We start from the raw sequence: 62,568 nt of genomic DNA, 5'->3' as shown, positions 1-62,568 counted from the left end.
AGGTGTTTCCTCATATTTATTTATGTAAACTTTTTTTTTTTTTTAGGGTCGGTAGTTTGTGTTTTTAGCGAGAGACGTTTCTTTTTGCTTCCATTAGATGGGAAGTATCTTTCCCATAAATTACAGAGCCGATGTCTTGTGTCCGATGCATTCCCACCTGAGACTATGAAAACTGAAAACCATAGTGTTGAGCAGGCCCACTTTAAAAGTGCTTTATGAATTTATCTAGACGTGTCGTAATGTGTCATCACCATGCGGCAGAGAAGGCACAGTCCCCCATTTGGTAGGTGGAGGAAGATGCTGAGCAGAGTGAAAAACCATTACTCATTCCAATCACATTGCAATGCAGCCGCCAAACCTACTTCTTATTCTTATCTCGTTGCTCTTTCCAAAGAGGGGTCCACTTTGGGTCTTAAGCTTGACCTTGCCTCTGAATAGGCCTTCGGACAGAGAAGACATATTTTGAAGGAAAAGAAGCTGGTCTGGTGAGGAAAAAAAGAGCCAGGAAATAAGAACATCCTGGCTGTGGTTATGGGGGATGATAACGTATTAAAAATTGAGAATATAACACAAAATTCACATAATAGAGTTTTTTTTATTAAAGGAGTACTTAGTAGAAAATATATTTGAAACCAGACATCCAGCTTATACTGAATTTTGTTCATTTTCTTGTTTCTCCTGGGTTGGCTTGCCAAATTCAAAGCCTACATCTGGTCAAGATATTTGCCAGGTGCATAATCCATTTAAAAAGGAGAACGTATCCTGGAAATAATAAAAATCAAGGCCATAGGCTTTGTTATTGCTAAAGCAGCAATCAATGACCTGAAGGGCAATTGCAGGATCAGCAGATCCTGTAAAGATGCAACCTCATGCAGCAGGAGGTAGTCAGCCAGGCGGCCACAGAGGGCAATCCAAAGGGTAGAAATCTTCTAGAACAGGCAGTGGACTCCATCTGTCCTTGACAGTTTTTAAGGTCAGGTAAAACCCAGACAGGAAAAAAAAAAAAAAAACTCCTAGCAGTTGCAATGCTCTGAAAAAAGCACAGAAGAATATTTCCCAAAATAACTTTGCAGTAAATATCTTACCCTGACACTTACAGCATCAGTTGATAATGCAGCAGCAAAGTGCCCCTTAGATGGCAAAGGGACATACAAGCTGATCTGATAACCAAGCTGGTTGTATACCCGCACTGATAATGAATAAAAAACTCATGTCATTAGGTGATAACCAAGCTGGTTGTATACCCGCACTGATAATGAATAAAAAACTCATGTCATTAGGTGCTGGATAAGGAAATGAATGATGCTGGTCCCTAGCCATCACAATTGCTAGAATCTGGAAAACCCTGGGCTGACAAAGAAGCTCATTTCCATGGCATCTAGAAGCAGAGGGGAAAAAAAAAAAAAAAAAAAAATCATTGCCATTGAGTGGATTCTGACTCTTAGCAACCGTGTAAGTTGAACTGCCCCATAGGGTTTCCAAGGCCACATAATGTTTATGGAAGCGGACTGCCACATCTTTCTCTCTGGCAGCAGCTGCTGGATTCAAACTCACAACCTTTTGGTTAGCAGCCGAGCAGCTTAACCACTGTGTCACCAAGGCTCCTGAGATGCAGAGAAAAGAAGCTGAAAATCAAGACATTGATGTGCTCTTGGTGGTCTCTTCAGACGTTTCAGGGATTTTTTTTACAACGGAGGCCTTTGTGCTAGGCCCAACTGCTGAAGCTGTCTTTCCTTCCTGCTCTTTCTTGCTGTACCTCTCAACCTCCCTGAGACTGATTCCTGCTTGGCATGTTTACATATTTGTATTCATGATTAATTTCACTGATGTTTACTGGTCATATGCTCTGTGTATAACACTATCATGGGCACGTTGGAGGGATCTACAAATATAATATGTTGCTGTGTCTTCAACGAGCTTCAAGCTTCTTGGGGCTTAGAATATACTCACATAAAGCTAAATAATACAAATTAAATAAAACCAAAAACAACCCCAAGCAATAAAAAACCATAGTGCTATGAAATTGGGCCGCAAATAAGTAGTATGAATTTGAAATAGGGGAGGGATTACCATGGAGTTATAGCGGCTCGAGAAGGTTTTATGAAGACGTTCAACCTTAAAATATGGACAGGAGTCTGGAGTGGTAAGGAGGCCATTAGAGGCAGGAGAGGATGGTGTGAAGCAAATGCAGGGATTGCTTTTGTGCAAGTATACAAAATGGCACCCCTCTGGGCAGATGAATTAGGAAAAAAAAAAATCATCTTAGCCATGCAGTTCCATGCTGGCTTGTCTAGCAGAACATGGCCTAGATTTCATCTTCTCTTGCCCCTCCCCTCCTGGGGCTGCCTCAGTGCAGTACACACACTGCTGTGCTGGCCAAAAGCTCAGAAGTGTGACTGTGTATAGGGTGTTTGGGGCATGGTTAGAGCAAGTTGGCTGGAGCCGAGGTCTTGAATTGGGACAAGAGGGAGATAAAACGCGGAAGAAAAGTTGGAACCAGACTGTGGAGAAGCGTTGATATTACACTAAGGAATCGAGAATTTGAAAGTTTTGGGGCAGGAAGGGCTCAGATGGAATTTTTTTTTTTTTAATTTATTTTGTTGTTGTTATTGAGACTATACACAGCAAAACATATGCCAATTCCACCATTTCTACATGTACGATTCAGTGTCATTGATTACATTCTTCAGGTTCCACAACCATTCTTACCCTCCTTTTCTGAGTTGTTCCTCCCACATTTAGCCCACTGCCCCCTAAGGCTCCAATCTAATTTTTTAGTTGTTGTTGTCACTTTGATCCCATATAGATAGTTCTTAAAAGAGCTTAAAAACTTAAGGAAGACATTCTTTACTAATTAAGCTAACCTATTTTTTTATTGTTTGGTTTTAAGAAGACTTCAGAGGATATTTTTGATTTAAGTTTTATACACTGGGCAGTAGTTTCAGGGATTTATCCAGCCTCAATGGCTCCAGGAAGTCTGGAGTCCATGAGAATTTGAAATTCTGTTCTGCATTTCCCCCCTTTTGATCAGGATTCTTCTATAGAGTCAGATGGGATTTTTAGAGTGTTCACTGGAGCATAACCACTTCTCTGGCCCCTACGTTGTTGTCGTTAGGTGCTGTTGAGTTGATTTCGACTGATACTGACTTCATATGGCAGAGCAGAACTGCCCCTTGGGTTTCCTAGGCTATAATCTTTATGGGACCAGGTCACCAGGTCTTTCTCCCCTGCAACTACTGGTTTGAACCACCGACCTTTTGAGTAGCAACGAAGTGCTTAACTGTTCTGCCGAGAGGGCTCCTTTTGCCCCTTTTAGGACTGGCATTTACACAATTATTTCCCACCTCAGCTTCTAGGCCATCTTGTGACTCCACTTTACATATGAACAACGTAAAGGCACAGATGTTTAACTGATGCCCAGGGATGTCAGTATTTAAGCCTGTCCCTTCCTAGTGCCCAGACTGTTGCTTAAATACCATTATTGCAAGTAGATGATAGGGGAGAAGGCTGAAAAATGTCACGGCAAGTGATCATCACGGCAGGTGATAACTATTTACTTGGCTGTTTACCCCAGCAGACTGTGAGTTCCTGAAGGACAGGAATGTGTCTTACGCATTGTTGCAGCATTAATGCCTAGCATGGTGCTTGGCTTGTTGTTGCAGCATTAATGCCTAGCATGGTGCTTGGCTTGTTGTTGCAGCATTAACGCCTAGCGCAGTACTTGGCACCTAAATAAGGCGTTTTTGGAAAGCTTTGGAATCTGAGTCATAGTGAATGCTTATTGCAAAAACAATTTTGTTTTTACGCTTCCTAAAATACTTGAGTATCTTTGTTATGACTTGGTTTTGCTTTTCCAGAATGAATATAATGTGTTCCAATTTTTGAGCACTAAGTACCAGTCATTATTACCAAATGCATCTCATTTAACCTACAGCTCTGTGATGTGGGTATTTGAAGTATTTTGCAGATGAGGAAACAGACTCAGAGAGGACAAATAACTCACCCAGGGTTGCACAGCTGGTGAGCATTAGAGCTGGAATTCAAAGCCAGGTCAGCCTGACTCTAAAGTGTGTGGCCCTTACCGCTCCCGACATGTCTTCATGTCGCTTACTTCTGAACCACGAAGAAGGCTCAACTCAAAGTGAAATGGCTGAAGGCAGAAAGGCTGTAACCAGTATTATCAATATTTAGCATTCTGAACATTCCCTGTTTTGATGACCCTGGATATTTGAGGACATAAAAGCAACAACAACAAACACATTTCTCACTTACGGGGGTTGCTTTCCAAGCTATGGCTAAACCTAAAATCCACTATAATTTGTACCATGTTGTTCTAATGCGGAACAGCTTCTACAAGGTACGGGGAAGGCTGATGTGGTACTAACATTGACCTTGATAATGTTGTCATATTGAGATACATCTCTGTATTTGCTGGTCAGAATGAATTTCAGTGGGTCTTTATTGGGATCCCTTAAAATAGAACAAGGCATTTTGTTCAAAAGTAAAAGTTAGGTACTTAATATTAACTTAGGTACTTAATAATAAAGTGAGTGACCACCACCTGTCTGTCAGTTTGTTATACCGTAGTGGCTTGTGTGTTTCTCATGATGCTGTAAGCTCTGTCACCACCACCAGTGTTTTGGTGAAGTAGAGGGCTATCGATGGCAAGGGAGACCCTTGGCTAGATTGATTGGCACGATAGCCACAATGATGAATTCCAACATGCTGGTGATTGTAAGGATGATGCAGGACAGGACAACATTTATTTCTGTTGTACATAAAGACACCATGAGTTGGAGTCAATTCAATGGCAGCTAATGACAAAGTGTGCCTCCTTTATTCATTCATTCAACGGATGTTTGAGTCTCTACTATCTGCCTGGCAATGCTTGAGGTGCCGGAGATGCAGCAGTAAACAAAACAGACTAAAATTCCTATCCTTAGCAAAAACTTGCATTCTAATGGGAAGAGACAAACAGAACAATAAGTAAAACTTAAGTCAGATGGTAAGAAGTCTCATGCAGAAAGTAAAGCAGGGAAAGTGAACAGGGAATCCTGAAGTGTGAGAATCTTCAAAACGTAAGAATTTTGAATTCCTACATCGCAGGTTTCAATTGTGATGAGTCATGGGCCTTTGACCCCTCCTTTCTCTTTCTGAGCATGCCACATAATGCCCTGGGTGTGTCACATTCTGTAGGTCCTGCCTCCTGCACACTGGTGTGAATTCCCAGTAACCACTTGCCTTGATGTTTTCTCCTTTCTTGCTGGCTTTAGTTGGTCTAAATCTAATCTTGACTCTTAAATCTGAAGTCTGGAGGAGGGGTGTTCAATTATCTGGAGATTTTTGGGGAGTATCAGAAGGGTTAGGGAAACAAATCAAAGAGACTTCCTTAGGTAGGATTAGGTAGAATTATCTTTGCCTCTTCACCTTTGACCTAATCACTTGGGAAGCAAAAAATGACGTTAAAGGCTCCGCAGGGCCTAAAGGTAGGGAAAAGTAGGTCCTAGATAGATTATAACAGTGAAGGCAGAGGCAAAAGAAAGAGAAATAATTTGTCAAATAAATGTGACAACGGTGAAGCCAAGAGGTGGTGGTGGTGGGGAATCAGATGCTTTAGCTTCCCAGAAGCCTCACCAGTTATTTATTCCCAATCCACTCTCACCCAACAAATCCAAAAAACAATATTCCTCAATTGTGGCAACTGATATTTTCTCATTTTCGGAGAACCTTGCGTTGCATGTCGCCGTGAGTTGGAATCGACTCAACGACAACCATACAGTTTAAGCAAAAGTGTGCTTGCAAAAAAAAAAAAAAAAAAGCTTTAAATCAAGTCCCTGTAAACCTGAGGTTTACAAAAGAACGTTTGAGGTTCAGGCTGCACAAAGCGGTGGGAGGGGTCTTCCCAGAGCTTTTAGAGGGGTGATGTGCACCATCGGGCTTGGCTAGAGGCAGGAATATGGAGTGATGACGATGGCGGTAATGAAGTCACCGCCTCCCTCCTTGTGAAGTCAAAAGCATTAAAAATCCAGTGAGGTTCGCGTCACCCAGGGCCAAAGCCTCCTCCGGTCCTTAGAGCAGGGACCCACCCACCTGCGGCCCCGGCCTGCGTTAACCACCGAAACCTTCTCAGACGCGGCCGACAGGAGCACGAAACCGACGATCCCAAAGCTCCCGCCCGGGGCCTGGTTACCACCCTACGGCCCGGCTCGCTGGCGGGCCGGGGCGAGCCCTCTCCGGGCGGCTCTCGCACAGCCTGCTGGGAATGGTAGATCTGTCATCGGAAAGCGGTGCCAGGCCTCGCCCCTCTCCTCGACTCCCTACCCGCCCCGGATGAGTGAGCAAAATGGGTACCGCCAACTGGGAGTCAGGCAATGAGGGACTACAACACCCAACGGACCGTGGCCGGCAGCGCCCAGCCCAAGGTAGCCTGCCGCGCTCCTGCGCAGGCGCACACGCCCTGAGCGAGTCGGCAGCGTGCGCTTTCCCGCCGGGACCCGCCCTGCGCGGGCAGTGCCTCAGGGCTCGGTCAGGCTTCGCAGACCCGCCCCGCGCTCGCTCTCGGACGGCTTCGCGCGCCCCTCCTCCTCCCCAGTTTCTTCTAGAGCCCAGGCCCCGCCCGCCTCCCGCCCTCAGGGCCTGGCTGGTTCCCGCCCCAGGCCGTCCCTCTCCTTTGCGCCCCAGCTGCTTCTGCTGAGGGCGGAGGCTCCATGTTGTCCCCTCAGCGAGCGGTAGCGGCTGCCTCGGGAGGAGCAGGTGAGGCGCCCACTTTCCCCCGGCCCCTCTCCATGGCCACCCCGCCGCCTCCCCGCCATAGTTCCCAGGACGCCGCCCGCGCCGCCCCGTCCAGGGGCTGGGACGGCGCGGCCGAGCCCCTCTGCCCGCAAATTCGGGGCCGGGGTTTCCTGGCGGCGCTTGGCCCTGCGGGCGCGGGCAGCGCCTTCCTCAGCCTCCGGCTGGGAGTGGCCGCCCGCGGGCCTCGGCCCCTGCGCCCCGGGGAGGCCGCCAGCGCTCCATTGGGCCGCCGCTCCCCGTTTGTGCCCGTCGCGCCCGCCAGGGGCGGCACCGGGGGCCGGGGGCTTCCTGGGGCTGTGTCCGCGGCTTCCGCACCGTTGGACCCCGCCCTGGGCACAGCCGGGAAACTCGGGCCAAATGGCTTCGGCTGTTTAACCCGCTGGGCTGGAGCGGGAAGGAGAGCGCTTTGTTGTTCAGCTTTTAGTGAAGTGCTGGAGGGCTGCGAAACGTCTTTTATCTTAACGACCTTGAGGCACTGACACCAAGGAGTGTTAGAAAAGTTGGTTTTCAGCCCGCTTATCTCCATAAAGCAGATGAGAAAACGTGGCCCCACTTGGTTTTGGTACTTTTTTCAGTACGTTTAGTACGGGACGTTGCTCTTTTGGTTCCCGAAGCCATACAACGTAGGAAAAGTGTTACCTGAATACAAACCAGATAGGGAGTGACCAAAAATTCACCGATACGACTTCGTCTGTCGCTTTACCTGGCTTTTTGTTTAACGTAGGCACTGTTGGAATTGCCAGGAATTTCACTTGTGGAATCTAAAGGCAGAAAGGAAAAGTGTTTGAAGAATCTTTTAATAAGTAAATCCGAATTCTCAAATTTGAATACAAAGTTGAGTGGAATACTTTGTGAAAGGCAGAAAAACCATCGGACCACACTTGAGTTTACTTTTGAGGAAGCATATTTAAGAAAGAAAAGCAATATAGTTCTTCTAATCTATGGCAAGTATTCAGGATTGCAAGATACGTAGTGAAATCAGGGGCAGATTACTCAATAATCAATATAAACACGGGTTTACTTGTGCTTACTTACTAATTGGTCACTACAGATTAGTAAGTGAGCACAAGTGAGCCCATGGTTACCTTGATTATTGGGTAATCCGCCCCTGATTGAAATTCAAATTAGTGCTATTTTTTTTTCCCCGGTCCCCACAGAAACTAGCTTGTAGTCTAGAAATTCCTGTTGCTACTCTAACACCTGTAAAGGAAAACACTTAGTGAAAAAGGTCTGTACGTAATAAAGGATTATGCTGGGACAGCATATTGTTTTATTAGCTACTGTTTAGTGTCATTGTACTTATCATAAAATTAAGAAAAATAACAATAAAGGATAAATGTAATGTGTACTGACATAGTTTTCTTAGTTTTCACTAAATTGGCTTATTTAGAATAGACTTATAAAAAATAGGTTTTCTCTGGAGTCATTCAAAAGAGCCCTGATAGCACAGTGGTTAAGTGATTGGCTGTTCATCAAAGGTCACGGGTTTGAACCCACCGGCCACTCCAGGGGAAAAAGATGTGGCATTTGGCTCAGTGAAGATTTACAGCCTTGAAAATCCTATGAGGCAGTTCTACTCTGTCCTATAGAGTTGCTATGAGTTGGAATTGACTCGACAGCAGTGGGTTTGGGTTTATGGTGCCATACATGGGATTTTTGGGTAGCAAGCATAGACTAAAGACTGCTCACACTAATTGTTTAAAATGAAATAATATTGTGTGAAGCAAGAAATAGAATCCTCTCCATCTTCCCAGTTCCACAAAACGTAGCCATTATTAACAGTTTGGCCACATTCTACTAAGATCTTCCGTGAAGTAGTGTTAATGGATTGAATTCCAAAACCCATTGCTGTCCAGTCGATTCCGACTCATAGCGACCCTATAGGACAGAGTAGAACTGTCCCGTATGGTTTCCAAGGAGCGCCTGGTGGATCAAACCACTGTCCTTTGTTTAGCAGCCTTAGCTCTTAACCACTATGCTACCAGGGTTTCCATGGATTGAACTATGCCCTCCCAAAATACGTGTTGTAAATCCTAACTTCTATGCCTGTGGTTATAATCTCATTTGGGAATGGATTGTTTTTGTTATGTTAATAAGACAGGGTTAATGTAGGGTGTATATTGAGTCAGTCTTTTTTGAGATACAAAACCCATTCATTGCCTTGTAGTCAATTCATAGTGGCACTATAGGACAGGGTAGAACTAACCAATAGAATTTCCAAGGCTGTAATCTTTATGGAAGCAGACTGCCACATCTTTGTCCACAGGAGCAGCTGATGGATTCAAACCACCAGCCTTTAGGTTAGCAGCCGAGCACTTAACCAGTGTGCCACCAGGGCTACTTTTTTGGGATATGAAAGAGATTAAACAGGCGAGTAGAAGCAGAGATGGGGAAAGAGATGTCAAGCCATAGGAGGATCGCCGAGGAGCAGAAGCTCAAAAAGAGACGAGGACCTTCCTCCGTAGCTGACAGAAAGAAAGCCTTCCCTGAGAGCTCACGCCCTGATTTCTGACTTCTAGCCTCCTAAGTGATTAAGAGCTATGGCTGCTAACCAAAAGGTCAGCAGTTCAAATCCACCAGGTGCTCCTTGCGTATCCTGTGGGGCAGTTCCCTTGTCTCCTATAGGGTCCTTATGAGTCGGAATTGACTTGATGGCAACGGCAAACTGTGCGAAAATAAATTTGTTTGTTAAAGCACCCACTTGTGATATTTCTGTTGTAGCAGCACCAGATAACTAAGATTATCTAGTTATTTTGTTTTGGGTTAGATAACTAAGATAAATACCTTAGGAACTCTAGGTTGTGTGAACTTACTTGAGAACTAGTTTAGAATTTACCTGTAAATGACAGGCATGCCTTTTAAACTTCTCTATGGCATTGTGCTTCGTGTTGAGAAAGTGTTGGAATAACACAACTGTGTTTTAAAGTTAGTCTGAATTTTAAAACGTTTTCCTGAGTTATCTTTGGAATTCTAGGACCGTATTATCTAAAAAACAAAAAGGGAAAAAAGTGAGGGGGATGCTTTTATGGGGAAAAAAAAAAAAGGTCTTTCAGTTTTTTTGAGCAGTTATTCTCAACCCTGCTACACATTAGAATCACTGGGGAGCCTTTAAAATCTTATTTAATTTATGGGGTGGGGGAGTACAACGGTTAAAAATCTACAGGTAATTCTAATTTGCATACTGGGATAAAACTTCATTATATTCTAGTACGCAAATTAGAACTACCTAGGGATTATTTAGGATTATTAGGTGGTTACTTAAGTTTGAATTGATTTGTTACTTTGTACAAAATATAATTTATTACTATCAATTGAGAAGTTGATGCTGCTCTTCTGTGCACGTTTCTAGAAAAATGCTTTTTATTGGCGTGTGTTTTGATCATTAGAACGTGTTAGGTATATTTCACAGCTAAAGTATATAAAAAATTGGGAAATAGGCTTTATTGGTATAAGAAAAAGCAAAGCAAACCTGCTCCTTTGGAGTCTGTTCTGACTCATATTGATTGGTATGGTAGGTGGATATGCAGAGGAGTAGAATCAGTGTATTTTTGCCCTGAAATGGCAAGGAATCCAAACCAAATAAATATTGCCAATTAAGAAAGGCTCTTTTAAGTGGAACACAGCTAATTAAAACCTCCTGGTAGCTAGATTGATTTTGGTGGTAGTTTCAGTTTTAGGAAAGCGTCAAATAACATCAGTTATTGAATTTCTATTATTAAACAAGATTTATTTTCTATAGAATGGCCTAGAATAATTTTTAGATTCAGCCTATTGTCTGTATTTTCTGAATCTTCAATACTGTTTAGTCATAATTGATCTTCATAAATCCATGAAGCACTGCAGAATTCTTAGTTAACAAAGAAAATGTGGTTTTGTTCAGTGTTCTGTGCTAAGGCACAAAGATTTTCTGTAATAGACATATTAAGTAAATGCTTCTTCTTAAACTCTTTAATCAGAATGTAAATTTTCTCTAATATTCTAGTTAGATGTGTCTGGCTAATAATTTTACTGAAGCAAACTTAGCAATATATATATATCTACAAGCACACTCTCTTAAAACAAAATAACCCCCCAAAAAAACCCAGTGCCGTCGAGTCGATTCCGATAAAACAAAATAGAGCATATAAAAGTACCTCCTCCAAAAAAAATAAAAACAAGAACCACACCCAGCAGTTCTAGAGTTGGCTGAGGGCCTAATATACTTAGCCTTGCATATGACGATGTGTTTTCTCTGGCTTGTCTAATGAATTAGGAAGTTCAAAGACTGCCAGCAAGAACAAGGCATGAAAATGGTATGCCTCCGTTTTTGGGCCTGTAGTTCTTGCCCTTTAGAAAATGTGGTATTTTAAAAGGAGAGTGGAAAACTGAGGTCCTAACTTTACCCTGAGTCATGCACTCTACTCAATACTCGGTGAAGTGTTTCTTTAACCTTAGTTTATTTGCTTTTCTGAACTCCATGGAAATAAGGATGAACAGTGAAGCTGCCTCTACCCCTAGTGGTTCTCAACCAAGAGTGATTTTTGCCCCCCAGTTTACATTCTTGTAGAGTATGTACTTGGTGAAGTAGAGGATCAGGGAAAAAGAGGAAGACCCTCAGCAAGATGGAATGACACAGCGGCTGCAACAATGGGCTTAAGCATAACAACGATTGTGAGGATGGTACAGGACCAAGCAGTGTTTCATTCTGTTGTACTTAGGGTGGCTGTGAGTCAGCTGACTCAATGGCACCTAACAACAACAGGGTACATTCAGCACTGTTTGGAGACATTTTTGGTTGTCAGAACCTTGGGAAAGTGTTCCTGGTACCTAATGGGTAGAGGTCAGGGATGCTGCTAAACATACTACAATGCACAGGACAGCTCCCCACTGAAAGGAGAGTTATCTGGCCCAAATGTCAGTCAGTAGTGCCGAGATTGAGAAATGGTGGTCTACTGATAAATTGACTGAATTCTGTATGAATTTTCTGAAATAGCTCTTACAGCTGCTTCCAATTAACTAGTTTCATTGAATTTATCACTGTTCAGATGGTCTTCTCAAATATGTGAGGGGTATTTCAACTTTTTCCCCCATAATACTTTTCTGGTAGAACTTATTTCTTAGAATTTATTTTCCATAGGACTGAAAACATCAGTCATGATTCAGTAGTCTCATCCACTTTTTTTAAAATAATTTTTATTGTGCTTTAAGTGAAAGTTTACAAATGAAGTCAGTCTCACGTATAAACTTATATACACCTTACTACATACTCCCATATACTCTCCTCCTAATGAGTCAGCCTGCTCCCTCCTTCCAGTCTCTCCTTTCATGACCGTTTTGCCAGTTTCTAACCCTCTCTACCCTCCCATCTCCCCTCCAGACAGGAGTTTCCATCCACTTTTATTCAACGTGTGTAAACGCACAGAATCCATAAAGCCACTTTTCTTCCTTGTATTGCAATTGAATGTAGTTACTTAGTTTCTTTTTTTTTTTAAGATCCCTAAAAATTCAGAGTTAAAAGATAATTCTAGAAATTCAGTGCTGTAATATTCACAGGTCTTTACAAATTCTCCCAATAATTAATTTTACTTGTTATTCTTTCAGCTTTGTTCTATCTTCTTGGCTTGTCTTTGTCATTTTAGTTTACAACTAGTCTGTTGAATGTAATTACTGTAGAGATTACTTGAACAGACATATTTAAATTTGTTGGTTAGTCTGGATTAAGGTGTATTTTGCCAAAAGTAAAAGACAAATCAGTACTTTGTATGTAATTAGAAAAATAACTTCCACATAAGTTGTTGGAATGCTTTCTTATAATCTAAAGATTTTCAGTGTATTTGAAATGATACCTGGTAACAGTATTACCATGAGCTACTTATAGCAGTAATCAGAACTGGCAGTATAATGTGGTATTTCTACCAATCACCTTTTAAGTTACATAGGTTTTTAGTTCTATGTATATGGATGACACATGTGACTATGGTTAAGCCATATCTTTATGTATGTGCAAAATGTCATACCTGACATCCATATTCATATGTTGTAATGTTGTTAGGTGCTGTTGAATCAATTCCGTCTCATAGTGATCCCATGTGACAGAGTACAACTGTCCCATGGTTTTTTCTAGGCAGTAATGTTTACAGGAGCAGATTGCCAGGTCTTTTTCCCACAGAGCTGCACCACCAGAGCTCCTTTTATATTCATATATATCTAAAAAAAAAAAAAAACCAAACCAGTTGCCGTTGAGTTGATTCTGACTCGTGACCCCGTAAGACAGAGTAAAACTGCTTTATAGGGTTTTCAAGGAGCAACTGGTAGATTTGAACTGCTGACCTTAACCACTATGCCATCAGGGCTCCATATTCATATAAGTGAATGTAATACAGGTAGTCCCTGACTTACAACGTATGCCAGTTATGACGAACCACACTTAAGACTTTTTAAAAAATGATTTGTATAGTTTTTTATATATGTATTAAAGTATATCTGTAAGTTTATATGTAACATTTCCAACCCTCAAAGACAAAGGTCAGATTTATAAAGATACTGATAATAAAAGGCAATAGTAGGCCCAAAGTCAGTTAAATGGGGAAAAGACAGTCTCTTTAACAAATGGTGCTGGCATAACTGGATATCCACCTGCAAAAAAATGAAACAAGACCCATACCTCACACCATGCACAAAAATGAACTCAAAAGGGATCAAAGACCTAAATATAAAATCTAAAATGGTGAAGATCATGGAAGAAAAAATAGGGGCAACGTTAGGAGCCCTAATACACGGCACAAACAGTATACAAAACGTTACTAACAATACACACACCAGAAGAGAAACTAGATAACTGGGAGCTCCTAAAAATCAAGCACCTGTGCTCATCCAAAGACTTCGCCAAAACAGTAAAAAGATTACTTACAGAGTGGGAAAAAGTTTTTAGCTATGACATTTCTGATCAGCGTCTCATCTCTAAAATCTACATGATACTGTAAAAACTCAACTACAAAAAGACAAATAACCCAATTAAAAAATGGCCAAAGGATATGAACAGACACCTCACTAAAGAAGACATTCAGGTAGCTAACAGATACATGAGGAAATGTTCAGGATCATTAGCCATTAGGGAAATGCAAATCAAAACTACAGTGAGATTCCATCTCACTCCAACAAGGCTGGCATTAATCCAAAAAACACAAAATAATAAATGTTGGAGAGGTTGTGGAGAGACTGGAACATTTATACACTGCTGGTGGGAATATCAAATGGTACAGTCACTTTGGAAATCAATTTGGCGCTTCCTTAAAAAGCTAGAAATAGAACTACCATACAATCCAGCAATCCCACTCCTTGGAATATATCCTAGAGAAATAAGAGCCTTTACACGAAGAGATAGATGCATACCCATGTTCATTGCAGCACTGTTTACAGTAGGAAAAAGGTGTAAGCAACCAAGGTGCCCATCAACGGATGAATGGATAAATTAGGGTATATTTACACCATGGAATACTACGCATTGATAAAGAACATGATGAATCCGTGAAACATTTCATAACATGGAGCAATCTGGAAGGCATTACGCTGAGTGAAATTAGTTGCAAATGGACAAATACTGTATGAGACCACTATTATAAGAACTTAAGAAATAGTTTAAACAGAGAAGAAAATATTCTTTGATGGTTATGAGAGTGGGGAGGGAGAGGGGTACTCACTAATTAGAGAGTAGACAACTATTTTAGATAACGAGAAAGACAGCACACAATACAGGAGAGGTCAGAACAACTGGACTAAACCAAAAGCAGAGAAGTTTCCTTAGTAAACTGAACGCTTCTAAGGCCAGCATAGCAGGGGCCGGGATTTGGGGACCAAGGTTTCAAGGGACATATAGGTCACTTGTCATAGTAAAACCTATTAAGAAAACATTCTGCATCCCCTTTGGAGAGTGGCATCTGGGGTCTTAAACGCTAGCAAGTGGCCATCTAAGATGCATCAATTGGTCTCAACCCACCTGGATCAAAGGAGAATGAAGAACACCAAAGATGCAAGGTAATTATGAGCCCAAGAGACAGAAAGGGCCGCATAAACCAGAGACTGTATCAGCGTGAGGCCAGAAGAACTAGATGGTGCCCAGCTACAACTGATGACTGCCCTGACAGGGAACATAACAGAACCCCTGAGGGAGCAGGAGAGCAGTGGGATGCAGACCTCAAATTCTCATAAAAAAACCAGACTTAATGGTCTGACTGAGACTAGAAGGACGCCAGAGGTCATGGACCTCAGACCTTCTGTTAGCCCAAGACAGGAACCATTCTCAAAGCCAACTCTTCAGAGAGGGATTGGACTGGACTATGGGATAGAAAGTTATACTGGTGAGGAGTGAGCTTCTTGGCTCAAGTAGACACATGAGACTATGTGGCAGCTCCTGTCTGGAGGGTTGACGAGAGGGCAGAGGGGCTCAGAAACTGGCTGAATGGACATGAAAATCGAGAGTGGAGAGAAGGACTGTGCTGTCTCATTAGGGGGAGAGTAAATTTTTGAGAGACTAACTTGATTTGTAAACTTAAAGCACAATAAAAATAAAAAAAGAGGGCAGGAGACATCGAGGCAGATAGAGAAGAAAAGGGGATCTGAAAGTGGGAAGCCCATAAATGTTTCTATTTCACAATTTAAAAAAAAAGGCTATAGTAAGGAAAACTTAAAAAAAAAAAAAAGTATTTGGCTTAACCTCAGAACCGACTTAAGTCAGAGTCATTGGACTGGAGCCCTGTCGTAAGTCAGGGACTACCTATAAAAAAAAAAAAAACCTATAAGCATGGTATTAATTGTTCCACTATACAAATCTAGATAAAACCTATTGCTAGTGAGTTGATTCCGATTCATGATGACTGTTTTTTTTATATAGGATAGGGTGGAACTGGCCCATAAGGTTTCCAAGGCTGTAAATGTCTACGGAAGTAGATTGCCACATCTTTCTCCTGTGGAGTGGCTGGTAGGTTTGAACTGCCAACTTTTCTGTTAGCAGATGAGTGCTTTAACCACGGCACTGCCAGGGCTTCTTATGCAGATCTAGACTTTGGAAAATAATTGGTTCTGTAAATGGGAGAAGGCATGCAAGGCCACTTAAAGGTGTTTCTAGTTTTATCCCTGCAAGTAGATTTCCAGAGTTTACTATTTCTGGTGAGAGTAATTTCACTGCAGTTAGGGAAAAAAAACTCAGAAACCCCCAAACCCTTTTGTGTGTCCTTATTGAAAAGTTACTTTAATATTTTAATGATCATTTTTTTATTGTAAAAGTATATGTAATACAACATTTGCCAATTCACTTTTCATGTGTACAGTTCAGTGACTAGTTACGTCAATCATGTAAATTTATTTTAAGTAACATTTTATTGTGTTTTAGGTGGAAGTTTACACAGCAAATTAGGTTTTCATTTAACAGTTTTTGTACAGATTGTTCCGTGACATTAGTTACAATTTTTACAAAGTCATATAAACTTTGATCTACTCTTTAGCCAGATCTGTACAATTTAAATTAAGCTAAGGGGCGACCAAGTCAACTGGCAAGTTGGGGCAATTTAAATATCCAGGAAATTGTCAATTTATTGAAGAGCCATTGAATTCTAGCTCTAGAAAATGGCCTAATCCAATTCTGGTCTTTCTCCTAAACGTATTGTTTTGCTAGAGTAACTTTTGTCAGAACGGGAGCTTAAGTCATGGAAGAAGTTACAGGACTTGGTGACACATTGTAGTTAGGAAGATAAAGTTGGGCAAAAGTTTTAGTCATAGGGACTGAAAAGTGGGGAATTAAGAGAAACGTGGTAACTGAGAGGGTCCATTTTGGCATTATGAAATGCAGACTTGTAAAATCAGTAATGGAAGGGTTTCTAGAGGTTAAACACATTTGACAGATGAGACCGAAGACTCAACATGCCCAGAATCACACAGGTTGTTAGTAGTAGAACTGGAACAGGAACTTGTCTCTTGACTCTCAGGGCAGTATATTTCCTCATAGTACCCCTGAGATTGAGGCAGTGGTGAAACATTCAGGTGAATCTGTCCCTTAGGCAGTTGTACACTTGGACCTGAATGCAGGTTAGACATCTAATGAAGTTGTGTTATCATTATAGAGGGCATAGTTGAAATTAAAAGAATAAAGAGCCCATGGAGGGAGTGAAGGAAAACTGCAGAAGACTGAAACAGAGTGCTGGTGTATATCCACAGGGGCTGAAAAAAGAAAAAGGAGATGGCGAAGAATTGGGAAGAGAGCTAGGAACGTGTGCTGTCACTGAGTCCAAGGGTTTTATTATGGTAGAATAATCACAAAAAATTTGCTATTTCAAGTATACAATTCAGTGACGTTGATCACGTTCACCGTGTTGTACAGCTGTCACCACTGTCCATTTCCAATTTTTTTTTTACTGCTCCAGACAGAGAGGTACCCCTTAAATAATAAGAGTCCAAGAATTTATTTTATTTTTAAAGAAGTTTTAGAAGCAGGTGGCAGTTGTGTTCTAGAGAGGTAGTGTTGAGTTTGGGAAGAGAGGTCATTGATAAACTGGAGAATAGTTTCAGTAGAGACTGAGATGAAAGCCACATTGTAAGGGATTAGGAAGGGAATTGGGTAGATAGCAAGCAGCGGCAGTGGATGAAAACATACCTTCAAGGAGTTTGGCAGTAAGAGAAAGAATAATGGGAGTTGGAAGGGAAGAAACTGGTTTTTATTGAGGCACTTTATGTATACTGCGTGGAGCCCTGGTGGCACAGTGGTTAAAAGCCGAGCTCTTCACCAAAACTTTGGCAGTTCAAATCCACCAGCTTCTCCTTGGAAACTCTGTGGGGCAGTTCTACCCTGTCCTGTAGGGTTGCTGTGAGTTGGAATCGATTTGATGGCAATGGGTTTTTTGGTTTTTATTATTCCACTCATTACAATATAATCATGTTTATCACCCAGGCTGGGAGCACCTGGGTAGTAGGGAAATTGTAACATTTAGTCCCAGTATCTAAAATAGGGAGAACAGTAGTTTCCTAAGACTACGGAGAGGACTAAACCCAATAGTATACGTTAAAAAAAACCCACTGTCTTCGAGTTACTTCTGACTCATAGTGACCGTATAGGACAGAGTAGAGCTGCCCGATAGAGTTTCCAAGGAGTGCCTGGTGGATTTGAACTGCTGACTTTTTGGTTAGCAGCTGTAGCTCTTGACCACTACGCCACCAGGGTTTCTATAGAAAGACCAGTGAGAATAAATTTGTCTGGGAGGATGAGGAGAATAAGGAATTAGAGGAAATAGGACAATGGGGAGAAAGTTGAAAGGCTGTGATTTATAGGATGGAGATTTTAGCTTTGATTCATCGACCAGAATCTTTTAAAATAGTTTTTATGTAGTGCACTGCCATGATATGTTTACGTACTGTAATGAAGTAGAAGAGCGCAGCCCTAAGGGATGAGGTGACATCAAACCAGCACCTGAGGATGATGACTTGAATGATCATCCTAACAGGCAAAAGAGGTTGGATGGTGAGATGGTATAGGAGAGGGTCCTAAAGTTTTGATTAAGGGATCTAAGGGACTGGGGAATCTGAAATGTGAGGATTGCTAAGTAAAGGATATTTAAACGACACCTGAAATGGAATGAGCGGAAGATCAGAAATAGAGTCACATTGTCTTTAGGAAGCGAGAGATAAAGATGATGTGAAAAGCGAGCAGCTCCATTTGTTTAAATTGAATTACTGGTAATATATGTAGCTAACTTTTTTTCTTGCTTAGGTAGACCCAAACCAAAAGAACGCTGTCAGTGAACAAGATTGTTTTTAACCTTGTGGGTGTAGGTAACAGTGCTCAGACTACTGTTGCGAAGAGAAGTGTAGGATTCACCAAGCTCCCTATAGCTAAACATAGCCGAATTCTCTTATTTTTGGGCACTGTGCTCTAGGCAGAAAGAGGAGATGAGTAAAGGCTTTAGTATTTTTCCAACCTTTCTTCTTGGTGGTCTTCAACTTCTTTTGAAATGCTACTCACTGTGCACAAGTGCACACATTTTGTCCTCGGATTATTCCATCTTCCTGTAGCCCTCGTTATCTTTCATGCATGTTGCTCTGATAATGCCACCTGCATCCTTAGGATTGCGGTCTTCGACTGTATTACAGTGCCTACCATTCATTCATTTTATAGTTGTTTATTGTGTGTCTGCTGTGTCCATATATCACAATGGTCAGCAAACCTGAATAGTGAAATAGATGAAATTGAAAGAGTTGGCATCATTAACTTAATTGTAAAGCCTTGGGGGACTATTGTATTAGTTACTAGCTTTGGCCATATCTGAAAGGACGACCAAAGAAGTGATTTAAACAAGGGAGACATTTATTTTTCGTTCACACAGAAGTGTACCAGTATGCAAGTTGGGCTATAAGAAGTCCTAGAGCTGCCTTTCTTGTTGCTCCAATATTTCAAGGGTGTTGCCCTCATGTGCCTGGCCCAGGATGTCCCACTACAGCTTACTTCTACACACAGCCAACAGAAAGGGGGAAATGACACGACCTGGAAGCTGTTTGTATCATTTCCCGTAGCACTGCATTGGTCAGAACTTATTCACATGATCATACCCTAGCTACAAGGTTGGATAGGAAATGTGTTTTTTTTAGGGCACTTGTCTGCTCACCTAAAAATCTCTTAACCATAGCAAGAGGGAGAAGAAGATGTTGGAACAACCAGGTCTCTCTGCCACAATCAGGAGCTTTGTTTTGTACTTTTTTGTGTACTGCACAGTACTTAACGTTGTGGCTTATCCAGAAGGTGTTGGTAAATTCTTCTAATTCTTTTATAAAAAACCAAAGGTTTTTAGGTCTTGGATTCACCTGCTGCTGTGGCAATAAGAACCCTACCCTAAAAGATTATTCACAGAAGTTTCCTTTTTAATCTAGGCATCCAAACAAACAAACCAAACCTGTTGCTGTGAGTGAATTCCGACTGATAGTGACTCTGTAGGTGACAGTGGGAAGGAAAATCATTAGTGGACATTTATTATAATGATGCTGTGACATTTAACCTGTATTTGTAACTTGTTTTCTAATGGTCTACGAAAAGCTAAAAGTGTCAAGAATCCTTTTGTTGCTGTCATAGACTGTAAGTATAAAAAGTGAACAGCAATTCCTGTAGCTTTGGAGTCCCTGGGTGGTGCAAGAGGTTAACATCCTTGGCTGCTAATGGGAAGATTGGTGGTTAGAGTCTACCCAGGCTGCTGACTGAAAGGTTGGTGGCTGGAGTCCACCCAGAGGCTCCTCAGAAGAAAGGCTTGGCAGTCTGCTTCTGAAGAATCAGTCACTGAAAACCCAGGGGAGCACGGTTCTACTCTTACACACAGGGAGTTGCCATGAGTTGGAGTCGACTCGACAGCAGCTGGTCTTTTTGGTTTTTAAAGGGTAGTCCGGCAGTCAGTCATTTTGTCTGCAGTGTCCAGTGCTTCATCTGGGGACTGCCCTTGTGGTTTTGGCCATATCTGCCTGTCTGTACTATCCTTGGAAACCCTGGTGGTGTAGTGGTTAAGAGCTATGGCTGCTAACCAGGAGGTCAGCAGTTCAGATCCACTAGGCGCTCCTTGGAAACCGTATGGGCCAGTTCCACTCTGTCCTATAGGGTTGCTGTGAGTCGGAATCGACTCGACAGCAGTGGGTTATGGTTTATAGGTACTGTCCTTTAATTAATACTTGTCCTTAAATTTATTTTAAGTTGATTCACTTCTTAAATTTAGCCTTCTTTGGAGTACTAACCCATGAAAACATGGGTTTGGTGTTTTATAACACATTAAAATAAATAATTATTAAGATAGAAAATAAAAGAACTTATGTCCTTGTGCTCTCACCTTTCATAGAGAAACTGCTCGTTCTTAATTTTGAGCTGTGGGAGTAAATGCCCCTAAAACTTTGACCATTACTATATAGGATGAGCTGTAAAACACAGTTACCTAGAGATGTTTTTGAGCTTATGTCCAGGACCTGTCGGGCAAGATATTGAATCTTTGTAAGCTTCAGTTTCTTTATTTTTAGAATGAGGCAGTATTATTTATTCCTAGGGTTGTTCTGAAGATCAAGAACACAATGTATGTAAGAGGGGTTAGCAGTACCGGGCAGTTAGAAAAGATGCTGTAAGGGACGGCTATTACAGTTATTTACTTTTGCTTTTTATGCATATGTAGCTTTTTGAACTCATTCTTTGAATGAATGTTGATCTTTGTGCTATGAAAATATCCTTTTAATAATATTGGTTACCTCTGCAATGATAGACTAGAAACTGGCAATATTAATTGCCTCTGTGTAAGGGAACTAGATATCTGGAGGGTAGGATGGGAGATTATTTTTTTTCTAGCTCCTTTTTTACCTTTTAAATTATGTGCCATGTATTGTATATATGTGTGTGCACATGTGTATTCTTTTAAAAAAATTCTAGTTGCTTTACTTTATTGAGGTATAACATACATGAAATAAAGAAAGTGCTTTGATTTTAAGTATACAGCTTGATGAATTTTTACATATGCATGTTGTTAGGTGGCATTGAGTCAGTTCTGATTCATAGCCACCCTGTCTGTGTACAACAGAACGCAACATTGCCCAGTCCTGTGCCATCCTTAAACAATCATTGCTGTGTTTGAGCCCATTGTTGCAGCCACTGTGTCAGTCCATGTCGTTGAGGGTCTTCCTCTTTTTCACTGACCTTCTGCTTTACCAAGCACCCATATAAAGACCACCCAGATCAAGATGTAGAATATTTCCAGCAGCCTAAAAGGCATCCTCATGCCCCTTTCTAGTCAGTACCCCCTTTCCACCAAAGTGCTACTATTCTGTCTGCTTTCACTATCACTTAATTTTGTCTGGTCTTGAACTTTATATAAATGGAATCATACAGTATACATTCTTCTGTCTGGCTTCTTTTGCCCAACATAATATCTGAGATTTATCCATGTTGTTGATCATTGATCAGTAGTTTGTTCTTTTATCTTGCCATATAATATTCCATTGTAGGAATATACAGTAAAACTTGAGAAAGCTGGAACCTGTGTAAGGCTGAAACCTGTGAGAAAAGGAAAACTCAAATATATTCCACTAAAATGAGTGATGGAAAAGTGGTAAGACTGCACCCTGTCCAAGGTGGAAAGCTTACAATATTTGGAAAAACCGGGCAGTCCTGTCAAGTTCTGGCTCTCAACAGCTTTTACTGTACCGTAGTTCATTTACTGTTTCTACGTCGATTTCATTTTACTTGAACCTACAATCAACGCCTATGGAAGCAGCAGTCAAGAAATCAGATGACGTATTGCACTGGGCAGATCTGCTGCAAAAGACCTCTTGAAAGCGTTAAAAAGCGAGGACGTCACTTTGAGGACTAAGGTATTTAAGGTATGCCTAACTCAAGCCATGGTATTCTCAGTTACCTCATATGTGTGTGAAAGCTGGACAATGAATAAGGGAGACCAAGGAGGAATTGATGCCTTTGAATTAAGGTGTTCGTGGGGAGTATTGAATATACCATGGACGTCCAGAAGAATGAACAAATCTGCCTTGGAAGAAGTACAGCCAGAATGCTCCTTGGATTCTCCTTGCAAGGATGGTGAGACTTTGTCTCATGTACTTTGGACATGCTATCAGGAAGGATCAGTCCCTAGAGAAGGACATCATGCTTGGTAAAGTGGAGGGTCAACGAAAAAGAGGAAGACCCTCAAGGAGATGGATTGACACAGTGGCTGCAACAGTGGGCTCCAGCACAGCAAAGATTGTGAAGATGGCGCAGGACCGGCCAGTGTTTTGTTCTGTTATACAAGGGTCGCTATGAGTCGGAAGTGACTTGACAGTGCCTAACAACAACATGTTGATGAACACTTGAGTTATTTCCAATTTTGGACTATTTGTGAACATTCTAGTATGTATCTTTTGGTGGACCTCTGCGTTCATTTCTCTTAGGTATACACCTAGGAGTGGAATTGCTGGATCATAGGTATATTTTAGTACATACTGCCAAACAGTTTTCCACAGTGGAATACCGTACAAATTTATGCTCCCATCAGAATGCATAAGAATTCCAGATCTCCAAATCCTTTCCTATAATTGGTATTGTCAGTCTTAAATTTTAGCCATTCCGATAGGCAAGTTGTGATATTGTAGTGTTAATTTACGTTTCCCTGATAAGTAGTGATATGGGAGTATTTTCATAGAATTATGGGCCCTGTGAATATCCTTTTTTGGTGAAGTGCCTGTTCAGAGCCTTCTGCTGTTATTATTTAAATTGAATTGTTTGTTTTTTTCTTACCGGCTTCTGTATTGATTTTGGATATGAGTCCTTTGGGTGTAGGTATTGTGAATATTTTTTTGTCATCTATGGTATGCCCTTTTACTCTCTAGACGGCGTCTTTTATTGAACAACAATTCTTAATTTTAATGAAGTCCAATTTGTCATCATTATCTTTTATGGTTAGTGTTTTTGTATCCTTTTAAAGAACTTTTTGCTCTCCCCATGTTCAAAATATGTATTTAAAATATTTGAAACTATTTTTTATCTTTGCATGAACATAGGTGATACCATGGAGCACAAAAAGCCTGGTCCAGTGCAGGTTGTTTGTGTTCAGAAAGACCAGCATTCCTTTGAACTAGAAGAGAAAGCCTTGGCCAGCGTCCTGTTGCAGGACCACATCCGAGATCTTGATGTGGTGGTGCTGTCAGTGGCTGGTGCCTTCCGAAAGGGCAAGTCCTTCTTTCTGGACTTCATGCTACGATACTTATATTTTCAGGTAAGGTAGAATTATTTCATCCCAGAAAATGACACTTTTTTTGTCCAAAAGAGCAAGATAAGCTCATGGATTATCTTTGATGTGTAAATTTACTCATTTAAGATTTACTAGAAATTTCTTATTTCTTTTGCAGAAGGAAGGTGGCCATTCTAGTTGGTTGGGGGACTCAGAAGAACCATTAACGGGATTTTCATGGCGAGGAGGCTCTGACCCAGAAACCACTGGGATTCAGATCTGGAGTGAAGTTTTCACTGTGGAGAAGCCAGGTGGAAAAAAGGTAAGGAAGAAAAGCAATTAACTGAACAAAAAACAACAAGAAAATGAGAATTTTTATGTATACTGTGTTAATCTAATTAAAAATTAATTTTTATCAAAGCGATAGAAGTACATGGTTGGTAAAAATAATACACAGATATAGTTTAAACTGCCAAATAGTACCATAGAGCTTAGAATAACTGTAATGTGCCGTATTGACAATGGCCTTTGTTTTCAACTTTTTTAGACGTTAATTCTGCTCTTCATCTTAGTCTTGTCTGAGTGGCATAGGCCTGGCCGTTATTGTTTTGGGAGCTGAACAGAGAAAGGGCCCTAGGGAATCTCACTGTTCAGAAGGCAGGCAGTCACTTGCTCCTACACCTATCAGTAGGCGTCTTACCTTGCACTCTAATAACCTACAGCCCTAGTAACCTACAAGCGCAGAGCCCCTGTCATTCGGCCTCTCCATAAACTCTTTGTAGGGGTCGAGAGGGCCAAGTCATGTTTCTCCGAAAGTACGGGATGGGACTTGGGGGTATGACAGTCAGTTCCTTAAACAGACATGAACCCATTCCTTCTGATTTTAGCCCCATCCTACAAGCATGTTGTCTTACTTATCTAGTGCTGCTGTAACAGAAATACCACAAGTAGATGGCTTTAACAAACTGAAGTTTATTGTCTCACAGTAGGAGGCTAGAAGTCCAAATTCAGCTTGCCAGCTCCAAGAGGCTTTTTTTCTGTCAGCTCTGGGAGAAGCTCCTTGTCATCAGTCTTCCCTGGGCTAGGAACTTCTCAGCTTAGGGACCCCGGGTCAAAGGACATGCTCTGCTCCATGTGCTGCTTTCTTGGTGGTATGAGGTCCCCATATCTCTCTGTTTGCTTCTGTCTTTTATATCTCAAAAGAAATTGGTTTAAGAAACAACTTAATCTTGTAGATTGAGCCCTGCCTCATTAACGTAACTGCTGCCAATCCCATCTCATCGCCATCGTAGAGATAGGATTGATAAAATAGGAAAATCACATCAGGTGACAAAATGGTGGACAGTCACACAATACTGGGAATCATGGCCCATCCTGGTTGACAGATACTTTTGGGGGATGCAATTCGATCCTTGACACGTGCCTTTCCAGCCACTTGTGCCTCCAGTTTCTGAGGTTTTCCAGGGCTTAAGGTTTTTAATTCTGCACTCCCTTCCGAGGCTTCAGTCTCAGCTTTTTCCGAAATGCTAAGTTGATCAATATTTTGGAGCTGAAGAGTGGATGCACAACACTTGACTACTGTTTTCCCATCTTCTATTCTTTTTCCTCGTGAATTTGTGCCTTTTAAATTCTTTTATATTTCTTTCTTCTTTTGTGTGGTTTAAGAAGAACGTATATTGAAAAACCCTCTAGTTTTTTCCTATGGATATATACACAATACAAAAAAAAAATATGCAGCAAAGTGGGGATGTTAATTAACACTTTTGTTTTTTTTAAAGAATAAGGCGAGTAAGGAGTTATATTGAAATATAACACTGGCAAGTTTTTCATGGAAAAGATCTTTAGATATCATTTTATTCAATCTTTTAATTTTTTTTACTGTGCTGTAAGTGACAGTTTACAAATAAAGTCAGTCTCTTACAAAAACCTATACACACCTTGCTATGTACTCCTAGCTGCTCTCCCCTTTATGAGACAGCTGCTCTCCCCGTTATAAGACAGCAGCATACTCCTCCTCTCCACCCTGCATTCCCTGTGTCCATTTCAACCAGCTCCTGTCCCCTTCTGCCTTCTCATCTCCCCTCCAGAGGGCAGCTGCCCACATAGTCTCGTGTCTACTTGAGCCAAGAAGCTCACTCCTCACCTGTATCATTTTCTGTCTTATAGTCCAGTCCAACCCCCGTCTGAAGAGTTGGCCTCGGGAATGGTTCCTGTCTTGGGCTAACAGAGGGTCCAGGGCCCGTGACCTCTGGGGTCTCGTCAGTCAGACTATTAAGTCTGGTCTTTTTATGAGAATTTGAGGTCTGCATCCCACTCTTCTCCTGCTCCATCAGAGATTCTCTTCAACCTTTTAACTTTTTAACGTCTTTATTGATGTATAATTGACATTCCACTTCTCCCAGCTTTTATGCTATTTTTGTCACACGTGTTACTTTAATACCATTGTTTTTAGTTATGTTTGAACAGTCACCTTTGAAAGACATTTAAATAATAAAGAAGTTATATGTTTACCCATGTAGTTATAATTGTGCCCTTTATTCCTTTGTATCAGTCCATATTTCCATTTGGTTTGCCCGAAGGACTTCCTATAATATATCTCATAGTGCTGCTCTGCTGGCAGTGGATGCTCCCTACTTCCATATGTCTGAAAAAGTCTTTGTTTCACTTTTGTTTTGGAAAATATTTTCACTGGGTATACAGTTCTTGGTTGACAGTTTTTCTTTCAGTACTTTAGAGATGTTGCTTCACTGGCTTTGTCGACATTGTTCCTCATGGGAAATCTGCTGTTACCCTTATTTTTGATTTTCTGACAAAATATTTCTTTTTTATTTGTTTTCTGTTAAGATTTCGTCTTTATCACTGTATTTGAGAAATTTCATTATGTTGTGTTTTGGTGTAGTTCCCTTTATGTTTCTTGTACTTGGGTTATGTTGAGCTTCTTGGATCTGCACATTTATGACTTTAATCAAATTTGGACACTTTGGAAACCATTATTTCTTCAAATTTTTTTTGTACCCTATTCTCTTTGGGGACTCCAATCCCACAGCTAATTGATGCTGTGTTAATTTTTTTTTAATTAACAGACTTTATTTTTAGAGCAGTTTTAGGTTTACAGAAAAATTGAGGAGGAAGTATAGAGGGTTCTCAAATACTCCTTCTCCCCCTCCCTCCAGTTTCTCCTGTTAGTAGCATCTTGCATTGGTGTGATACGTTTGTTTCAATGGATCAGCCAATATTGATACATTATTATTAACTGAAGTTCATAGGTTGCATAGGGGTTCACTCCTTGTGTTCTACAATTCTGTTAGTTTTGACAAATGCATAATGTTATGTATATACAATTATAGTATCATACAGAATAGCTTCACTGCCCTAAAATACCATGTGCTCTACCTTTTCATCCCTCACCTCCTATGAACCTCTGACAATTATTGATCTTTTTACTGTCGCTATAGTTTTGCATCATCCAGGATATCATATAGTTAGAATCATACAGTAAGTAGCCTTTTCAGACTGGCTTCTTTCACTTAGCAATATGTATTTGGGATTCTTCCCTGTCTTTTTGTGGCTTGAAAGCTTATTTCTTTTTATCAGTAAGTAATATTCCATTGTGTGGATATACTACAGTTTGTTTATCCATTTACCTACTAAAGGATATCTTGATTGCTTCCAGTTTTTGGTAGTTACGAATAGAGCTGCTCCGAACATTTGTGTGCAGGTGTTTGTGTGGACATAAGTTTTCAACTCACTTGGGTAAGTGTGTAGGAGCGCGATTGCTGGTATATAGCAGGACTTTGTGTAGCTTTGTAAGAAACTGCCAAATTGTCTTCCAAGGTGGCTGTACCGTTTTTGCATTCCCACAAGCAATGAACGAGAGTTTATGTTGTTCCACACCCTCACCAGCATTTGGTGGTCAGCGTTTTGGATTTTAGCTGTTGAAAAATGTGTAGCTTTATCTAATTATTGTTTTAATTTTCAATTCCCTAGTGACATATGATGTTGAGCGTCTTTTCATATGCTCCTTTGCCATCTCTCTGTCTTCTTTGGTGAGGTGTCTCTTCAGTCGGTTGGCCAGGTGGCTGTCTTCCAAATTTCTTGGTATAGACAAGTGAGCACTTGCTGCATTGCATCCATTTGTTGAAACATCTTAATTGGTATTCTGTCAATTCCTGGAGGCTTGTTTTTCCCCAGTGCCTTTGGTGCGGCTTGGACTTATTTCTTCAGTACCATCAGTTCTTGATCATGTGTTACCTCCTGAAATGGTCGAACATCAACCAATTCATTTTGGTACAGTGACTCTGCTTATTCCTTCAATCTTCTTTTGATGTTTCTTGCATCGTTCAATATTTTGCCCATAGAAACCTTGAAAATTATGACTCGAGGCTTGAATTTTTTCTCTCAGTTTTTCATCTTGAGAAATGCCAAGCGTGTTCTTCCCTTTTGGTTTTCTCTCTCCAGGTCATTGCACATTTCATTATAATACTTTACTGTGTCTTTTTGAGCCACCCTTTGAAATCTTCTGTTTAGCTCTTTTACTTCATCATTTCTTCCATTTGCTTTAGCTACTAGACGTTCAAGAGCAAGTTTCAGAGTCTCCTCCTACATTCGTTTTGGTCTTTTCTTTCTCTCCTGTCTTGTTAATGACCTTTTGCTTTCTTCATGTATGATGTCCCTGATGTCATCCCACAGCTCTTCTGGTTTTTGGTCATTTGTGTTCAAAGTGTCAAATCTATTCTTGAGGTGGTCTCTAAATTTAGTTGGGATATACTTAAGGTTGTATTTTGGTTCTGTATCTTTGGTCATTAGTGTTTAGTATGTCAAATCTATTTTTGAGATGGTCTCTAAATTCAGGTGGAGTATACTGAGGGTCATATTTTGGCTCTTGCACACTTTTTTTTTTAAATAATTTTTATTGTGCTTTAAGTGAAAGTTTACAAATCAAGTCAGTCTGTCACATATTAGCTTATATACACCTTACTCCATACTCCCACTTACTCTCCCCCTAATGAGTCAGCCCGCTCCCTCCTTCCAGTCTCTCCTTACGTGATGATTTTGCCAGTTTCTAACCCTCTGTACTCTCCTAGCTCCCCTCCAGACAGGAGATTCCAACACAGTCTCAAGTGTCCACCTGATACAAGTAGCTCACTCTTCGTCAGCATCTCTCTCCAACCCATTGTCCGGTCCCTTCCATGTCTGATGAGTTGTCTTTGGGAATGGTTCCTGTCCTGGGCCAACAGAAGGTTTGGGGACCATGACCGCCGGGATTCCTCTAGTCTCAGTCAGACCATTAAGTCTGGTCTTTTTATGAGAATTTGGGGTCTGCATCCCATTGTTCTCCTGCTCCCTCAGGGCTCTTTGTTGTGCTCCCTGTCAGGGCAGTCATCAGTTGCAGCCGGGCACCATCTAGTTCTTCTGGTCTCAGGATGATGTAAGTCTCTGGTTCATGTGGCCCTTTCTGTCTCTTGGGCTCATAGTTATGGTGTGACCTTGGTATTCTTCATTCTCCTTTGATCCAGGTGGGTTGAGACCAATTGATGCATCTTAGATGGCTGCTTGTTAGCATTTAAGACCCCAGACGCCACATTTCAAAGTGGGATGCAGAATGTTTTCATAGTAGAATTATTTTACCAATTGACTTAGAAGTCCCCTTAAGCCATAGTCCCCAAACCCCTGCCCTTGCTCCACTGACCTTTGAAGCATTCAGTTTATCCCGGAAACTTCTTTGCTTTTGGTCCAGTCCAGTGCACACTTTTTAAAAATTTTCTTTAGCTTCAACTGAGCGGTTGATGGTCTGTTCCACGGTGTGCCCCTGGCCTTGTTCTGACTGATGATATTGAGCTTCTGCATCTTTTCTTTCCACAGGTGTAGTCAGTATGACTCCTGGGTATCCATCTGGTGAGGTCCATGTGTATAGTCGCCTTTTATGTTGTTGAAAAAAGGTATTTGTAATGAAGAAGTGGTTAGTCTTGCAAAATTCTATCATGTCATCTCTGGCATGGTTTCTGTCACTGAAGCCATATTTTCCAACTACTGATATATTTTCTTTGTTTCCAACTTTTGCATTCCAGTCACCAGTAATTATCAGTGTATCTTGATTGCATGTACGATTAATTCAGACTGCAGAAGTTGGTAAAAATCTTCAATTTCTTCATCTTTGGCCTTTGTGGTTGGTGTGCGAATTTGAATAATAGTCCTATTAACCGGTCTTCCATGTAGGCATATGGATATTATCCTATCACTGACAGCATCGTACCTCAGGATAGACCTTGAAATGTGCTTCTTGAAGATGAATGCGATGCCATTCCTCTTCAATTCGTCATTCCTAGAATAGTAGACCACATGGTTGTCCTATTCAAAATGGCCAATACCAGTCCATTTTAGCTCAGTAAGCCTAGGACATCTATCTTTATGAGTTCCAATTCATTTTTGACAACCTGCAGTTTTCCTAGATTCATACTTTGTACGTTCCATGTTCCGATGATTAATGGATGTTTGCAGCTGTTTCTTCTCATTTTGAGTCATGCCATATCATATCAACAAATGAAGGTTCCGAAAGCTTTATGTCATCTGTGTCACTAACATCCATCTCCACTTTGAGGAGGCGACTCTTACCCAGTCGTATTTTGAGTGCCTTCCAACCTGAGGGGTCCATCTTTCAGCACTATATCAGACAATGTTCCACTGCTATATATAAGGCTTTCCCTGGCCAGTTTTTTCCAGAAGTAGACCATCAGGTTCTTCTTCCTGGTCTGTCTTAGTCTGGAAGCTCCCCTGAAACCTGTCCACCATGGGTGACCCTGCTGATATTTGAGGCAGGCATAGCTTCCAGCATCACAGCAACACTCAAGCCACCACAGTATGGCAAACTGACTGATGAGTGGTGGTCCAGAGCATTATTTAGGTATATATAATGACTCTCTTTTTTCAAAGACTTTGTTTTTGGTATTTCCCCTTGTTTCCTCTATTTAGCTTCATTGTTATAGTTAGCAAATATATGCCATGATAAGCTCTTTTTTAAAAAATTGAGATATAATTCACATGCCATAAAATTCACCCTTTTTAAATGTACAATTCATTGGTTTTTAGTGTACTTACAAGGCTGTGCAACTATTACCACTAATTCCAGAACATTTTCTTTTTTCTAATTTAAAACTTTAAAATATTTGTTTGTTTTTATTTAAAATTTTTTTGTACTTCACATGAAGGTTTACAGAACAAACTAGTTTCTCATTAAACAGTTAGTACACACATTGTTCTATGACATTGGTTAACAACCCCATGACATGTCAACACTCTTCCTTCTCAACCCTGGGTTCCCTATTACCACCTTTTCTGTCCCCACCTGCTCTCTACTCCCTGCCCTAGTTCCAGAACATTTTCATTACCCCCAAGTAGAAACTCCGCATCCATTAACAGCCACTCCCTATTCTCCCTTTCCACCAGCCCTTGGCAACCGCTAACCTACTTTCCTTCTCCATGGCTCTGTCTGCCTATTCTGGACATTTTATGAAAATGGAATTACACAGTGTGAGTCTTTTGTGTCTGAGCTTCCCGGCTTAGCCCCATGCCCACATGACCCATTTGTGATGTACCATATGTTAGTATTTCACTGCCTCCTATGGCTGAATAGTATTCCATTGTGTAGACATATCACATTTATTTATCTCTTCATCAGTTGGTGGACATTTGAGTTATTTCCACTTTTTGGCTATTATGAATAATACTGTTACGAACATTTGTGAACGTAAGTGTGAACATATGTTTTCAGTTCTCCTGGGTGAATACCTAGGAGTGGAGTTTCTATGTCACGTGGTTAACTCCCTGTCTGACTTTTCCAGGAACTGCCAGACTACTCCCTAAAGTGGCTGTACCAGTCTACATTCTCACCAGCAATGCCCAAGGCTCTACTCTCTCCACATTCCTGGCAACACCTGATATTGTCTGTCTTTTTTGTTGTAGCCATCCTAGTGGATGTGAGGTGATACCTCATTGTGGTTTGATATGTATTACCCTAATGATGTTGGACATCATTTCGTGTATATGTTTGTGTATATCTTCTGGGGAGAAATCCACGCCCTTTGTGTTTTTTTTATCTTTTTCTTGTTAATGTTCTGAAAGTTCTTTATATATTCTGTATCCTTGATCTTTATTAGGTATATATTTTACAAATATTTTTTCCCATTCTGAGGTTGCTTCTTCATTTTCTTGATAATGTCCTTTGAACCACAAAAATTTTATATCTGTTTTTTCTTTCATTGTACTTCAGCTGTTACACCTAGAAACCATTGCCTAATCCAGCGTCATAGAGATTTATTCCTATTTCTTGTAAGATTTTTAGTTTTAGCTTTCACATTTAGGTCTTTGATCTACTTGGAGTTAATTTTTGTATATAGTGTGAGGAAAGGGTCCAATATCATTCATTTTGCATGTGATATCCAGTTGTCCCAGCTGTGATTATTCTTGATTGTTCATATAGTGTGACAGTGTCTTCATCATAAAATGGATTAAGTGTGGGTGGGATAAAGCCTCCTATGTCTATCATTTTTATGTTGTCATTAGGTGCTGTTGAGTCCACTCCGATTTGTAGTGACTCTGTGTACAGCAGAACAAAACACTGCCCAGTCATGCACCACCTTCACAATTATTGTTATACCTGAGCCCATTGTTTCAGCCACTGTGTCAGTCTATCACCTTGAGGGTCTTCCTCTCTTTCTCTGGTCCTCTACTCTATCAAGCATGATGTCCTTCTCCAGAGACTGGTCCCTTCTGATAATACGTCCAATGTATGTGAGATGAAATCTCGCAATCCTTGCTTGTAATGAGCATTTTGGCTGTACTTCTTCTGAGACAGATTTGTTCATTCTTCTGGCAGTCCATGGTATATTCAGTATTCTTTGCCAACACCATAATTCAAAGGCATCAATTCTTCAATCTTCCTTATTCATTGTCCAGCTTTCACATGCATATGAGGTGATTGAAAACACCATGGCTTGGGTCAGGCACACCTTAGTCCTCAAGGTAACAACTTTGCTTTTTAACATTTTAAAAGGAACCCTTGCAGCAGATTTGCTCAGTGTAATGTGTCTTTTGATTTCTTGACTGCTGTTGCCATGGGTGTTGATTGCGGCTCCAAGTAAAAGGAAGTCCTTCGCAGTCTCAATCTTTTCTCCATTTATCATGATGTTGCTTTTTGGTCCAGATGTGAGGATTTTTATTTTCTTCCTGTTGAGGTATAATCCATACTGAAGGCAGTGATCCCTGATCTTTATCAGTAAGTGCATCAAGTTCTCTTTATTTATAGCAAACAAGTTGTATCATCTGCATGTTGCAGGTTGTTAAGCAAGTCTTCCTCCAGCCCTGATGCCCTGTTATTCTTCTATAGTCCAGCTTCTCAGATTATTTGCTCAGCATACAGACTGAATAAGTATGGTGAAAGGAAACAACCCTGACACACATCTTTCCTGACTTTAAGCAATGCAGTATTTCCTTGTTGTGTTTGAACGGCTGCTTCTTGGTGTAAGTACAAGTTCCTTATGAGCACACTTAAGTGTTCTGGAATACCCATTCTTAGCAATGTTATCCATAATTTGTTACGATCCATGTAGTCAAATGCCTTTGCACAGCCAATGAAACACAGGTAAACTTCTTTCTGGTGTTCTTTGTTTTCAGCCCGGATCCATCTGATATCAGCGATAGTATCCTTCCTTCCATGCCCTCTTCTGAACTGGCTTGGATTTCTGGCACTTCTCTGTCGATGTACTGCTGAAACTGCTTTTGAATTATCTTGAGCATAATTTTTCTTGCATGTGATACTAATGATATTGTTCGATAATTTCCTTGTTCTGTTGGATCACCTTTCCTTAGAATGGGTACAAATAGCGTATCTTCCAGTCTGTTCACCAGGTAGCTTTTTTCCAAATTTCTTGGCATAGACAAGTGAGCTTTTCAAGTGCTGCATCCATTTGTTCAAACATCTCAATTGATATTCCACCAATTCCTGGAGCCTTGTTTTTCGGCAGTGCCTTTGGTGCAGCTTGAACTTCTTTAGTACTATCAGTTCTTGATCCTATGTTACCTCCTGAAATGGTTGAACATGAACCAATTCTTTTTGGTACAGTGACTCTGTATTCCTTCCATCTTTTGATGCTTCCTGTGTCGTTTAGTATTTGCCCTGTAGAATCCTTCCATATTGCAACTCAGGGCTTGAATTTTTTTCTTCCGTTCTTTCAGCTTGAGAAATGCCGAACGTGTTCTTGACTTTTGGTTTCCTGTCTCCAGGTCTTTGCATATGTCATTAGAATACTTGACTTTGTATTCTCCAGCTGCCCTTTGAAATGTTCAGTTCATCTCTTTTACTTCATCATTTCTTTCTTTTGCTCTAACTACTCTACATTCAAGAACAACTTAAAGAATCTCTTCTGACCATCATTTTGGTCTTTTCTTTCTTTCCTGTCTTTTTAATGACCTTTTGCTGTCTTTATGTATGATGTCCTGTGTCTGGTCTTCAGTCATTAGTGTTCATTGCAGAAAATCTGTTTTTGAGTGGATTTTGTCAGTTTTTTGTTCTATGGGGGCTTGCGTGTTCCTGTGATGCTGGAAGCTATGCCATTGGTATTCAAATACCAGCAGGATCACCCGTGGTGGACAGGTTTCAGCTGAGCTTCCAGACTGATAGACTAGGAAGAAGGATCTCTGGTCTACTGCTGAAAAAAAATGGGCCAGTGAAAACTTTATGAACAGCAGGGGAACATTGTATTGTACGGTGCTGAAAAATGATCTTCTCAGGTTGGAAGTCACTCAAAAGACGACTGAGGAGTAACTGCCTCCTTGAAGTAGAGTTGACTTTAATGACATAGATGAAGTAAAGCTTGATGTGGCACGACTCAAAATGAGAAGAAACAGCTGCAAACATACATTAATAATCGGAATGTGGAATATATGAAGTATGAAAATTGAAGTCATGGAAAATGAAATGGAGCCGCATGAACATCAGTATACTAGGCTAGGGAGCTGAAAGGGATTGGTTTTGGCCATTTTAAATCAGACAGTCAAATGGTCTCCTATGCTACAAATGACAAATTGAAGAGGAATGACATCACATCGTGAAAAAGAATATTTCAAGATCACGACAGTGTCAGGGATAGGATAATATCCATACATCTATAAGGCAGACCAGTTAATATGAGTATTATACAAACTTATGCACCAGCCACTAAGGCCAAAGATGAAGAAATTGAAGATTTTCACCAATTTCTGCAGTCTGAAATTGATGAAACATGCAATCAAGATGCATTAGTAATTCCTAACGATTGAAATGCAAAAGTTAGAGACGAAGAAGGATTGGTAGTTGGAAAATATGGCCTTCGTGACAGAAGAGACACTGGAGATTGCATGATAGAATTTTGCCAGACCAATGGCTTCTTTTTTTTTTTTAATTTTTATTGTGCTTTAAGTGAAAGTTTACAAATCAAGTCAGTCTCTCACACAAAAACCCGTATACACCTTGCTACACACTGCCAATTACTCTCCCCCTATTGAGACCACCTGCTCTCTTGCTCCACTTTCTATTTTCGTGTCCATCTCACCAGCTTCTAACCCCCTCCATCCTCTCATTTCCCCTCCAGGCAAGAGATGCCAACACAGTCTCAAGTGTCCACCTGATCCAAGAAGCTCACTCCTCACCAGCATCCCTCTCCAACCCATTGTCCAGTCTGATCCATGTCTGAAGAGTTGGCTTCGGGAATGGTTCCTGTCCTGGGCCAACAGAAGGTCTGGGGGCCATGACCACCGAGGTCCTTCTAGTCTCAGTCAGACCATTAAGTCTGGTCTTTTTATGAGAATTTGGGGTCTGCATCCCACTGCTCTCCTACTCCCTCAGGGGTTCTCTGTTGTGTTCCCTGTCAGGGCAGTCATCAGTTTTAGCCAGGCACCATCTAGTTCTTCTGGTCTCAGGATGATGTAGTCTCTGGTTCATGTGGCCCTTTCTGTCTCTTGGGCTCATAATTGCCTTGTGTCCTTGTTCTTCATTCTCCTTTGATCCAGGTGGGTTGAGACCAATTGATGCATCTTAGATGGCTGCTTGCTAGCGTTTAAGACCCCTGGTGCCACCCTTCAAAGTGGGATGCAGAATGTTTCCTTAATAGATTTCATTATGCCAATTGACTTATATGTCCCCTGAAACCATGGTCCCCAAACCCCCGCCCCTGCTATGTTGGCCTTGGAAGCATTCAGTTTATTCAGGAAACTGCTTTTGGTTTAGTCCAGTTGTGCTGACCTCCCCTGTATTGTGTGTTGTCTTTCCTGTCACCTTAAGTGTTCTTATCTACTATTTAATTAGTGAATACCCCTCTCCTACCCTCCCTTCCTCCCCACTCTCATAACCATCAAAGAATATTTTCTTCTCTGTTTAAACTATTTCTCGAGTTCTTATAATAGTGGTCTTATACAATATTTGCCCTTTTGCAACTGACTAATTTCACTCAGCATAATGCTGATTCCGTAATTCCAGATTCCTCCATGTTATGAAATGTTTCACAGATTCCTCACTATTCTATATCGATGCGTATCGAGACCGTCTCAAGAATAGATTTGACACATTAAACATTAGTGACCAAAGACCAGACGAGTTGTTTATCATCAGGTTTCAGTATGTTAAGGGTGGAAACTTTATTTGGTTTAGGTTTATCTTTCTTTTCTGCAGAGATCCCTTTTTTGCTTGAATTTATATATATATTTTATACCACAATTTATATATATATATATATATATATATATATATATATATATATATATATATATATATATATATATACACACCACAATTTTGAATTTGGTATATGAAAATTAACTCATAATTAATGTGACCAATGGAACTTGAGTTTAAATCATTGACAATTATTTCTAAGAATAAAAATAAGCTTATAATATTTTCATTTGTATTTATTACCATGAGCCCTGGTGGTTCAGTGGTTAAGCGCTTGGTTGCTAACAGAAAAGCTGGCAATTTGAATTTTTTTTTAACTTTTTTATGTTTGGGGATTTACCGTATGACATTCCTCCTCTTAGACTCAATAGAGCTTTATAGAAAGTTTCTCTGCTGGCTATTTCAATGAGTCAAGTGTTGGCAAAGAGTCAGGCACTTGTTGATGAATTTAGTTACCCTTCTGAACATATTTAACCCTATCCTGTCTTGGAACCAGTTATGTTATGCATAAATTTGAAATTTTATTTTTAAGTCATATGACTGAATTGTAACAAATTGTATAAGGACAGTAAGAGACTGTATCTTATTTCATGTCTTGCATAAATCTCACTTTTAGGGTGGAGAGGTTAGATCCATTAGCCATGTTGGAAAGCATAAGATTTCATTAAGCCTCGTTATATTTTATAGAGTACAATAATAGCTGGGATTCTCCTTGCTTTCATTTGGCATCTTTGGTGTAGTTACTCTGTTATAAAAGTTACAGTAAATACTAATTTTCTTTTACTAAACAACCAGAAAACCCTAGAAATTTGAGAGAGAAACATAGCCTTGCAGGCAATTGCCCAAAATATCTGTTTTTGTTTTATTTTTATTGGACTATCCTTAAGTCAAATTGGTATTTTTAATTTGTTTTCGAACAAAAAATATTAATCTGAATGGCTGAGTGGATAAACTAATGGACTTCTTTAGCTGTTTTGATTGATGGGGTGATTTTTCCTTCTTTCCGTATTGGTCTGTATGCCTCTGTTTTGTACCTGCGCACCAGGTCAGAGCAGATAGTCTTCTCCAGCAAAGTTCTTTGGTCAAAGCAGAGCATACACATAATTGTGCTTTTCCAGTAGAACCTATGTGTGTGTACTTAAGGCTCATTTAAATGTTAACTATACTTTTCTCCTTACTTCAACCTTTTTCATTGGTATTTTCTTTTCTTTTCAGGTTGCAGTTATTCTGATGGACACCCAGGGGGCATTCGACAGCCAGTCAACGGTGAAAGATTGTGCCACCATCTTTGCTCTAAGCACCATGACTAGTTCTGTTCAGGTAAAGCCGCTTGATGAGGAAAACACTTTGCAGAGGAAATCAAATAAAGGGAGGAATCTAGTTTCAGTTACTATTTTGCTATCAGAATTCCTCTGATGGAAATGTAAATGTTCTTTTTAGACTGTAGACCGAAGTTAAGCTCTTAAAAGCTCAAGAAAGAGCTAAACTGTTTTTTCCACTTTGGTCCTAACTATATATAAAATGCTCTAAGAAATGTCTGAAAAATGGAAATTGAAATTATACTAATTATGTCCTGTAGAAAATATAGATTTGGGTAAGAACTTAGGATAAAACATGTTTAAAACTATAAAGGAAGAATTTTATGATTTTAGCCTTATGTGTATCGTTTTCCAAATACAACTACTATTATTGTTTGAACAGGTCTCAGATGGTTATGTGTACATCTTTAATTGTATAAAATTTTAGACTTATTTGAGATTTTGTTGAAGTAAGCCAGACTGGTGTCAAGCTGGATTTCTGTTTTCTAGATTTACAATTTGTCCCAGAACATTCAGGAAGACGATCTTCAACAGCTGCAGGTATGTGTTCCTCATGAAGTTTTTAACATCATAATGTATCATTTAAAAGTTTTATGACTGAGAATAATTTTAGGACTGAGTAGTTTTTTTTTTTTTTTTAATAATAATATTTTACTGTATTTTTGGTGGACGTTTACACAGCAAATTAGTTTCCCATTGAACAGCTTCTAAACAAATTGTTTAGTGACATTGGTTACATTTTTCACAAGGCCTCAACATTCTCATTGTTTCTATTCTGGTTGTTCCGTTTGCAGTAATTAGTTTCCCTGTCTCATTACCTTCTCATCTTTGTTTTTGATAACTGTTGATGGCTTGGTCTCATATAGATGATTTTTAAAGGAGCTCAGTGCTCATGGGTAATGTTTTTTATTTTATGAGCCAATCTGTTTAGCTAAAAGCATAGTTTTGGTTCCAAGTTTAAAGAGTATCTCAGGGCCATAGTCTCAGGGAGTCCTCTAGTCTCAACTGGTCTAGTAAGCCTGGACTTTTTAAGAATTTGGGTTCTGTTTCACATTTTTTTCCTATTCTATCAGAATTCACCTCTTGTGGCCCTAATCAAAATGGTTGGTAGTGGTAGCCGGGCACCATCTAGTCCTTCTGGTCTCAGGGTATATGAGGCTGTGGTTCATGTAGATTGTTAGTATATAGACTAGTTTCTTCTCTGAGTCTTTGGTTTCCTTCTTTCTCTTTTGCTCCTGAGGACAGAGTAGTTTTTAATAAAAGGTTGAAATGTGGAGGAAGGTGTTCGGTTTGTAGTAGTCCTATACTCAGTATATCCATTGCTGGGATGGAGCTGGGGTCGTCAGGAAAGACCTCATTGATTTGACCAGGGAACAGAAGAAAGTGAGTGAGTAAGCCCTGCAGATTATCTAGGGGAAAAGTGCTATAAAAGAGGGAACAGCAAGAACAAAGACCCAGAGGTAGAGTGTGCTTGGCAGATTCACAGAACAGCTAGAAGACCAGAGGGTGGGTTTGGAGGATGTGATGGAGAGGAGGCTAAGCGGTGAACTCAGAAAGACAGTGAGGTCCAGATCATGCCAGGCCTTTGTGGCCATTTTAAGAACTTGGGCTTTTCTTCTGGGTAAAAGAGTAGCCATGGTAGGGTTTTGAGCAGAGGAATGATTGATACGACGTAAGTGGATCTGGCTGCCATATTTAGAATAGATTGTAGGGGAGCGAGAATGCATTCAGTGAGATTGATTATGAAGCTATTATAATAATCCAGGTGAGATTAAATTATTTGGTAATTTCATAGAGGTATGTACCTGGCATATAACCCAAAAAAACCAAACCCACTGCCTTCGAGTCGATTCCGACTCACAGCGACCCTATAGGACAGAGTAGAACTGCCCGATATCGTTTCCAAGGAGCGCCTGGTGGATTTGAACTGCCGAACTCTTGGTTAGCAGCTGTAGCACTTAACCACTATGCCACCAGGGTTTCACCTGGCACACAGTATGTGCCTGATAAATGCTTCTCATTATTTCTACTCCTATTACTATTATTCTTCAGTGCCTTCTGTTCTTCAGAGCAGCAGCAACTCTTAGCTGTTTTTCCCATCAAAACTCTCTCCCTTGGGTATTCCACACTTGGATGCAATTCCTGGCATGCTCCTCTAATTCCACTCTCCCCCACCCCCAATATTCTAGGAAGCATATCAGAGTGTTAGTATCAATTATATATAGGAATTACCTTCAATTAGTTCTAATTTATATTCTACTAAAACAAAGAAAGTTATTTCTAAACTGTGGCGCTTAAGGCTACTGGTAGCGTTATTTGTACTTTATTTTTGATGGTTCTGTGCCTGTGCCATGACTGAGTGGTTGAAAACTGTTGCTCTGTAGAAAAGCTCCATCAAAATCTGAGCGTGTCATTATTTCCCCTGAAACTTACTTCTTCCTGAGTCACTTTTTTCACACACACTTTTTGAATGCCTACCTTATGTGAGGCAGTGGAAAAAGTGCTGTAGATATAATAGTGATTGAAGTAGACGTGGTTCTTACCTTCCTGGATTGTGTAATTAGTCAGTGAGAGAGATACATAAATGAACAGGCGTGGGTGGAAAGGAAATTACGATGCAAGTACACAATTCTCCTTTGATTCTGTTCTCAAGAGCTCCTCTGGTTCCTTAAACCCAACACACGTTTAAGCATGTCTTTCCCGTAATCAGTTCAACATCAAGTGTTCCTGATTCTTTAGCGAAGTTCTACGCTGATTCTCTTTACTTTGTGTCTGGCCTTATGACAGCTTTCCAGCTGACCTTCTATTTTCAGTTTCTCCTACCTTCAAACTGTCTTATATGCTGCTGAATCATCTTTTTTAAGTGTCCTTGGGGTCATGCTACTCTCCTTCTTAGACATCTATATTGATTTCCAGATTACAGTTGCATTAAATCCAGGCCTTGGTTTATTCATCAGGGCAGTCCATTAAACATGGCTCTTCTTTCCATTATCAGTTATGATTTTTCATTTCATTCTAGCATAAGCACTCTTCTCCAGTAAAGCAAATGTGCATAATTGCCACAGATTTCAGCTTGTTTAATTCTTCTAACTATTGAAACAAGATGTTTTCTGTAGTATATATTCTACTTCCATTTAGGCATATTATTTCCATTCATTGAACTCAATTCAAAACCATGTTTTCTGTAAGAATTTCCGAAACTAGTTCTTTGTAGCTCTATTATTTCCCATATTCTTGAGTCCCATAACTGACTGAATGTAATTGTAAGTATTTGAGGCTTATTATAAAGATAGTATATTTTAAAGTTTGGAGATTATTACCAAGCAGAATGCATTGTTGTTTTTTTCTGTAGTAAATATGTAGTAAAAATACTGTTTGGAGTTATATGCAATAGCTAAAGACTTGGTGATGAAAGAATTTGGGGATTGAGATAGAAGTAGGTGTTATGGATAATTTTGTCAGTTCCTTGATGGTTGGTGGTTCTTTTCATTGAGAGAGGGAATTCTGGAAGAGGGAACCTATGTTTGGAAGGGAAGTAGAAGGTTCTTGGGAATGGAAGTCCTGGTAAACCCAAAGAACAGTAATAGTAGGAATATCTTAGTAATTCAAGAAGGTTGAGGGAGGTTGTAGTCAGAGTAGAGTGCTTTGAATTTGTGGTTTTGAAGGAGGAACTCTTATGGTTGGTGACAGAGTCCAAAGTGTGGCTTTACTGGAGTGGAGAGGGTCTTTAGAGGTGAGAGGATGAAGGGCTGAAAAGCAGGGATTGAATGGAGCGCCTTATTTGGTGGAGAAGAAGACTGGGACAGGTGCTGAAGCCCTCAAAGAACGAGAGCAAATGACGAGGTGGTTAGTAAGTAGGCGGCAGTAAGGAATGAGAGAAGATACTGGTGTATAGAATGGTGTGGATTCTAAGAGAGTAGAGCTTTTTACAAGACGATGGAGAATAATGGTTTAGAAGTGACAAGGGGAAGCAAGGAAGTCTGATCCTAGACTCATGGAGTGTGAGAATAATAGCTACTACTTGAGATGTCTTCAGGGAAAACTGTGTTCTTAGAGGGGAAGTCACCTTTTAGTTAAAGCAAGGAGGTAGAGGAAATGCTCAGAGAGAAGCAGATGGAAATTTAGGGGAGCTTGTTAATTGTGGATCTGAAGTTGCAGCCGATACAGTGGAAGTTCAGGGAGGTGGGGGAAGGGAGGTCTGGAGCATTCTGTGGGTGATAGTGCTGTAGACTGGGGGTGAGGGGATGTGGCTATATTTAGGGCATTGATTGGTGAGAGTAGGGGTGACAGGACTTGAATCACCTGATAAGGCTGATAATGGACCCAGAAGCTTCATATATATAAATGCTAAAAAGAAGTAGATAATATGTTTGTGTAGCTGGAAACCTACAAGAATCAACAGGATAACATTTAGAGCTTAGAAAAAAAACTTGGTACCCATCACAAAATACAATACAAAGAAATCAGTAAGCTTTCCTATCTGCCAACAGTAACCAGCTTAAAAATATAATGGGAAATATTTACCATAGCAACAAAATATTAAAAACTTATTGAGATCTATATGAAGCACTTCACAATTGTAATGAAACATGTAATGAGTTTGACTACATGCAGAAATAGGCCTTGTTTTCTTCTTTATGGGGATGATAATAACATTGCTTATTCTGTGCTTGACACTGTGCTGTGTATTACATACATTATCTCATTTGAGACTGAGTATTATAAAATCGTCAGTTCGTTCCTATTTAACAAAATCATAAAGACATTATTTTGGGAACTTGACAGAATTATTCTGAAATTCGTTTGGAAATTTAAATTGTAACCTGTCAGGAAAATTACAGAGTGTGGAAGAAATACGAGCGAATTGACTCAGTATGTATTATAAAGCTATAATTACAATGACATGGTACTGGTACAGGAAGAAATAGATCAATGTGCTATATTTATGATATAGTACTTTTTATATATTTCCTTCTACTTAATATATAAAAATGTAATATACCATAAAAGGTGAGTAAATGGTGTTAGAACAGTTGGCTATTTAGATTAAAAAAAAATTAGATCCTTCCCTTGTATTATATACTAAAATAAATTCCAGAGAATTTAAGAATTTTGATGTAAAAAAAATAGAAACCATTTATGATAAGAAAAATGTAGGTGCTTTGAGGGAGAATTTTCTAAGCAGGTAGAACGCAAAATAAAAATGGATAGATTTGACTCCATATCGGTGGAAAAAAAGCAGACTTCTGAACATAAATGTAATGTATTAAGTGTTGAGTGAGCAAGATGCCCCAGGTATTATCAGGCTGGCCTGAGGGATCAGGGAAGGTTTCCTTCCTGGTGGAGGTGTCTCCTTCATGTTCTGCCTTCTTCATAAAGGCAGGAATTACGCTCTGTAAAACGGTATTATGATTTCTATCAACTTAATAACTTTCTCTTTTTTAAAATTAATAATGTATTATGGCACTTAGGAAATTAGGATATTGTCCTTGTAAAAAATAAGACCATCCCAAATAAAGTTTGGAGGCTCCCTTTCCTCCTCCCCAGAGGTAATGACTATTGTTAGTTTGGAATACATTCTTTCTATGTACTTGTAAACACGTGATAAATATATAAGTAATATTATATGTATAAGTATATATAAAACATATACCACATGACAACAGTCCTATATCTAAAACCCTTTAAGGCTATATGTGTTTTGGAATTCAGCATTTTTTGGATTTTAGTGCGGAGCCCTGATGGCACAGTGGTTAAGCGCTTGGCTGCTAACCAAAAAGGTCGGCGTTTTGAATCTACCAGGTGCTCCTTGGAAACGCTATGGGGCAGTTCCGCTATAGGGTTGCTTTGAGTCCAAATTCTCTTGACGGCACCTAACAAAAACAACACATGCAGTGTGAGGTTTAGGACAGGAGTGGGTGTTTAAGCAGTACCTCCTAATCAGACATGTGGATATTTCTGTAGAGAAACGAATACTCATCATGTGAAATGGGATAAAGACTATAATATGCCTCAGATCAGTTCAGCACAGGTTTTGTCTCCACATGAGTTTGCTGCCTAACTTGTGGTTTTTAGAGCTTTTTGGATTTCAGAATTATGGATAGGAGATTGCAGTCTTATATAGTTTTGTATGTTTTTGTTTTATTTTTATATATACTATTTTATATGTATCAGGTACTTGTTTCTTTTTAAACAATTTTTTTAAAACAAAGTAATGCATGTACATAGTTTAAAAATCAATAGCCTGCAAAAATACCCTTTCCTCCTGTTGGCCCCTCTCTTCACAGGCAACCACTTTGAGTTCTTTTAGCTGTGCCTTCTGCTATTTGCTGTACCTGCTTATATTGCTCCCTGGTTTTCAAAATTTAAATGTGAATAACTTCTTTATGTGAAAATAGGGTTTAGCTCTCCTTACCCCCAACACATGTAAAGTTTTCTTCCTTTCATCTTCCCAATAGCTATATCACAATTTCTGGTTAAAAAAGTATTCGTATTTATCTTGTTGTATTTGTATGTATGTTCTTCACAGCGGAGGCATATCGTAAACTGTGATTACATTTCCTGTAATTCGTTACCCTTATTGCCTTTTTCATTTCAGTTTAGTTTTCTGTGTGCTTATGGCTAAAACATCTGCAAACTGATAGAATCCTAAAACTTCTCAGTATGGTCTTAATACTTCAGGTTCTACCTACTTTTCCCTGGGGAGGCATCATAACCGGGCGGTATGTTCTCCTGCTCTAGTCTGGACTTGCTGTTTTCTAGGCCTTGTGCCCAGCTGTCATCTGTGGCTTTCCTTTGCCATCATCCTGGCAGTATCTTCCAATTCCTTCTTCAGTCGGCTGCTGTATCTTAGATCCCATTTAATCTTTTTTTTATTCTCTCCTTAATTCTACCTATTCTCTGGTAGCTTCCTGAGAAAGGATGCATAGGAGGTAGCTTTTTTGAGGTCTTGCAAGTGTGAGAATATTTTAATTTTATCCTAGAATTATAGAATGGGAATACTTTTCTTCTAGGATTGTAAAGGCATTGCTTCACTGCCTCCCAGCTCCCAGTGTGGCTGCTGAAGTCTTACACATTTGATTCTTGATCCTTTATACGTGATTTTTTTTTTATCTTTCTTTCTCTGTAGCTTTACAGATCTTGGTGGTAGAAATTTTCACGGTAGTGTGCCTTAGTGCGGCCTTTTTCTTCATTCTTTGTAAACTCATACCCTTAGGTAAGATGTAGCAGCTATTGCCCCAAGAGGTAACAGCAGGAAGCAGATAAAGACGCAGGAAGCAGATAAAGACACAGGAAGGAAGGGAGGGAGAGAAAGGGAGACCAGTTCGGAGGCTGTTGCAGTATTCCAGGCCACATGGAGTAATGGGTCAGAGACTGAATTTGTTGATGGATTGGGATGTGGGATGTGAGAGAAATGGCCAAGGTTATTTTAAGGCTGATGGCCCCTGTGGGCTTTTGAAACTAGAATTTTGGTCTCAATGTAAGTGGTATCCAGTCTTAAATGAAAACTTTACTGAAGAATCAGTCATAGAAATATCTTAAGTAATCTTGTGCTATAAACTATAACTCTTCTTTTTTATAGCTCTTCACAGAATATGGTCGTCTGGCAATGGATGAAATTTCCCAAAAACCCTTCCAGGTAGTATGTTAATTATGAAAATAATTCATACCTTTACTTCAGTTCAGAGGTCAGCAAACTATGGCCCATGGGCCAAATCTGGCCCACCACCTGTTTTTATATGACCTGAGACCTAAAAATGGTTTTTACATTTTAAATAATTAAAAAAAAAAAAAAAAAGAAAATCAAAAGATTTTATGTAAATTATATGAAATTCAAATTTCAGTGTTCACAAGTTTTCTTGGAACACAGCCATGCTCGTTTGCTGTCCGTGAGTACTTTCCTGCTACATCAGAGGCGAGTAGTTGTGGCAGACCGTGTGGCCTGCAAAGACTGAGATACTTACTCTGCCCTGCACAGAAAAAGCTTGCTGAGCCCTGTTTAGCTAATTGTCTCTTGAGGATGAGAATGCACAGTAACCTCAGGGCGATTAGAGATACTTTAAGTACTTGAACGTTATTCAATTTAGTTTTCTTTTTCTTTCCAATTTCATGATTATCTGGTGCCATGTTCTTTTTTTCTCTCTTGCTCTTTACCACATTTCCCAAACATGCCTTAAGGGCAGAGCCCTGATTAACGTTTTTTTCCTCTGTCTCTTCCTTCTGTTCCTATTAACCTGTGAGAACAAAAATAGCAGATGGACTATGTTGACCTCACCTTTGGCTTATACATGTCCTAGTGTTTATAAGGTTTCTAAGACATTACCAAATAGATAAATCCTTCAGCACATTTCCTTGCTTCCTTTGAAAAAGCCCTGGCATTATGCAAAGAAGTATTGCAGTTGTTATCTTGAAAATGCATTTATGCAACAATATAATATGCTATCTTTTCCAAAATAGACATTGATGTTTTTGGTTCGAGACTGGAGTTTCCCTTACGAATACAACTATGGCTTACAGGGAGGAATGGCATTTTTGGATAAGCGTCTACAGGTAAGTAGGAATATAACCATCTGAGGAATTCCCCAAAAGTAGGTAGCATCTTTCTCCTTTGCCTTCAGCTATTTAAAGCAGATTATTGAAAATTATATTAAATGTGTTAAATATTTGTATGGAATCTTAGCATATACTCATTTATTCATGGATAAGTTTTAAAAAATCTGGGTATATAATGCTCAGAGATCGTAGAGGAGAATTCTGGGCAAAAGCCTCGGCTTTGATTGTGGTTTCTATTTCACACTATACTAGGTTCTGTATGTGCTTTTAGAGAGTCACATTCAGAAATTTAGTTCAGTTGTTCCTATTCAAAATTCTCATTTGTTTCGGGATGGATATAAATAGGCCTAGCCTGTTCTCTAAAACCAAAACACAACAGCCCTTTGTCAGTCACTACTAACTGCCCACAAACCTTCTCTTGCTCGTCCTAAGTACTGTGCAGTATTCTGTTTTAGAAAGCCTTTGGTACCTGTTCTCTGTTAGGTAAAGAAGCTGATCCATGGTTAATCAAATTTATGCATTTATTGCTTCTTAGAGTTTTGAGTTTTCTCATTGGGCAAAACATAGGCCATTATGATCCATCTGAGTTGAGAAATCTTCTCTCCTTTATCCTGTGCTAGTGGTTCTTAGTGAGATAAAGAAATGGTCGTTGACAAATTGTTGGTCTGTATTGGCAGGTGAAGGAACATCAACATGAGGAAATTCAGAATGTTCGAAATCACATCCACTCGTGTTTTTCCAGTGTTAACTGTTTTCTCCTACCACACCCAGGACTCCAGGTGGCCACAAGCCCCGACTTTGATGGGAAATTGAAAGGTGTGTTATAGATGTTATTTGAAACCTGTGGTTTCATCTTTGGTATTAAATATGATCAGAAAATGCCAATTTTAAGTCTAGTGACTGCTTAAGAGAAATATTGTGGCCTTTCAGAAAGAGCAGTATTTGGAATCTAGTTCAGATTTTGTTCCTGCCTTATTGTCACCATCAAATTTAGTTCATCTCAGTTTGTCCATCTGAAATGTTTGTGGTACTATTCATTATTGATCTTAGAGATACGATTATTGGTTTACAAAGATATAAAAATGCTAAATAAAGGAAGTCTAAACACGTCGGAAACCCTGGTGGTGTAGTTGTTAAATGCTACTGCTGCTAACCAAAAAGTCCGCAGTTTGAATCTGCCAGGTGCTCCTTGGAAACTCTATGGGGCAGTTCTACTCTGTCCTAGAGGGTCGCCATTAGTCGGTATCAACTTGAGAACAACGGGTTAAACATACATCACTATAGGACAGCTATGAGTCAGAATCAGCTCAAGGGCAATGGGTTGGTTTGGTTAAATACACATCAGCTAACACTGACCAAGTGAAATTAACTCCCTAAGGGATGGTAACATGCTGCATGGTGTAACTGAGTTATACTGAGCACTTTTGTTTATGAACTTGCCTGAGCTTACATACCTTACATATGCTGTAAAGTAGTAGTAATAGCTACCGTTTTTAGAGGTGCAGCTGAGTTGCTAACACTTTTAGGAATTTATCCTAAGGAACTGTCTGAAAAGCACAAGGAAGTACATTACTGCAGCATTTATAATATATATATATATATATAATATAACGTATAATAGGGAACAGTTGGAACCAGCTGAGAGGTGTGTTTATGACGTATTGGTTAAATTATGGTACATTTGCACAAAGGAATAAAACACTGTCATTACAAAGGACAAGGTAGGCAGCTGGACCTATATGTATTCACACAGATAGATGTCCATAATACAGTTTTTAAAATGTAAAAAGATTACGGAGTAGCATATATTGTATGATCTTATTTATTTGAAAAATGTGTATTTATAAGCATGCTTTTAAATGGGAATATTTGGGGGGAAAAAAACATTTCATATTTGTACCTCACTTAAAAATGTTAGTAGTCTGCCCTTGTGTGTCTGTTTCAGGAACTACAGTTATTAGGAAGATTGGTGGTGAAAAATTCTTAATAGCTCTGTAAGGTTTATGTACTTTTAAACTTTAAAGATGGATTATTTTATGATTTTACAGAACCTTTTAAACAAGATTTTGAAGGTTTTTCAGTGAAGTGTAAATTGGATGCTGAGTTGCAAATAGCAGGTGACTTGGGAATACTTGGCAGGTGTTAGATAAGAGCCACACAGAACTTAGTGTAGGGGTCCTGTTAAGTGGAACTGATGTAATTCTCAGGGTTAAAAAACCCCAGAAAACCTGGACCTTGTATTTTCTCCAGTATGTACTTACACAGTCATTTGGTTGATACCCATATAACATGGAAAAGACAGCATTATCCTCAGAATGTTCAGGGCTAATCTGTAAAACACCTTACTATAGTTTCTCTACAACATGAAATTTAATCTTGTCAGAACTACATTCTGAAGGTAATTCTGAAAAGTGTTACCCCAAATGGTTTAGGAATTGTTGTAGTGGGTTTGTTTATTTACTTATTTAAAGGTTGACCATTTATTCAGAGGTGAATACCTGCCACATACACTAAGCTTAATTTTAGTGTAATCAGTGCTGGGCTGCTGCTGCTTGAAACAATTATCTAGCATAGCTGCTTTTTGAGACCCCCTTTCATCAGATACAGGATGGCTGTGTCAAAAGCATAAAGAAAACTGTTTTTCCTATTTACTGTAATAGGGAGACCTGATACAGTAACTACTGAGTTGGCTAGCTAGGAATTAGAAGGATTTGTAGAGCACAGTCTTCTTTGACATCATGAAGGATTGAGATTGTTTCTGTCATCTTGAGACAGGCTTCCATGGCAGCCTGTGTCCAATGACTGGCTGAAGCAGGGATGTAGAGGCCCAGTCTCCTAGCCCCAACTTGGGACAACTCAGACGAGCCATTCAAGGTTCACAGCACCTTCTGGGATCAGCTGAGGCCGTATTTATACTGCACCGTAGGTCACCGTCTCCCTTCCCAGTTTGGCTTCCTTTATTCTCCCATAGGTATTAACCCCCAATAAACTTTCTGTCTCAATTCTATAAATGAGGTTTATGGAAGGATTGCATTGAAGAGTTACATGTTGATATGGAACCCACCCACCTTCTTTTCAGTTGATAATTTGAGTTATTTGGGAACCCAGGAAGATGTTAGAGGATTATATAAATCAAATTCTTTGGGTTTTGATTTCCATGTATAGTTTCCTCCTAGTTGGACTACTTAATGAGGAAATAACTCTCCTGAACCCTCTGTGGAAACTTTTGCGGAAGCTGCAAAGAATCAGTCACCTTCCTGAGCTAGTTGTCTTTTCAATCAAGACAGCCTTGTGGTGCCCCAGAGGGCCTCTGAGGAGGTAATAGGAAATAAATACAGGAAAAGCCTGCGAGAACCGGAACACATGTAAGGTAGAAACCTGTCAGAGAAGGAAAACTAAAATAATTTCCACTAGTAGAAAGTGATAGAAAAGTGGTAAGACTGCACCCTGTCAAAGGCGGAAAGCTTGCGAGACCTGGAGAAACAGCAGTCCTGTAGTGTTCTGGCTCTCAGAAGTTTCAGTGTGTCATGAGGCATAGATGTGCCACTACTTTTAACATTAAAAATTAAAAATAAAACAAAAGATAAAATAGTGATTTCTGTTTGATTTAAGGGGTAGTGCAAGGGCCTGAGACAACCTGAGGAGTTGATAGTTGGTATTTTGAAGACATATTCATGGAAATTCTTTAAAAAGTGAAATTTCTTGATTGTTGGGGGGTAGACTGACTTTCCTAGAATGAAAGCCAGGGTAAGGAACCCTCTACATATTGTGTTCTGGACGAGAGAGCACTTTATACTGCAGAAAACCCAACTGCAGAAAGGAAGGAGAGAAATAAAGATACATTAGGATAGCCAAAAAGTGCCAAACACACGGACCGGGACTCTGCTTCCCCAGCAAATGTTAAATATTAACAGCAGCCAGATGTTAAAAGTAATCAGGTAGACTGTGAAGATTGCATATTATGCTCACTTTAGATGAATACGGCTGTTTGGCTTATTATTTCCTTGTTATCCTTCATTACTTACGGTCTCGTGAACAGATATTGCCAGTGAATTCAAAGACCAGTTACAGGTACTGATACCATTTGTATTAGACCCATCTAACTTAATGGAAAAGGAGATCAATGGCTCAAAAGTCACCTGTCGAGGACTGCTGGAGTATTTTAAGGTAAATATGGGTTTTAATTTTAAAATGTTTTTTTGGCTAAACTGATGTAGGATGTAAAGTAACTTGGATTTCAGTATGTTAAAGCTTAGGGTAAAGTTTCCTGGGGGAGACAGTGAGAAGCATCTTCAGAGATCTCCGTGTCCTTCCAGGAGTGCGCCACTGGGTGGCAGTATCTGCCTAAGAACCAAATGGATGTTCTTTGCACTCCCTTGTAACTTGAATTTCAGTATTTTAAAGCTTAGGGGAACTTTTCCTGGAGGAGATGGTGAAGAGTATTTTCAGAGACTTCCATGTCCTTCCAGGAGTGAGCCACTGGGTGGCAGTATCTGTCTAAGAACCAAATGGATGTTCTTTGCACTTTAGAGGAGTAATTACTGTGGCTAACGGAAGATGGCTCCTTAAGGAAGATGCTCTGGACAGGAGGTGGTTAGGAAGTTGCTGTGAGTAGGAGGAGACGGCATCTAGATGTGAAATGACTGCCTCAAGGTGGAAGGTCACTCTGCCCGCAGGTAGTGGTGAGGCCAGCGTGCATGGGGAGGCTGATGGAAATCCTAGCCTTTGTAGGCTTGTGCTGCTTGAGAGTATTTTTAGTTATTTTAGTTAACCAAAACCGCTAACATGCACTCAAAGGCGTGTTGTGTTTTTCCTAATTCCTGGTTGTCGATCTAAGTCTGTAGGAAAATGCACTTGAAATGGTCACTGTTTTTTAAACTACAAATAAAATATGACTGGATACTACTTCTAATAATCGTTTAATGTTTATATTCTAAGGCATATATTAAAATTTACCAAGGAGAAGATCTGCCTCACCCCAAATCCATGCTTCAGGTAGGCAGTTCGTTGACATCCTATGTGATATCCTTTGAATACCTGAGCTGATGCACATACAATAAGCAGAGCCTTTTACGAGTAAAATGCTGTTGCTGTCCTTCTGCATTACCCGGGAAGAAGCCTGAGGTCTGTTAGTTTTTAGCACATTTTATGTAGCTTGGCCATCTCTTGATTTTCTTTTCTTTCCTGGTGGTACAGTTAGAAAGGCCACTTCTCACTGGGCCTGGTCTCTCACCAAACACTGTTTTATTATACCCAGGTAAAACATGTCTAATTATGTTAGACAAGTCATTTTCCTACAGTCTGTTGTCTACTTTAGTAGAACATGTCCTGAAATAGTTTATTTACTCAGGGTTTTATTTTTTGTCCTCAACTAGAAACTGTCATTTTGTTTTGACATATAAATTCTGACTTTCCTGTCCTGAACATAAGGCCAGTTATTATCAAATGTTGATTTTTTTTTAGCAGCAAAACATTTTCACAAAGGGAGCTAGAGCCTGGAATTAATATAAAGATAAATTTTTCTTTTTTGGCTCACATCTATTTCTTGCATTTAATATTGAAGCAAAGAAAATTATGTTTTCCTTTGATTTTTGGAGGTTTAATTTATGCTAAAAATTCTTATGTATAAAATTAGATTTTTTGGGCAGAAAAGATATACTTTATTTCATAAACTAGAGTGTATGGAAAATTGAAAGATTGCAGATGGATAGTTAAAAAGGAAGAATGGGAATAGGATGAGAGAAAAGTTTCACTCAGTTATTTGTGGGAGAATGTTAAGAAGAATTTATAGTTCACGCTTTCCTTTCTTAAAAGGCCACTGCTGAAGCCAACAATTTAGCAGCTGCAGCCTCTGCCAAGGACATTTATTATAACCACATGGAAGAGGTATGTGTGGCATATGCCTTATTCTGAAATATCTCTAACCTGGGAAATGTTACCGATTTCAGAAGGCCAAACTCAGTCCTGTTTCTAATCTGTTCCAAGAGGATGAGGCAGTAAAGCTGTGTTCAAATCACTCTGGCGATGGGGCCCTTTTAATAATTACCATTTCTAGCCACGTCTTTTTACAGTGTCACTGCTCTCTGATCAATATCACCCTGGTTATTTAAGTGTGCGTTTCACATGATGTGAACCCAGCCTTATTGATCTTGATCATCATTTTAAAGTCACTTTCTAGTATCTTAAAATATCCTAACATTTTCATTGTCTTTTCACTTGTTTTATTTTATTTGGCACTTGTTTTTGAAGGGCTCTTAAACATCTTTGTTCTCCTTAGGTTTGTGGGGGAGAGAAGCCTTATTTGTGTCCAGACATTCTAGAGGAGAAGCACTGTGAATTCAAACAACTTGCTCTGGACCATTTTAAGAAGACCAAGAAGATGGGTGGGAAGGATTTCAGCCTTCGTTACCAGGGGGAGCTGGAGGAGGAAATCAAGGAACTTTATGAGAGCTTCATCAAGCACAACGCTAGCAAGAATGTCTTCAGCACCTTCCGCACCCCCGCGGTGCTGTTCACGGGCATTGTAGCTTTATACATCGCCTCAGCCTTCACTCACTTTGTTGGTCTCGAGGCTGTGGCCCAGCTGTTCAACTGTATGGTTGGACTGCTATTAATAGCACTGCTTACCTGGGGTTACATCAGGTATTCTGGTGAATATCGTGAGCTGGGTGGAGCTATCGATAACGGTGCATCGTACGTATTAGAGCAGGTAAGTGGTGCTAGCTGAGGTGGTTGAAAGTTGATAATGGGCAAACATTTGTGCTTGTATTGTCAAATATCTCCGTTAGGAAGAATTTCATTGTGAAAAAAGGCGTGAGAAGCTTCCCTGGCCATTTTTTCCCTGATAGGCATTTTTTTTTTTTATCCCTCTCAAGGATACTAATATTTATTCCTAATACTTTGCTTCCCTGCCTAAAAATACTCTTTCATGCAAAAGAAGTTCGATCTTAGACATAATGTACTTCTCCCAGGAAGCTTCTGTGTGCTCTTCAGACTCATTTCCTGTGTGTTTTTTCCCTCCAAGATTAGTTGGCTTCACTGAAAATCAAGAGCTTTGAAAACTGTGAGGTTAACAAAGTTTTCTGTTTTGAGTCCTATTAGGGTAAAAAGTAGCTGCCATCTCCTTCATTTAAAATCTTCGGAAAACCAGTGGCTATTTGATGTTAACATGATCTCCTGTCTTAGAGATCCTTGAGACTCTGGTTGGTTTGTTTTCTGAGTAGCATGGACAGATCAGTTAGGCCAGAAGCTTCTGATGAAGCCAAGGGAACTGCCTGCCCCATCCCCATGAGAAAGCAAATGCTCGGAAGTTAGTTGCTGCCACAGCCTCTTCCCCTCAGGCCTACATTTTCATTCCCTACTTCCGGTATATACTACCTCCAAGGACATATCTCTTGGTGTTGTGTTGTGTTTCCGTAACTGATGTGTGACTAAATGGGCTCTTGCAGGCTACTTCTTACATGTGTAACTCCACTCAGGCGGCTTTGAGGGGTGCAGCTGTTGGGAAGCAACCGGTGGATAAAAAAGCTCAATAACATCTTAACCGTGAAGATCTAGCAAGAACCCGACCAGCCCCTACCGATCTCTGGGTTTCTGCCACGGCCACAGGTCCAGTTCCAGAGGAGATGGCGGATGTGAGACCATCCGGGAAGAGCTGAAACACGGCAGTATAATAAATGAAACAGATCTCTCCTGTGGTTTCGAATTCTTACACACTTCCATTTCTCTTGGAAGCCTTGCTTTCCTTGCTCTGTAGACCCAAGGCTATGTCTGTTTTTTTTTCTACTCTCTACTTTGTGCACTTTATGGAGAAAAAGTTAAAGGAGAAAATGTAATGCAGCTTTAAGTCATTTATGTGCCACTTAGTGCCTTTTAGGATTGCATCCATGATTTTGTGGACACGATGGGGGAGGGAATGGACGATAACCTCGAGACAGATGCCATTTTGGGGTGAAACTTAACCAGTTCTTTTATACCTTACTCTTTTGAGTAGGATTCCTTTTATTAAGGCTTACCAAACTTGCAAAAGGTTCAGAAATAAAGACTGGCAGAAAACAATGCCACTAAACTTTAAAAATCTTAATTATATTATTAGAAAATCCTATTTGCCGTATAGTATGGAAAAATCCTATAAACATACCGCACTCTGGAATTTGAGGCCTTTTACCTGGCAGGCTGAATGTTACGTTGCAGCACGCTCTGCCTTTCGCCTTCATTCTTGTAGCTTCATTCTAGAAACGGCGGCAGACAGGCCTGTAAAAGCTAGAGTGGCTCATAATAAAAGGAATGAGCTGGATGTTTTGAGAAAAAAGCCTGAGTTTAAATGAACCACGTGACCTCTGATAAGTCACTCGAACTTGTGCCTTGGTCAGATTCACTGTTTGTAGGTTTGTATATGTCTGTAGGTTATACGTGACTTTCACACACAAATTGTCACTTGAGAGTTTTTTTTTTTGAGAGTTCTGCATAAGGACCTGTTAAGGATTAGAGGAAAAACATTACCAAACATTACTGCCTTTAATTGATGATACATTTCATCTGGCATAGCAGTAGTTCAGGTCTTTGTCCACAATGTTTATTTGCACTGTCCTGTGCACTATCTAATATATTTTTAATAAGGAAGCTCTAATTGTCAATTTTATTTAGTAGATCTTCCTTTATTTAACTTTTCATGTCACTAGTCTGGTAGCTTTAAGATAGCTTTGGCTTAGTAAGGACCAAAGTCCTACCCAAATACAGACAACGTATAGAAATACCTAAGAATTCTTTTTTGTTTGATTGTGTTATGAAAATTTTTTATCTGATTGTCTTTTTTTTTGATATGTAATGGTGAATTATTATGGGTTTTAAAACCAGCTTGTATTTATACAAACATTCAGGTGTATGAACCCTAATTTTTCAAGATAATTTAATAATTTTTATTGTAGGAGAGAGAGAGGAAGACTTAAGTAAAATCGGAGTGTAAATTTTATCCACGTGAAGTATGCATGGGAGGTAGGGGAAAAGTCTCCTTTAGCGTGTCATCGCTTTATCATTTTCTTTTGACCACCTTAACCTATTACCTCGAAAGTGTTTTTATAAGTCCTGAATTAATTCCAAGCATTCTGTATGTTTTTTCATATTTGCATACCACCTTGTCATGAAGTGCATGTTATTTTATTCACTTGCCCATTAAATCTGAGCAAAATTAGTCTTATTCTAAGAACTGTTACTTACTTACCAATGATGCTAAGCTTTGACTGTTAAATTGAAAGTTTGCTTCTAAGATTTTATGCATTTTCAGGTGGCTTCTTCTTACTAGTAGGCCTTACAGATGTTTAAATACCTAGCTTTTTAAGTGTATTTTACAAGCAAATTTATAGATTTCAGGATAATTAACCGTCAAAAGCAGTTCTACTTTTACGGGTGAGAAAAGATAAGTCCAAAATGCGTTCTAATACTGAAGTATTGGCCTTTTTAAAAATATGTGACAATGTATGATTTAATTAAGTCTTAGGATTTCGCTACTGTTCAGTTTTATCATTCCTCTTTTGGTCTTACAAAGGCGTGACCTTGCTTTAATCACCCTGGGGAAGCCTTATTTTTTGTCTTTACCTGCCTCTGGAAACTTCAGAAGGCTGTTACGGTAAGGGTTCTTAGGAACTTCTTTGGCCTTTCTTCTCTTTTAACAATAAATTGATGGTTTTATATCAACTTTTTTTTTTTTTTTTTTAAATAGGAGATGCCTTCTCATTGCTGGCTATGAGTAGTCATGGGGATATTTATAGCCAGGTTGAAGAGAATGTCCTTTACTTTTTAACTTCCCACAGCCTTTAGTTTGTGGGGAGGGACATTACTTAGGAGCGCAGATGTGAGTGATGGGTCAGTGTTTGTTGCCCTGCCACTTCTGGTGGCCTTTCCATGCAGGTATTTTTAATTTGCACATTCCTGATAGTATATGAAGCACATACCTGTTAACATGTAGATGGAGGTCTCCAAAATTTCCTATTCAAATAACTCATTTCAGGGAAGTTAAATAATTGCTGAGGTTTTTTTTTTTTTCCTTCTCCCAATTAGCTTCTTACAGTGAAAATAATAGAATCAAAGTGATACTGAGAAGTCTTTCTAGGTTAGTTTGTAGGTAAAATATGAGGACAAAACTATCAGGTATGGTTATAAAACCATCTTCAGAATCATACCTTATTTTAGCAGTATACTAAGAAACCTGTTCCATGGAGGCTTGTATTAACACCAACTTTCTGTGTTGTCTCTTTGCCTGCAAATGTTTTACCTGTTCTTTGTCACATGAAATAAAATGCTTTGGGCGAACAAACAACTGCCTGGTACTGGCAGTCCATTTCTTCTGCAGAGCATACCTGATGTTCTACATGGCTTATGAAAGCAGTGCCTTGGGCAGGGTGAGTTCGGATGGGTGTATATGTGTGTATGAGTTACAGAGGGATCAAGTGGGGGTTTTCAAGTCCAGGCCAAAACTATTTTTCCCTAGGGTTCTTTGTTTTAAACAATGTAACTTACATGGAAATTTTCACAGAAGTATTCTTGAAATGTAATTGAGATAATTCGACATTTCCATTTAAGGTAGCCAGCAGTGGGCTCATCATTCTGGGTTATACTTGGATCCAAGAAAGTTTTAGTCAAGGAACAAGGACATGACGAAGACAAACTTCAGTTATGAAAGTACACACCATTTGTGTGTGTTTTTTGAAAATAATTTTTTTGAAAGAATTTGCAATTATTTTTTTATGTAATGATATATTCATCTCGTAGCTATGTTTTGGGTAGTGATTCTCCTCTACCTTGGCGTGCATAAAAGCTACCTGGCAGGCTTGTTTAAAAATTAAGATTCCGTCTTGATACCCAGGGATTGCCTCACTCAGTCTGGGCTGTGGCTCTGGAATCACTGTTTTTAAAAGCAGTAGGTTCAGAGACCACAGTGACAGAGACTGCTTCATGGGGTGGGTAGTACCAATGAGAAAGTGCAGTTCACTGTTGTCTGGGGATAAGTGGACAGCATTTACCTGAGGCACAGAACAGATGGTCTATTGTCAGATACAGTCCCTGAGAGTTTGCTGTTTTCAGGGTAATTAGGATGCCTTATCATCCAGAGGGTCGTATAAACTCCTCAGTTAGGATGTTATGGTGCCTTCTCTGAAGCCTGAGTGTACAAATGCCCTAGTTACTAATAGATGTAATTAAAATAATAAAAATTGGTAGCTATTTTTTGTTTTAAAAAGCAAAATTCAACACTGACTTGAATTCCTAAATCTCTCACACACATGAAACCTTAGGCCATGAATAAAAATAATGAACAAGAAAGAATGACAGGACCATAACTTTGATGATTAGGAACAGAAGTACCCCATATCAGGAACTTTTTAAGATAGATCCAGAGTCAGAAAGGTTGAGAAATTTTTGTTCCTTGGGAAGGAATTCCATTTGCCAGAACTAAAAATTAAATGTGTTTTTATGACCAAGGAATAGTTGCATTTGATTTCCAAAGCTTTCTAATTTAGATGAATAAATGCTGGCATCGACTTGAGCCTTAAAAGAGTTAAGCATAATTACATAAGGCGTTTCTTAACAGATTCCTTCTGTTTTTGTTTTAAAAAATGATTTTTTTAAAAAAAAATGCTTTATGCTAGACTGTTGCCTTTGAATTTAAAATTGAGTATAGTTTTTAAAAAGTGCAACAGGATGAGACTCTGCTGCTGGTATGCTAAAAGCACGTTTCTGTTTCACTCTTAGTTATAAGGTCATTTAATGGAATAAATATCACACTACCATGTTACCTGCTTTTTCTGTTCTTTATTCTTTACTATGGGAAGATCTGTGAAATAAATTGATTTGAACTTGGCAAGCTGAATAACAAATAGGAATTATGAGGGCGTAGAAGTGTCAAAGGCAGTAGTGGTAATGTGGTTTTAGTTAATTGGCTTTTTCTGTCCTAGAATACAGTCTTAGTAGTATAGTGTTTGAGAAGGCCGGGCAGTTGCCAGTGTTGCTTAAAAGCCAACTCATAGTAGCGTGGATTTTGTGAGGACTATTGAATTTGTAGCACTTTCATTTGGTTGTCCCATCAGGAGTAAATGGTCTCTCTTTATAGTCGGGGAGCAAAGCTCTACTGGAAGCTTTCCTTTTCACTGGCAACCTTGGAGGCAGGCAGGAGGTTGCACATTTGTTGTTAGGTGCCATGGAGTTGATTTTGACTCATAGCGACCTTATGTACAACAAAATGGAACACCACCTGGTCTTGTGCTATCCTCACAGTCATTGCTATGTTTGAGTCCATTGTTGAAGCCATTGTGTCAGTCCATCTCGTTGAGGGTCTTCTTTTTTCCCTGACCCTCTACCTTACCAAGCATGATGCCCTTCTCCAGGGCCTGGTCCCTCCTGATGACATGTCCAGAGTACATGAGACAAAGTCTTGCCATCCTCACTTCTAAGGAGCCTTCTGGTGTACTTCTTCCAAAACAGACTTGTTCGTTCTTCTGGCACTCTGTGGTACATTCAACATTCTTCACCAACACCGTAATTCAAAGGTATCAATTCTTCTGTCTTCCTTATTGTCCAGCTTTTGCATGCATATGAGGTGATTAAAAACACCATGGCTTGGGTTAGGTGCACCTGAGTCCTCAAAGTGACATCTTTGCTTTTCAACACTTTAAAGAGGTCTTTTTGCAGCAGATTTGCCCAGTGCAATACATTTGTTTGATTTCTTGACTGCTGTTTCCATGGGTGTTGATTGTGGACTGAAGTTAAATGAAATCCCTGACAACTTCTACCTTTTCTCCGATGTTGCTTATTGGTCCAGTTGTGAGGATTTTTGTTTTATGTTGAGGGGTAATCCATACTGAAGGCTGTAGTCTTTGATCTTCAACATTAAGTACTTCAAGTCCTCTTCACTTTCAGCAAGCAAGGTGGTGTCACCTGCATATCACAGGTTGTTAGTGAGTCTCCAATTCTGATGCCACATCCTTCATGTGGTCTAGGTTCTCTGATTATTTGCTCAGTGTGCAGATTGAATAAATATGATGAAAGGATATGATGCACACCTTCCTTGATTTTAAATCCTGCATTATCCCCTTGTTCTGTTTGAACAACTGCATCTTGGCCTATGTACAAGTTCCTCGTGACCATAATTAAGTGTTCTGGACTTCCCATTCTTCACACTGTTATCCATAATTTATGATCCACACAGTTGAATGCCTTTGCATACTCGGTAAAACACGGGTAAACATTTTTCTGGCATTCTTTGCTTTCAGCCACGATCCGTCTGACATCAACAATGATAATACCTCTTTCCACGGCCTCTTCTGAACCTGGCTTGAATTTCTGGCAGCTCCCTGTCAATGTACTGCTGCAACCATTGTTGAACTATCTTCAACGTAATTTTACTTGTGTGTGATATTAATTACACTGTTGGATAATTTCTGCATTCCGTTGGGCCACCTTTCTTTGGAATGGGCACAAATATGGATCTCTTCCAGTAGGTTGGCCAGGGAGCTCTTTTCCAAATTTCTTGGCGTAGACTAGTGAGCACCTCCAGTGTTGCATCTGTGCTTTGAAACATCTTGTCCGGTGTTCTTTCAATTCCTGGAGCCTCGTTTTTTGCCACTGTCTTCTGCCTTCAGTACCATCGGTTATTGATCATATATTACCCCTGAAATGGTTGAGCATTGGCTGATATTTTTTGGTACAGTAACTGTGTGTCCCTTCCATCTTCTTTTGATGCCTCCTGCATCATCCAATATTTCGTCCATAGAATCCTTTAAAATTGCAACCTGAGGCTTAAATTTTTCATCAGTTATTTCAGTTTGAGAAATGCCAACCGTGTTCTTCCTTTTGGTTTTCTAATTCCAGATCTTTGCACATTTCATTGTAATATTTGACTTTGTCTTCTTGAGCTGTCCTTTGAAGTCTTCTCTTCAGCTCTTTTACTTCATTTCTTCCATTTGCTTTAGCTACTCTACATTCAAGAGCAAGTTTCAGAGTCTCTTCTGATACCCATTTTGGTCTTTTCTTTCTTTCCTGTCTTTTTAACGACCTTTTGCTTTCTTCAGGTATGATGTCCTTGATGTCATCCTACAACTCATTTGGCCTTTGGTCATTAGTGTTCAGTGCATCAAATCTATTCTTGAGATGGTCAGATTCAGGTGGCATATACTCAAGACTGTATTTTGTCTTTCGTGCACTTGTTTTAATTTTCTTTCAGCTTCAGCTTGCGCTATGAACGGTTGATGGTCTGTTCCGCAGTTGGCCCCCATGCCTTGATTTGGCTGATATTTAACTTTTCCATCATCTCTGTCCACAGATGTAGTTGATTTGATTCCTGTGCTTTCCATCTGGTGAGGTCCCTGTGTATAGTCACTGTTTATGTTGTTGAAAAAAGGTATTTGCAATGAATAAGTCATTGGTCTTGCAGAATTTTATCATGTGTTCTTGTCATTTCTGTCACCAAGGGCATATTTTCCCAGTACGGATCCTTCTTTGTTTCCAGCCTTTTCATTCCAATCACCAATAATGATCAATGCATCTTTATTGCATGTTTGATTAATTTCAGACTGCAGAAGTTGGTTAAAATCTTCCATTTCCTCATCTTTGGCCTTAGTGGTGGATGCATAAATTTGAATAATAGTCCTATTAACTGGTCTTCCTTGTAGGCGTATGGGTATTATTCTATCGCTAACAGAGTTGTACTTCAGGATAGATCTTCAAATGTTCTTTTTGACGATAATGCAATGCCATTTCTCTTCCATTTGTCATTCCCAGCATGGTAGACTATATGATTGTGTGATTCAAAATGGCCAATACCAGTTCCTTTCAGCTTACTTCGTGTTCCGATTCATTTTGACAACTTCCAGTTTTCCTAGATTGATACTTCATAATTTCACGTTCTGATTATTAATGGATACTTGCAGCTGTTTCTTATTTTGAGTCGTACCACATCAGCAAATGAAGGTCCTGAAAGCTTGACTCCATCCACGTTGTTAAAGTGGAAGCTACTTTGAGGAGGCAGGACTTCCCCAGTTGTATTTTGAGTGCCTTCCAACCTGAGGGGTTCATTTGAGGCACTAGATGATAAGACGCTGTTGTGTTACTACTCATAAGGTTTTCACTGGCCAATTTTTTTCAGAAATAGACTGCCAGGTCCTTCTTCCTAGTCTGTCTTAGTCTGGAAGTTCTGAAACCTGTCCACTGTGGGTGACCCTGTTGGTATTTGAAATAGCTTCCAGCATCGCAGCAATATGCAGCCACCACAGTACAACAAATTAACAGATGTGGGAGGTTGCATAGAACTCAAATATTGCCTACTGGCTTGGCATACTCCATTTAGCTCCACAGTAAAATTATTTCTTACTTAGTTTGAAACATACCCTGGTTTGGGTCAGTAGCCTCCATCTACGCCTCCATCTACTCCATCCCTTCATCCTTCCCTCATGGTGCACTGGAGTTCTCTCACAGTCTAGTAGGGGAGGAGGGAACTCACAGGTTGGTATGATGTAGAGAGTACTGGGACAAGACAGATTAAATACTTTGGTGCTACTGGCACAGTGTTGATGCCCTCCTCATGCTGGGAAGAAGGAAGGGCCAGGGTGAGAAAGGTGGTCATGTATGGGTAAGGAGGAGCCCTGGAGTGTAACGGTTAGGAGCTTGGCTGCTAACCAAAAGGTCACAGTTCGAATCCATCAGCCACTCCTTGGAAACCCTATGGGGCAATTCTACTCTGTCCGATAGAGTTACTATGAGTTGGAATTGACAGCGAGGGGTTTTTCCTTTTTTTAATGGATGGGGAGAAGTCAAGCAAATTATGACTTGCCTTCAGTGTGTTGGCATTCTTGCCCTTGGTTATTGTAAATCAGATTACAGGAACAAATCTATTAGTTTAAGCAAAAAAAGTATTTGGAAAGGCTCATGCATCTGGATGTCTAGGGACAAAACTGACATCAGGCACTAGAACTCTGATGTCATTGGGGCTCTTAGGTGTGTAAACCCTGCATTATCTGCTCACAGGTGGATTTCCTTCATGCTGCAGGGGAGGCAGGAACAAAGAGTTCCAGGCTTACACCATCCCACTTCAATGTCCCTAGAGGAAAGAGACATTTTTTTGACCCACATTCTATTAAAAACAATTATGTTTATACTTGTGTGTGTGTGTATGTGTATGTGTATGTGTAGAGCTTCATCCCAGAGGAGGTTCCTGATTGGTCTTACTTGGGTCATAAGCTCTATCCAGAGTCAGTCACTTTAGCCTGGGGGTTGGGGTGCGACAGTCAGCCACACCTAAATCACATGCCTCAGTCTAGCCAGGGTGATGGGGTACTGTGATTGGCAGTTCCACCAGAACCACAGGAAGTCAGCACATGAAAGACTGCTGGGCAGAAAAAAACAAACATCCACCCTTGCAGTTCCCCAGACTGGCCATTTAGCAAACATGATTTGGAATGAGAGCCTCTGGAACTTTTCCCCAGGTAAACGCCATAGAATGTTCTGAAAAGGGGAAGCA

General features: G+C 39.9%; 1 protein-coding gene across 1 annotated transcript; it reads left to right on the top strand.

Moving 5' to 3' along the window:
• Window positions 1-6,641: 6,641 nt before the first annotated feature.
• Window positions 6,642-54,308, top strand: ATL3 (atlastin GTPase 3). The gene is made up of 13 exons (XM_049892282.1): window positions 6,642-6,753; window positions 23,320-23,534; window positions 23,668-23,811; window positions 37,408-37,512; window positions 38,001-38,051; window positions 45,094-45,150; window positions 45,969-46,061; window positions 46,742-46,880; window positions 50,104-50,231; window positions 51,003-51,059; window positions 51,879-51,950; window positions 52,342-52,773; window positions 53,513-54,308. Exons 1-13 carry the CDS (start codon window positions 6,708-6,710, stop codon window positions 53,597-53,599), a joined length of 1,626 nt encoding a protein of 541 aa, XP_049748239.1. The 5' UTR covers window positions 6,642-6,707; the 3' UTR covers window positions 53,600-54,308.
• The last annotated feature ends 8,260 nt before the right edge of the window (window positions 54,309-62,568 follow it).

This window comes from Elephas maximus, chromosome 7 (assembly GCF_024166365.1).
Source record: "Elephas maximus indicus isolate mEleMax1 chromosome 7, mEleMax1 primary haplotype, whole genome shotgun sequence".
NCBI lineage: Eukaryota > Metazoa > Chordata > Mammalia > Proboscidea > Elephantidae > Elephas > Elephas maximus.
The sequence above is the reverse complement of the archived record's forward strand: the minus strand, read 5'-3'. Positions and strand labels throughout refer to the sequence as shown.

Excerpts from the sequence above, each read along its gene's own strand:
- ATL3 (XM_049892282.1), top strand. The coding sequence starts at position 6,708 with ATGTTGTCCCCTCAGCGAGCGGTAGCGGCTGCCTCGGGAGGAGCAG. Across the intron at positions 6,754-23,319 it reads GGCTGCCTCGGGAGGAGCAG|GTGATACCATGGAGCACAAA; the intron begins GTGAGGCGCCCA and ends GCATGAACATAG. Across the intron at positions 38,052-45,093 it reads ACGATCTTCAACAGCTGCAG|CTCTTCACAGAATATGGTCG; the intron begins GTATGTGTTCCT and ends TCTTTTTTATAG.